The sequence below is a fragment of the Salminus brasiliensis genome, chromosome 1, assembly GCF_030463535.1.
Source record: "Salminus brasiliensis chromosome 1, fSalBra1.hap2, whole genome shotgun sequence".
Taxonomy (NCBI): Eukaryota; Metazoa; Chordata; class Actinopteri; order Characiformes; family Bryconidae; genus Salminus; species Salminus brasiliensis.
In genome coordinates, this window is record NC_132878.1 from 51,481,610 (window position 1) to 51,553,698 (window position 72,089).

At 40.5% G+C, this 72,089-nt stretch overlaps 4 protein-coding genes across 4 annotated transcripts; all 4 read right to left on the minus strand.

Moving 5' to 3' along the window:
- Window positions 1-21,867: 21,867 nt before the first annotated feature.
- faslg (Fas ligand (TNF superfamily, member 6)) lies at window positions 21,868-25,132 on the minus strand. Its single transcript, XM_072696022.1, has 4 exons — window positions 24,746-25,132; window positions 23,787-23,832; window positions 23,595-23,651; window positions 21,868-22,493 (listed from the first exon to the last, which is right to left on the minus strand). Exons 1-4 carry the CDS (start codon window positions 25,040-25,042, stop codon window positions 22,090-22,092), a joined length of 804 nt encoding a protein of 267 aa, XP_072552123.1. The 5' UTR covers window positions 25,043-25,132; the 3' UTR covers window positions 21,868-22,089.
- A 4,476-nt stretch (window positions 25,133-29,608) lies between these two features.
- On the minus strand, window positions 29,609-35,193 carry LOC140576577 (uncharacterized). Its single transcript, XM_072696035.1, has 5 exons — window positions 35,102-35,193; window positions 34,898-34,938; window positions 34,693-34,767; window positions 33,441-33,630; window positions 29,609-30,063 (listed from the first exon to the last, which is right to left on the minus strand). The coding sequence occupies exons 1-5, from the start codon at window positions 35,166-35,168 to the stop codon at window positions 29,660-29,662; spliced, it is 777 nt and encodes a 258-aa protein (XP_072552136.1). The 5' UTR covers window positions 35,169-35,193; the 3' UTR covers window positions 29,609-29,659.
- Window positions 35,194-36,307: 1,114 nt separating this feature from the next.
- Window positions 36,308-38,711, minus strand: caiap (CARD- and ANK-containing Inflammasome Adaptor Protein). Its single transcript, XM_072696048.1, has 2 exons — window positions 37,311-38,711; window positions 36,308-37,199 (listed from the first exon to the last, which is right to left on the minus strand). The coding sequence occupies exons 1-2, from the start codon at window positions 38,709-38,711 to the stop codon at window positions 36,345-36,347; spliced, it is 2,256 nt and encodes a 751-aa protein (XP_072552149.1). The 3' UTR covers window positions 36,308-36,344.
- A 3,125-nt stretch (window positions 38,712-41,836) lies between these two features.
- jun (Jun proto-oncogene, AP-1 transcription factor subunit) lies at window positions 41,837-44,077 on the minus strand. The gene has a single exon (XM_072682088.1). It carries the CDS (start codon window positions 43,585-43,587, stop codon window positions 42,586-42,588), a length of 1,002 nt encoding a protein of 333 aa, XP_072538189.1. The 5' UTR covers window positions 43,588-44,077; the 3' UTR covers window positions 41,837-42,585.
- Window positions 44,078-72,089: the final 28,012 nt, after the last annotated feature.

Below are 72,089 nucleotides of genomic sequence, written 5' to 3' on the forward strand. Positions count from 1 at the left end.
TTAATTCAGGAGGGAAACTCTATGTTTAAAGTGTGAGCTGAACCAAGGACTCAGCTCACTGCCTTAAAGTGTTCATTTCTGTGTATGGACTTTTCAGTTACAGCCTTATTTTTTTTGTTGAACCCTGTTTGATGTGTTCTGTCTCCCTTTGAGTACGCTATTGTGTCTCTACTTTGTTTGCTGTTCCCACGTTTTTCCAGTTCTGTTCACACCTCCCCTGTAGGGCAGTGGGTAGCTGGTTCGAACCTGTCTTCTAGCAGTCTATGCAAAACAAACCCACTCATCCTTGTTCACCTTTCTGATGACCCTTTTCTCAGTTTATTTATGTATCTCCCTGTTTAAAATAAATACACCCCCCCATCCTGTAACAAAATCGACTATACCGAGAATAATTGAGAAGTATTTCCTGGCTCTCTCTGTGTATTTATATTTCTGTACTACGGGAAGCAAAAGTGTACCTCTGCAGTATCCTTTCTCTGATGTAGTAGGTGATGTGCAGACCAAAGAAGTGTTTACTGGACATCATGGACAGGAGCTGAGCTATCCACTTTACAAATAACCAGTAGTTTGTAGTGTGTAAATTTTTTGTGTACTTGAATATGCTGTACTTGGTTTTTACTGGATTCAGTGATTCACAGGCCACTGAAAAAAGAGGTTTCTACTGAATTCTGCATTACCTCTCATGTCCACTAGTTGTCAGTAATTCCCATTCCCTGACACAATGCTGCATGTGTATTGCCACCTCAAAGTATGTGGAAAAGTGAGGTCACATCAAGCCAAACTTTCATAAATATCACCATTTGCTTGACAGCTGCTCAGTATAGTATTTTATGAGAACACAACCATCACACATATGGCCCCCAGGACTCTCTATCTATCTATCTATCTATCTATCTATATATATATATATATATATATATATATATATATATACACACACACACATTATACACACACACACATATTATTTATTTATTTATATATATATATATATATATATATATATACACATACATACAGTGGGGAGAACAAGTATTTGATACACTGCTGATTTTTCAGGTTTTCCCACTTGCAAAGCATGTAGAAGACTGTAATTTTTATCATAGGTACTCTTCAACTGTGAGTGATGGAATCTAAAACAAAAATCCAGAAAAATACATTGTATGATTTTTAAATAATTAATTTCCATTTTATTGTGGGAAATAAGTATTTGATCATCTATCAACCAGTAAGAATTTTGGCTCTCACAGACATGTTACTTCTTCTTTAAGAAGCCCTCCTGTTCTCCACTCATTACCTGTATTAACTGCACCTGTTTGAACTCGTTACCTGTATAAAAGACACCTGTCCACACACTCAATCAGTCAGACTCCAGCATCTCCACAATGCCCAAGACCAGAGAGCTTTGTAAGGACATCAGGGATAAAATTGTAGACCTGCACAAGGCTGGGATGGGCTACAGGACAATAGGCAAGCAGCTTGGTGAGAAGGCAACAACTGTTGGTGCAATTATTAGAAAATGGAAGAAATGCAAAATAACGGATAATCTCCCTCGGTCTGGGGCGCCATGCAAGATCTCACCTCGTGGAGCATCAATGATCTTGAGGAAGGTGAGGAATGAGCCCAGAATTACACGGCAGGACCTGGTCAATGACCTGAATAGAGCTGGGACCACAGTCTCAAAGAAAACAATCAGTAACACTCTACGCCGTCAAGGATTAAAATCCTGCAGTGCACGCAAGGTGCCCTTCCTCAAGCCAACGCATGTCAAAGCCCGTCTGAAGTTTGCAAAAGACCATCTGAATGATCCAGAGGAGGAATGGGAGAAGGTCATGTGGTCTGATGAGACAAAAATAGAACTTTTTGGTTTAAACTCCACTCGTCATGTTTGGAGGAAGAAGAATGATGAGTACAACCCCAAGAACACCATCCCAACCGTGAAGCATGGCGGTGGAAACATCATTCTTTGGGGATGCTTTTCTGCAAAGGGGACAGGACGACTGCACCGTATTGTGGGAAGGATGGATGGGGCCATGTATCGTGAGATTTTGGCCAACAACCTCCTTCCCTCAGTAAGAGCACTGAAGATGGGTCGTGGCTGGGTCTTCCAGCATGATAACGACCCAAAACACACAGCCAGGGCAACTAAAGAGTGGCTCCGTAGGAAACATCTTAAGGTCCTGGAGTGGCCTAGCCAGTCTCCAGACCTGAATCCAATAGAAAATCTTTGGAGGGAGCTTAAAGTCCGTGTGGCCCAGCGACAGCCACGAAACCTGAAGGCTCTGGAGGAGATCTGTATGGAGGAGTGGGCCAAAATCCCTGCTGCAGTGTGTGCAAACCTTGTCAAGAACTACAGGAAACGTCTCATCTCTGTAATTGCAAACAAAGGTTTCTGTACCAAATATTAAGTTTCTTTTTCTGGTGTATCAAATACTTATTTCCCACAATAAAATGGAAATTAATTATTTAAAAATCATACAATGTATTTTTCTGGATTTTTGTTTTAGATTCCATCACTCACAGTTGAAGAGTACCTATGATAAAAATTACAGTCTTCTACATGCTTTGCAAGTGGGAAAACCTGAAAAATCAGCAGTGTATCAAATACTTGTTCTCCCCACTGTATATAATGTGTGTGTGTGTATATATATATATATATGTGTGTGTGTGTGTGTGTGTGTGTGTGTGTGTGTGTGTGTATGTATGTATGTATGTATGTATGTATGTATGTATGTATATATATATATATATATATATATATATATATATATATATATATATATATATATATATATATACACACACATTTTAAAAAGATTTCCAACTGGACAATGACCTTTAGGAATGGATAAACTGGCTAACATTTACCACAGTCTTGACCTCGACCCTATTAAACATATGTGAACTATGCCTTAAAGGTAGGTCCATACAATGAAACCAACAAATTGAATGAAGAATTTAAACTTTGCCACTTCTGCCAAGCACAGTGGTCAAATATCCAACCAGAATACTGCCAGTAGCTTGTTGATGGCTATCAAAAGCATCTGGTCAAGACACAACTTGCTAAGTCACATTTAACCAAATTTTAGGTCTACATTGTGTATCTGTGTTGATTTCAGAAACCCACCAAAACCTGTGCACCAAGTTCTATTAAGAATTTATGTTGTAGACTCATCCAGCCCCGGAAAAAGAAGAGTTCAAGGAAATAATTGAATAATTGCTAAGACATTCAGGTCTATGATGGGTGTATGTAAACTTCTGGCCACACACAAAAAAGGGTGTGCAAGAGTTCTCTGTTATTATTATTGAGCTACATCAAGGGCATCAAGAGTGATTTTGTACTGAAACATCTTGTACTTGTGAATTTCCAAAGGGGTTACTTTATTAAACAATCCAGAATGTAGAGAAATGTGCTACTTTTCTTGAACATTGCTTGTTTTGTTGTAATTTTAATATGAAATCTGACCTGGTTCTGCTTGACTTGAAAGCACTGCCATTCATTTGGTTCATTAAGTAGAGTAGAATCTGAGTTTTTGGTCAACTTTAAAAGAATTTTAAGTAGAAATAAATTTGGTGTAAACAAAACTAAGGCTCTACAAAAACTGTTTAAAAGATAAAAGTTTATGTGTAGATTAAGAACAGTCAAATGTAACGGCATCTACTGACCTGCATTGAAGTGTTCTACCTTTCACACCAGGGGGCAGCCTGATGCCTTAAACACCAAGTTCAGCTTACAAGTGTAACACACACTTACTCTTAAAAGGGATTTTGGGGGCAATAATATAGTTATGGTTCCCTAAAATCGGTCAGTGTAGGGTTCTTTAAAGAAGCACATTTTTAAATGAGTTGTGCAAGTAGAGGAAGCTTGAACGTTTAAAGAATCTTCAGCAAGTAAAGTTTCAACAGCAACTGAAGAATTTACCCAGAACTGTGCCTCCAAGCCAATAAGCTTTTATTTTGAGATGCAAGACCACTAAATATTATTCAAAATGTTCAAACATTGCTTTCATATCATCATATGATATTCATATCATCAAATCATATACTAACTATTACATGAAGTTACCATTTTGGAGATTTAATTTGGATACAATGTGTAAAATGTCATTAATAAAAATACTGTTCCTGTGAGGAGAAAGTTTGGACACCCCCACATTTATTACTACTATCTGTCTAAAATTAGAAACAGGTGCAGCACATATCTGTGCATATCTGCTGATGACTGGATCTTCATTAGAGGAGATTCGAGATTATTTAAACCTTTTGGTTTGCTCTTGATTGGGGAGTGTTCTCAACATGGTGAGATCCAAAAAGCTTTCAGAGGCCTTCAGGAAGACAGCTGTGAATGCAGATGAGTCTGGGAAGGGGCTTAAAAAGGTCTCTGAGCAATTAGAAATTGGCCATGCCACTGTCCACTAAATCATTTACAAGTGCAACAACTGCCTGTATGCATCTGGAACCACCTTTCTATTAATAACATATTCCAGATTTTGTAAAGACATTTTTTGTATGTGTGCATGACCTTATATTGCCCCCATCTCTCCATATTGTGATAATAAGTGAAAATCAAAAGTCCAGATGTTTTAAATATATTAAAGTGTCCAAACTTCCCTTCTTTTACCATTTAAAATGTGAGAAGCCTACACACCACAGCTCCTCTGTCCTAATCTAAAGAATTAGTCATAATCACTTCAGATGCATATTGTTCTGATTATTTGTTTCTGCATTACTGGTCTGTAATGATATCATCACAGATGGTACCACAGATGACCCACAGGGTGCGGTTTGGAACGATCTGATATATTTTTCACAACCACCTCTTGACCCATCTATGAGTCTCTTTGTAATTAAAAGGTGAAACCTGATACATTAAACTGTAAACAGATTTGACGCTGAACATTTGTGTACAGACAAACGAGATAAATTGGCAAAAAATATCCTGATGGGTAGTGTATGCACTCCACTCTACTCTAATTTTTGCAATTTTTTACGTTTAAACAAGCTGCTTCTTGAAAATAGTCAATGATTAGTCCTTCACTAGGGTCTATATGCACCATTCATCTTCCTGCTGATAAATCCATCGTTTTCTTCAGGCAGAATGTAATGGAAAATGTGTGCGTGTGTGTCATTAGTTTTGAAACTGGCATAAGTTTGAGAGAAATTAAAGAAAAAAGTGTATTATATGGATGCTTGGTGCCATCTGAACAATAAAGCAGTGGCAAAACCCATGACTCACAAACATAGGTCTGGTTTTTTTTATGTGGGCCCATTGTCCAACTGTGCAAAGAAACCTTATTTAACACATGTGGCATAACATGACTGAAAAACTGGTAAAGTATATGAGGTTCTTTTGAGATTAAAATCTCACCAGGAAGACCTGGTGAACACACCACACCATTTCCAGTTACAGGATGTCAGATTTTTTTCATGTGTTCTCAGTGATAAGCCTCAAATCTTCCTCGGATCATCAGATTAACAAAACAATGGTTGATGCTAAATTTAAATAAAGCTTTATGTGTTATCTCCCTTTTTTTTATAAACTCTGCAACGTCTTTCTTTTTTTTAACATCTTGAGCCCCTAGGTTTATAATTGTGTTATTAATCCTAATACAGAAACTACTATAAATGATTTGATAGCCATTGGTTTAGCATATATTTTGTGGAATCCCACAGGGTTCTATTTTCAGGTCTATAAAATTGATGTTAAGTATGAGAGTATCACAGTTATGAGGGTAAAGAACTGAAGTGTGGGCCTATGTACAGGGTTTAATTTTAAACCCTCTAGATTTATTTTCCTTGTCCTCCTACTGACTCTCCATACTGACAAAGTTCTACCACTCAGAACATGTACAGTGGGGAGAACAAGTATTTGATACACTGCAGATTTTTCAGGTTTTCCCACTTGCAAAGCATGTAGAAGACTGTAATTTTTATCATAGGTACTTCAACTGTGAGTGATGGAATCTAAAACAAAAATCCAGAAAAATACATTGTATGATTTTTAAATAATTAATTTCCATTTTATTGTGGGAAATAAGTATTTGATACACCAGAAAAAGAAACTTAATATTTGGTACAGAAACCTTTGTTTGCAATTACAGAGATGAGACGTTTCCTGTAGTTCTTGACAAGGTTTGCACACACTGCAGCAGGGATTTTGGCCCACTCCTCCATACAGATCTCCTCCAGAGCCTTCAGGTTTCGTTGCTGTCGCTGGGCCACACGGACTTTAAGCTCCCTCCAAAGATTTTCTATTGGATTCAGGTCTGGAGACTGGCTAGGCCACTCCAGGACCTTAAGATGTTTCCTACGGAGCCACTCTTTAGTTGCCCTGGCTGTGTGTTTTGGGTCGTTATCATGCTGGAAGACCCAGCCACGACCCATCTTCAGTGCTCTTACTGAGGGAAGGAGGTTGTTGGCCAAAATCTCACGATACATGGCCCCATCCATCCTTCCCACAATACGGTGCAGTCGTCCTGTCCCCTTTGCAGAAAAGCATCCCCAAAGAATGATGTTTCCACCGCCATGCTTCACGGTTGGGATGGTGTTCTTGGGGTTGTACTCATCATTCTTCTTCCTCCAAACATGACGAGTGGAGTTTAAACCAAAAAGTTCTATTTTTGTCTCATCAGACCACATGACCTTCTCCCATTCCTCCTCTGGATCATTCAGATGGTCTTTTGCAAACTTCAGACGGGCTTTGACATGCGTTGGCTTGAGGAAGGGCACCTTGCGTGCACTGCAGGATTTTAATCCTTGACGGCGTAGAGTGTTACTGATTGTTTTCTTTGAGACTGTGGTCCCAGCTCTATTCAGGTCATTGACCAGGTCCTGCCGTGTAATTCTGGGCTCATTCCTCACCTTCCTCAAGATCATTGATGCTCCACGAGGTGAGATCTTGCATGGCGCCCCAGACCGAGGGAGATTATCCGTTATTTTGCATTTCTTCCATTTTCTAATAATTGCACCAACAGTTGTTGCCTTCTCACCAAGCTGCTTGCCTATTGTCCTGTAGCCCATCCCAGCCTTGTGCAGGTCTACAATTTTATCCCTGATGTCCTTACAAAGCTCTCTGGTCTTGGGCATTGTGGAGATGCTGGAGTCTGACTGATTGAGTGTGTGGACAGGTGTCTTTTATACAGGTAACGAGTTCAAACAGGTGCAGTTAATACAGGTAATGAGTGGAGAACAGGAGGGCTTCTTAAAGAAGAAGTAACATGTCTGTGAGAGCCAAAATTCTTACTGGTTGATAGATGATCAAATACTTATTTCCCACAATAAAATGGAAATTAATTATTTAAAAATCATACAATGTATTTTTCTGGATTTTTGTTTTAGATTCCATCACTCACAGTTGAAGAGTACCTATGATAAAAATTACAGTCTTCTACATGCTTTGCAAGTGGGAAAACCTGAAAAATCAGCAGTGTATCAAATACTTGTTCTCCCCACTGTAAATAGTTAAGAGACTCTTAAGAAACAACATATGAAGTCTTTTATTTAGGCACATTGAGTACACATCCACAGTGTAGGCTAGAAAAAGTAAGTGGACATCTGCCTTCTCAATGAACTTATTCTCAAAAAGATGTTGAGATTGGACATAAGGGTTTCACACATTAAAAACGCACACAAAGCCTGGTTACTGATTATATCTGTATATCACAAGTAAGATTGGTTAGCCTGAACCATGTCTTGATGCAAACAACTTTCAGAAGACTTCAGAAGACATGTTTTAGAGACACATGTAGTTGGAAAAGGCTACATATGCATCGGTAGAGACATGGGTAGACATCTACAAATAGATATTTCTGGACCTTTGCTACTCCTTCTAGGAGTGAGCATCCTGTTGAGAACTCCAAACGCAGAAAGGACAATCCTGAAAAAGGTGAGAAAGAACCCAAGGGTAACCTCAAAAAACCTCCAGAGGACTCTACAAACAAAAATCTTAAAAATTGGTTTATTTGTCCGCTATTAGAAAAAAACTGAACAAATGAATTCCATTGTGTTTCAAAACATTTGACAGGAGAATGTAAGAGCAGCAGTCCATGACCTCAACCTGAAGAGATGTTGAATAATACAGTCAGATAATGACCCAAAGCACCCAAGTAAATCAACAAAAGAATGGTTGAAAAAGATGGAATGGCCAAATCAAAAACCCTTAACCCTACTGAGATGCTGTGGCATGACTAGAACAGAGCTGTGCACCAAATACTCACAGAAATACTGATGAACTGAAACACATTTGCAGGAAGGAATGGTTGAACCATGCTCCTCAAAATTGTACAAATCCTATTGGCAGCTTCAAATAAGGAACTGACTGCTGCTAAAGTTGAATAAATAAAAATAATTATTTCAATTAATTCATTTAAAGTCTTTAACACAGAGCTTTACTTAGTTTTTCTAGCCTGCACTGTGGATGTTTACTCAAAGTTCCAAAGTGTTTACTTACTTACTTTATTTTATTTATTTATTTATATATTTATATATACATTTGTACAATCAAATCCAGATAATAACTTGTATAATTTGTATAATAATTTGATATATTTTTTTATTTTATTATCATGGGTTTTGGTCTGGGGTTTTTTCCTTGCAATTTGTGTTTTTTTTTGTTTTTTTTTTTTGTTTAGTTTTTTTTTTGTTTTCTTGTTTAGTTGTTTAGTTTGTAAGTTTTTTTAACAGTTATGATCCTCCAATACTGAAAACAGTATGTAAAACAGAGGAATTTTTTAAAAATGTAGCTTCATATTGTGCATATGCGTTTGGTCAATAGTTGAAGCAATAGTTTCCATAGTACACACATTCTTTCATGAAGTTTAGTTTTCACAGTTTCCAACGTTCGTGTGAAAACAGCACATTTTTTGTATGTGCATGCTAGGTCTGGATGTGGCCAAGTCATTTACCGCTTAGCTGTGATGAATTTGATCCTTGGGTGGGGGGGTGGGGGGGGTATTTACATGGAAACAGTCGGCAAGTGGTCTCAACAGAAGCCCTGTAAACCATAGCACTAGTATAAAGAGAGTCATCAAAGATCAAAAGAAACGCTACATGCTTCCTTTGTGTGAGTCTGGCTTATCTAAACCACTTTGGACTTTTTGACCTAGATTTAGCCTAAACCAAATCCATCAGTCTGAAAAGAGCCACATTAATTACTGTTGGACATTAAATAACCATTCATTCTGAATATTACTCTAATTTTCAGGTATAGATTTGGCTCTTTTTGAACTAAAATACATGTTTTTTATTAGAATGGTTAGTAGTAGTGGAGTTATGGTTAGTAATGATGAGTAGTAGTGGAGTAGTGTAGAAATGCACTTTCTCTACTGCTACCCCAGTTGGTGACGTAAGTTGTAAGGTAACGTGAGTCTGGTTGGTCACCACCATGAGTGCATACTTTGTATGACTTGTTTAAATGCATTTTAACACATGAATTGAAGAGATAGGAGATCTCCGGTGTGAGAATACACACATGCATCCTAGCAGAACACTTTGTTGTAACACTGTTTCACCTCCCCATCCTAGGAGACCACAATCACCCCAGTACTGACTCGCTCTCACCTGTTTTCAATACCCCCCCCCTCCCAAAAAAAAACGCAATATGAAGTAATCCTGTTTTAGTCCTGTTCTGGCATTTCACCTTTTTTGTCTCTACAATTCTTGGATCAGCCTGCTCAATCAACCTGCATTTGGATCCCATCAGTCCTGGTGTTGTGTGACACTAAGGAGCTTTCAAAGGTTTTTGCTTCTTTGGGTCAGAATGAGTGTACACACAGTGGGGGAAAAAGTATTTAGTCAGTCACCAATTGTGCAAGTTCTCCCACTTAAAAAGATGAGAGAGGCCTGTAATTGACATCATAGGTAGACCTCAACTATGAGAGACAAAATGAGAAAAAAAAAATCAGAAAATCACATTGTCTGATTTTTAAATAATTTGTTTGCAAATAATGGTGGAAAATAAGTATTTGGTCACCTACAAACAAGCAAGATTTCTGGCTGTCACAGACCTATAACTTCTTCTTTAAGAGGCTTCTCTGTCCTCCACTAGGTACCTGTATTAATGGCACCTGTTTGAACTCGTTAACAGTATAAAAGACACCTGCCCACAACCTCAAACAGTCACACCCCAAAATCCACTATGGTGAAGACCAAAGAGCTGTCGAAGGACACCAGAAACAAAATTGTAGACCTGCATCAGGCTGGGAAGACTGAATCTGCAATAGGCAAGCAGCTTGGTGTGAAGAAATCTACTGTGGGAGCAATAATCAGAAAATGGGAGACCTACAAGACCACTGCTAATCTCCCTCAATCAGGGGCTCCACGCAAGATCTCAGCCCGTGGGGTCAAAATGATCACAAGAACAATGAGCAAAAATCCCAGAACCACATGGGGGAACCTAGTGAATGACCTGCAGAAAGCTGGGACCAACGTTACAAAGGCTACCGTCAGTAACACACTACGCCGCCAGGGACTCAGATCTTGCAGTGCCAGACGTGTTCCCCTGCTTAAGCCAGTACATATCCGGGCGTGTCTGAGGTTTGCTAGAGAGCATTGGATGTCCTGGAAGAGTATTGGGAGAATGTCTTATGGTCAGATGAAGCCAAAGTAGAACTGTTTGGTACAAACACAACTCGTTGTGTTTGGAAGAGAGTGAATGCTGAGTTGCATCCAAAGAACACCATACCAACTGTGAAGCATGGGGGTGGCAACATCATGCTTTGGGGCTGTTTATCTGCAAAGGGACTAGGACGACTGGTCCGTGTACATGAAAGAATGAATGGGGCCATGTATTGTGAGATTTTGAGTGCAGTCCTCCTTCCATCAGCAAGGGCATTGAAGATGAAACGTGGCTGGGTCTTTCAGCACGACAGTGATCCCAAGCACACTGCCAGGGCAACAAAGGAGTGGCTTCGTAAGAAGCATTTCAAGGTCCTGGAGTGGCCTAGCCAGTCTCCAGATCTCAACCCCATAGAAAACCTTAGGAGGGAGTTGAAAGTCTGTGTTGCCCGCCGACAGCCCCAAAACATCACTGCTCTAGAGGAGATCTGCACAGAGGAATGGGCCAACATACCAGCAACGGTGTGTGCCAACCTCGTGAAGACTTACAGAAAACGTTTGACCTCTGTCATTGCCAACAAAGGATATATAACAAAGTATTGAGATGAACTTTTGTTATTGACCAAATACTTTTTTTCCACCATTATTTGCAAATAAATAATTGAAAAAATCAGACAATGTGATTTTCTGATTTTTTTTTTTTTTTTTTTTTTTTTTTTGCATTTTGTCTCTCATAGTTGAGGTGTACCTATGGTGTCAATTACAGGCCTCTCTCATTTTTTTTAAGTGGGAGAACTTGCACAATTGGTGACTGACTTAATACTTTTTCCCCCCACTGTACATAAAAAAACTTTCAGTGGTGCTGAAAGTTTCAAAATGTATTTTAACCTGCCTTTACGTCCTGTTAGAGATGACCTGATTGAACAAAGACAACTATAGACTATTTGTGACACAGATAGAATTTGGCTTTTGCTTTTATCCCATCCGTGCAGTGACTACACACATACACACCAGTGAAACACACACAATGGACAGTGAGCAGCCATTGCTGCAGCACCTGGGGAGCGGAGAGGGTGAAGGGCCTTGCTCAATGGCCCAACAGTGGCAGCTTGCCGAGTCCAGGTATCGAACTCCCAAGCTCTGTCCTCAATAGCCCTGGAGCTTTAAGGGCTGAGCCACCCACCACTGCCCCACACAGCTGGTAACGTCTCTGTGTCCACACACAAGTCAGGAATATCTCTTGGAGCATTTTCTAAACAGCTGTAGATTCCAAGACCTGTCAGCCTTAGCTGAGAGGAAATAGTTTCTGATAGTCAGGGACAACCTAAAAACCACCAAGGCACAGGCCTACCATGAACTGGAAGCTGCTGGGACACCAGTGTCAGTGCTTTCAGTCAAGTGAGAAGCCTATGCTTCAAAATCAACACCATTAGGATCCACTAAAGTTTGCAGCTGACCACATGAACAAAGAAAAAGCCATCTGGAGAAACATTTTATGGTCAGATGAGCCAAGGATGGTTGGAAGAGTAAAAGTGAGGCATTCAACCCCAAGGACACTGTACCATCTGTTAATCATGGTGGTGGTAGCAACATACTCTTGGGCCTGTTTTGTTGTGAGTGAAACTGGAGCACTGCATAAAATGGCTAGAATAATGAAGATGCAGGAGTACCTCTGAATTCTCCAACATGAGCTTAAACCACCAGCCAGATGGTTGAAACGTAGACGTAATTGAGTGTCTCGACAGGGCAATGGCCACAAACTCACATCAAATGTGGTTTTGGGATGGATAAAGCAGGCTAACATTAGACCTTTGTAATGGTCTTCCCAAAGAACTGACCTGAGCCCTGTCAAACATTTATACACTGTGCTTTAAAATTAATACAATTTAATTCAATGTGTTTAATTTTATTACCAGTTGTGCCAAGAAGAGTGGTTAAGTGCTTTGGGACTATTTAATGAAATGTGCTGGATGTATATTGTTGACCGTGTATGCACAATTTAAGCACTGTGTTGATTTCAGACTATAGACATGTGGGGTTCACTCTCTCTGTCCCAGAAAAAGAACAGTCCAAAGAAACCACTAAAAGCCCAAATTGCCATGACCTTCACATCCATGTTAAGCATATGCAAATGTCCAATAACAACCGAATAGGTCCATTATTTTTTTTTTATATATATGGATGGTTAAAGTTCATAAGAAGTTAGGAAGTATCTGCAGTGTCATTAAGTCCCATTTAGAGGTGATAAAAGTCAGTGAGGGATATTCCATTTAGTAATTTGGCACTAGCACATTCCTCCATTCTCTCTCGTTTCTGTTCATCTCTTCATCACGTCTCTAGAGGGAGGAGATAAGGTGTGAAAGAAGGAAATTATGACATATTATTAAAGAAATGAGATTCACCCCACACATCACCACAGTGAAAGTTCTAGTGGTTAAAGAACGGTTGGTTTAGCCTTGATTAGCTTGTGATAGCTCTTAACGTACAGAGACCTGAGCTATTTGTCGCTGTTTACGTAGCCAGTAAGTTTTAGTGATGTTTACAGAGAATATGGCCAAATCTATCACCCCTCCTTGTCTTGCGAGCTTTCAGATAAAGCTACATGCAGGTAGTGTGTGCAAGACGTATGTAAAAGAGATCTGAGTGTTTGCTTGATGTTAAAGTTCTTTACCAGTTTATAGGTTCGTCACACTCGTCTCTTTCACAAAAATAGTTCTTTTTAATAGCTAAAAACTTTGTTTCTTTGTTTTCTTTTTCTTCTTAAAAAACAGTAAAAGCACTGATGGAACTGTTACTGTAATTAATGCCTTGGAAGCTGTCTTCTCAGATCTGATTCACCAACTAACTGGACAGCAATGAATTCTAGACTTGTACAGTCAGAGTAAGATAACATTCAGATGCTGGTTTTAAAGTTAACTGGATGCATAACTATAATAATTTGGCTTAATTCACTGTTCTCTATCATATATTAGCGCTTAAGTTAATGCATTATCCAGCTGAATGTAAACTACAGCATTACTCAGTCATAATATGAAATCTTTAATAATATGAGATCTTTAAAAAAAGATTTGTGTGTGTATGTGTGCAAAGATGCACATTTGCCCCAGTCAGCAATCTGTAGTTTAATGCATGTAAGAAACCGGTAGCTTTTCCCACCCTGCAACTAGGTGACAAACCGCTACATCCTGATATCAGGGGTCCAGTCGAATGGAGAACGCCTTCTTAACTGCTTTGCCTGCGTTGACTTGTGAAAAACACCCTGATAATGGAGGAGGTGGTACACTAGTTTCTTTCTTTTTCACTTGGTGTCAGATATGTTCCAAAACCTACCCACCAGCCTAATACGTTTCTATCTTTCAGATAAAGTTTTTTCTTTATATGTACTTCCTTTATGCTATAATTGCTGTAATAATATTTTTGTCTGTTCTTTGAGATTTTTCAGTCATTATTTGGCAGTACATTTTTATTACTGATGCATCCGGACTCCTTAATACAATCATGTGAAAAGGCGAGCACTGAGTACTCAATATTTAAATGCATTTTAATCATGAGTTCGTTACAGTATTTTTTGTATTCATATTTAAAAATATATATTATTTTAAACTTGTTTCATCAGGCTTTGCCTTAAACTCTGCATACACTTACTTAAGCACCTGAATATTCATAAAGAAAGTGATTTGCTTCTCAGTAACATAGATTAAGCACTAAGTTGTGCTCTGAGGCACTTGACAGTCAGATTTTGTGTGATGTCATGAAGACAGGTTTCAGTTTGTATACCACAAGCCCTGCATGTATGCACGAGCTGGCCCTGAAAGCCTGAAACATCTTTCTTAACGACCAACCAACCCACCCACCCCAGTTATATTAATATATATGCAAGAATGAAATAAGTAAGGTAAACTCAATAGACTTAAGGACTGGTTGTCTAAATGTATTAATAAATAAATATATCATTATGGGGCTACTTCTGGCTCAGGAAGCCAGTGACCTTTTACCACCAATAAGAAACAGCCTTGCAGCCTTAAAAGCCTTAAAGATTACTGATTGGCAAATGTGTTTGGGGTTGGGTATTATCAGCCAGTTTTTTTAGTAACTAAAAACAACCAGAGCAGCTGAAGAAGAAGGAGGATAAGGGAGTAGAGCAGGAGGAGGAAAAGGAGGTGGTGGTGGTGAAGGAAGATGATTAACCTCATGATTAGATATTTTACCATGTTTATAACTGAACTGAGAACACTCTGAATACCATATGGAGTGCACTTTGTTACCTTACTTAAGTAAATAGTTTGGTTATCTATACTTTTACTGGAGTAATTATTTTTCAGCTGACTTTTTACTTCTACTCTTTTTACATTTTCATCCACTTATCAGTCCTTTCTACTCCTTACATTAAAAAACTAAACAAACAAAAAAGTCCTATCCAGATAAATCCGCCATCTGGAAAGTGTGAATTTGAGTGAAACATCCCGACTAAGCACCACATTTACATTTCCCTTCATGAAACACATGTTAATGCTCAGTAGTGCACAGAGATGCTCTTTTAATAGATCTGATATTACTAAAATGCTTCATTTTCAATGGGCAGATCTGCAGCTGAAACAGGCAGCCTAGTGCAGCCCAATATTTTTAACATTAACATTTTAATAGAACATTGTAGTCATTAAGGCTTTTGGAAAAAAAAATTGGGGAGGTGGGGTAGTGCACTATAGGCCCCTGTGGCACAGCCTAAGCTTTTGACCATTACTTTTCCTTTTCTACTTTAAGTAGTTTTGAAACCAGTACTTTTACACTTTTATTTGAGTAAAAAGCTTAAGTTGATACTTTAACTTCTACAGAAGTCTTTTTAAACCCTAGTATCGCCACTTCTACCTGAGTAATGAATGTGACGACTTTTAACACTTTTGAATGAATGGGCTAATGCCAATGCTTTTTGTTTTTCCTTTAGTGCCATCAGGAAGGTTGTGAGCGTTCCTTAAACTACATAAAGAGAACCCAATGAAACAAATGATGCGAACAGCATAGATTTACAGTAATTTATTTAAAATGTTTGTCTGAAAGGGTATGTGAAGCTCCAGGAGTTACTTTAAAGAAGTTATTGAAGTTAAGTGTTTCAAAATGGGGACAACAATAAGATGTTTCAAGAACATGAACTAAAGGAACTCAGAAAAAAGATTTATGGTCTTTATGGTCCACCAATACGCTGTGAGGCAGATCATGTACAAATTGAAGATATTCAGTACCATAGTTACTCTTACAATGAGTGGACTTCTCCAGGAAGTCCCAGGGTAATCAGAACAGTTGAGAAGTCAATCATCAGGCAAACCTGATGTTGTTAATTCTGGCAAAAAATCATTCCAATATAAGAAGCCCCTAACGACTGTGAACCATGGCAGTATCATGGTTTAGGCTTGGGAACAGGATGGCTTGCCATTATTGATGAACCTGCAAATTATGGATTCTACCAGAAATACAATCTCATGTGAAGATATGGCCATAAGCACATTGTAACAAAATGGTTAAAACCCCAGAAATATAACATTTTGAAACAGACGAAATCAAAGTCGCCCAGACCATAGAAATGTTGGGGAAGTACCTAAAAAAAAAGTAATTCAAAAAGGTTGAAATTTTTTTGCTGTTCAAGGGGGGCACACCAGTTGCTGGAAGCATAAATTCACATAACATGGTGTGAGTCTATTGCCTGCCTTTGCAAATGGTCTGGATGCCAATGGAAAATCACCACGTCAGTCTTTGATTGGTTTTATCAACACATCATTGTTAGAACCTTATCACTACATCGTATTGGCTGCTTTTGGTGGTGGGTGGGCTGCAAGCTATGATTTGGCTGAATAGAAGAGGGGGGTTCCCGCTGCTTTTATCGTAATAACTATTACTCTAGTCCCATCATTGGAGAAATCAGATATTGTTTCTGTTACTGTTACTCTACTTATTAACGTTGGCAGCGTACACTTTTTCCTTAAGTCCTTAAGTTCATAGTTGTGTTGGGTGCATTTTACTGGGAAAATTTATATATATATATATATATATATATATATATATATATATATATATATATATAAAATCAGTGTTTCTCTAGACTTCGGAATTCATTCTGCTCCTACAATCAACAAAAGTTACATCGTCATTCCCAAACCCTGGCACTACCTCCACCATGCTTGACTGATGAGCCTCATAGTTTGGATTCTAAGCAGAGGTCTAGAAAGAACACATAGGTCATCATTCATTAAGCCTTGTTGCAGACCTTTTTTTGGCTTATATTTGTATTTTCTCGCAAATCCCAATGCTGCTTTCTGATTCTTACTGCTGATAAGCGGTTTAGATTTTGTGGTAAGAAATTTGTAATGGGTTGCCTTTTTGAGTAATTGCCTTTATGTTTGCTTGATTCTTGTCTCTTAGCATTAATGTTAATTATAGGATAATATTTGTTACAAAAAATAACATTTTACTTAATTCTTTTTTCTTTAAATGTTTTTGAACATTTGAACTGTCCAAAGTAAAACAAAGTCAGTCTATTTATGAATATTTTAGACAGAATAGAAAGCAAAATCAGCAACTCTGATGTTAGGAATTCAGTAGTGACTAGTGTACCCCAGAAACATGATTTCAGATGCTATGTAACTTCTATGAACTTGTGGGTTCTACCACTTTGCAGCTGCACTGTTGTTGCTAAAAAAAGTACTTTAGGTGTCTTGGTGGCCTCCGTCAATAGTCTCCCTCTTGCATGGTCACTAAGTTTCCTTTCTTTTACTAACGATGGATTTAACTGATTTAACTTATTTGTATCCGTTCTCTGACTGAAACTCTTTAACAGCCTTTTCTCTGAGCTTTGTGGAGTGTTCTTTTGTCTTCATGGTGTCTTTATTTATAGCCAGGAATACTGATTAACCAGTGACTGGACCTTCCAGACAGGTATCTTTATATTCCAGTCACTGGAGACACATTCACTGCACTCAGGTTATCTCCATTTCACTATCTATGCTAATTGTGAGGCCACTAGCACCAGTTTCCTGAACATCTGTAGAATTCGGTCAGTATGTTTACATTATATGAGTGAATATTTATGTAGTCACTTATTTTACTTTCTAGATTTGTATTTAGGCATGTATATTGCTATTAGTTTGTCCAAATCTGGTTTCATTTTGACATTAAAGAGCTTTTTTCTGAATGTGTGGAAACTTAAATAAATATTATATTGACCATGACTGAATTTATAGAAGAAGTAAAATGGGAAAACATCCAAAGGGGTAAAAAACTTTTCATAGGCACTGAAGGCATGTGAAGAAATATGACAGTCTGTGAGTCTTGCCTACCTCTGCAAATGTTGGATCAGATATCATTGTTCGAACCTTATCACTACATCGCAACGGCTGCTTTTTGTGATGGGTGGGCTGCAAGCTATGATTCGGCTTAATAGACGGGGAGGGGGGGTTCCCCAAGTGCTGCTATTATCGTAATGGCTATTACTCTAGTCGCACCACCGGAGAAGTCAGTATCTGTTTCTTTTGGGGTCTATTGTGTCAGCAATGTGGTTTACTATGTGACTAGGTTGTCTCACACTGTGGTACCATAAGGTAGTAGAGCGATTATAGGATGATTCATGACTACTTAGCTCACCTAAACAACATAAATACTTAAAGAAAACCACTATTAGAGTCCACTGGTTTTTATTAGAATTGGTAATTGGTGAAAGCTCAAATTCTGAATGTCAGGATTAGCCATTTTGCATAACTATTTCAGTTCTTTGGTGTTTCAGTGGTAAACAACTAGGCCTAACCCTGGACTGAACTAGTAACTGTCTTGCTTCTGTAAGGCTAAGAAGTGAAAGTGCATAAAGAATCTAGGCTATAAATAAATAGTGACTTTTAAGTTCATAGTAGGCTGAGGATCTCCAATGGTCATTTCCTGTGGGGGCGTGTGTGTGTGTGAGTGAAATCTGTGGACCATGTTTCCACTGATCTTCTCATTGAATAGTGGAATATGAAGGGTGCCTTAAATCCTACACACTTGAAAAAAATGCAGGTGTGAAAACAAGCAGACCGGTAGGCAGTCTAAGAGATACTGAGACAGTGATACAGACGTGATGCAGAAGGGATTTCCTGATGTTTATTTCTAACTGTGTTGATAAACTCTGCTGCTACCACAGACAGAGATTAACTATTGATTATGAAAATAACAGGAAATGCTGAAAGTGGTTTCTAGCTGTTTCAAGATCTATGCTGCTTCTCTACTCCGTGGGAAATAGATATATACAAAGTTAAATCTTGAGCCACCAAGAGCCACTGGAACAGCTTTAGTGTCCTTTCATAGACTCTACAACTATCTGGAACTGTTCTGGCCATTCTTCATGATGGTGGTGGAGGTCCCTGTTCCAAACTTTTAAAAAACAAAGGTGCTATAAAACGTTCTTTGAACCATGCTCTAAAAAAAACACAATGTGTGGTTGCAAAGATCATATTAAAGGTCTAAATAACCTCCACTTCATACTGAAAAATATAACACCAATCCTAATGGTTGGCTTTTGTCATTTTTTTTAGAGTATGGTCCACAATCTTCTATAAGTCTTGAACTGACTTTGGTAGATATTGTGTCTATGAGGGCGACAACAAATGAATTCAACCATTTTCACATTCACCAAAAAATTTAATGACCCCTCAGTTTCCCAGCCAATATGCTCATGTGAGGCTCAAATGGGTGAAATGTGGGCTAGGTGGGTTCCAGGTGGGCATGGGCTCTGAGTGGGTTTGTCGCATGTAGGCCCCATGTGCAGTATACAACCCAGATGGAGCCCAAGCTTAACCCATCACTGACGCTGGTGGGCATACACATACAGGTCACACATGGACATGTTAGCTAAGTTGCATTAACTTGCAAAGACCCTTTTTTCGAAGGGCACAAGTGAACACAAACCAAGCAGCAACCAAGATTTCCTTCATAGCATAGCAAAGCCCACCAAACCCCTCACTGTAGGAGTTAAGCACTATCTTGGTGTAAGATACACCTGCACTTGCCCACTTATGCAGTCTAAGGTGAAGGATGACTCATCTCACCAGCTCATTTTTGTTTTCCATATCTCTGTAGACCAGCGTCTGTGGTTTTAGCACCACTGAACTCTCAAATGCGTGTTTGTCTTTGTAATGAGGGGCTTATGTGCTACAAACCGATCATTAAAGCAACATTATGTAACTTTTTTTTACTGCTATGCTGCTGATTATATAATGCTGGTGCTCCACTGACCTTTAGTAGTGAGAGTTGTTTCTCGATTGTTGCTACTGTGGCCTCTGCACGCCAGAAACTGCGGCAGGACAATGCTTGCAAGAATGGCATAACACTGCGTAACCCGAGTCATGTTTATGTAAACTCCTCTACCATGTCAGTCCACATGCTTCTTTAACTTTCAGTGACTGTTCTGTGTCTCACAGCTTGTCCAGAAATGCATGCATAAAGTGTGTCATTTAGTGATGGTTATAAAAGCACACATTACATTTCCTGACTATGGGGGGAGCCCAGGAGCAAGAAATACCAATTCTTGCATAAAGCTGCTTTAAACAAAGTCCTGCTTTACCTCTTTCTATGCATTTGTGGATGGATCTATGTAGCTGTTCTTGCTGACACAGTCCGATCATGTCCAGTGGTGACATATCATATTTTATGGCACATCAGATTTAAGCAGGACAGATGATCTTCATGCTGCATGATATCAATCTGACTTTTCCCAATTAGATTCAAGCCATTTCTCTGTGGTTTTCTGTGGTTATTTTCATCATTCAAAAAGAAGAGGAAAGCCAGTGGTACAGTAGTTCAACATATCTAGCTTAGCATACATAGATATAAGATATATATATAAGATGTAAGCATTAATGGAAAAGCTTGCATGTTAGCTATCTGCTGAACATATCTATACCTTAGTCCTCTTCTGTTGTACAACACAGAGTGAACAAAGCCTGAGAACCAGCTTCTTGTTTTTCCATACATATCGCACAAAAACATCATTGAATATAAGCTTTAGACTACAGTTTTCAACTTTTTTGGGGATGTGTTTTTGTTTCAGATCCAAATATTGGTCCCACTTCAGTGTTCAATGTTCATTTTGTCCTAAAAAAATTATGCCTTTTTCAAAGTCTAGCATTTTAAAAAGTATCTTGTCCCTCTGATTTGCATATTTATCCTTAATAAATGGTTTGAGATCCTCATAGAAATTGGTATATACGTTCAAGGGGAACAGTTAAAGCTGGTATGCAAAAATAGTAGAAATCAAAAGGGGGGAATTTTTCACAGCACTGAGCATGCCACAGACGGCGGTCCGATGTTAATTGCTTAATCGTATCATGCAGATTTAGCTTACAAATACATCAAGTTGCCCTACTACCATTCCACCTTGTATAAGTGTATAAGGCAACACCCTGGTTTACCTTGGTCCTTTGAAGGTTGTGTAAAGCAACCACAGTGTGAGACGGCAGACCAGTAAGAACTACAGGTAAATGATATGACAGTTTACAAATAGACTGAACCATGTTTTTCTTTTAATTTAGTAGAACCTCTAAGTCCCCAAACCCAGGAAGGAAACCGAAAAAAAAAAGAACACAGCACTGTGTCGGCTGCACCTAAAACCCCATCACAGAAATCAGTGTGTATGTGCAACAGTATGTGCGTATCTGCAGGCTTGTGACGAAGCCAGGATGAGGGTCTTTGCAGAAATGATGAGGAATGAAACTGCAACTTTGCAAAGTCGCCTTGTAGCCCAGCTCGAGTATTTAAAACCTCAGCGTGCAGCTATTCAATATTTCACACAGCAGCTACAGACAGTCATTCATTCTAAACCCCATTTAAGAGTTAAATCTTTTCCACCATTGACTGTTAATTGAATTTGCTAAAGTGGTAAGCTATGACTCACACTGCATGATACTGCCTGTATGGTTAGTATAAATGTAGGCCTGGAAAATGCTAATTTGGCATGTTTACATATTTTCCTCTGTTTCTGTCCACCTACCTATTCTCACTTGCCAGCATCAGCTACTATGTGTTTACACTAGCAAACTATGTAGTAAAATGACCACATTACCATATGTTTTGTGTAGGAAGGATCAAGTCATTGCTCCTATTTGAAACTTTCATTTTAAACAGAGACTTTATTAACAATAATTTATTCGAGAATAGAAAAGATACTATATCTTTGTATACTTGTTATAGACATCTTATACTGATCAATATGACCATTATTCACAATTGATGTATGTTCAGTTATATATATATATATATATATATATATATATATATATTGCAAACTAAACATAGGTCAATGAAATAAATAGAACTGGTTGCAGGGATGCAGTGGCATTTGCAAACTAAAATATTACAGATATTAAGTGAATGCAAAACCGTCACAGAATTGCAAATATTAGCATGAAACTGATGACCCCTGCCCAGTGGCCCCTTTTTCGGCACCTCCTTTTGTCTTTAGAAGAGTTTTGGCTATAAGTGGTTCTGAGAAGATGAGCAGATTCCTTATCCCTATCTAAGGGCTTAGGAGAGGTTGAAGAGGCCGAAGTAATTACTGTGGTAGTTGCCGCTGAGCAGTGCAGGCTGAGACACATTAACAAAGACCCAGTCGCCCTGCTTGAGCTGCTGGATGGAGCCAAGACTGCTTCCAGATGTCCACACCTCCGTGCTCCCAGCCATGCAGAAGCCTTCTTTGTGGTCGCTCATGAGCATTTGCAACCGCACTTTACTCTTCACATACACCCTGTGAGCCAGAGCGTCCCTTCGTTTGCAGTTTCTTGCAAGGAACTCAACACGCGAGTAAACAAAGTAGAGACCCGTCTCATTCACCTGTAGGCCGCCGTCACGGTACAGGATGCCGTTTGTAAAAGCGCGGCCGTGTTTGGACTCCCACTTCAAGGTTTTCGAGAGTGTGTCCTGATGTTTTCCTGAATGGAAATAAAGAGAAAGTTAATACTACTAGTCAGCAGGTGGGTCTACACTTCTGTTCCTCACTCTCATAAGCACACTCATTTCAAATAAGTTATCAAACAATTTGTAGTATTCATTTACAAATGAGCTTCTTAACCCTTTCGGTCCGCCGATGGGCTGAAAGTGCTATAACAAAATGATATCAAAGAATAGCCCCACCAGTTTGTACAGAAGCCCCTGTAGTTACTGAGTAATACACCTTACTGTGTAATAAGCCTAAGGGGTTAAAGATGTCCAGAATGGAAAATGGTAATTTTCTTTGGCATGACTGAAATTTCATGAAAAGAAAATCTGGCAGAATCAAAGCAGGGCTGTAAAGCAGACTAATTCCAAAACCCCAACATTGTTATGTAACAGTCTTGACTCATTTTATTTACAACCCAAAATACGTGCTACTACATACACCCAGCCCACTAACAAAAGCCCTTATAGCCCTTATGAAAGATGGTGAAGCTGTAAATCACAAACACTCAAAAAGTGTTTTGAGAGAATCACAATTTCGAAGGCCCAGGAAGTGAGCATGTCTATGTGCTAGACTAAAAACGAACCCTAGCCCACCACAAGACAGGATCAGCACTGTCTGGTAAGACTGGGAAATAACTGTAACATTGTTTTTTTGTAACAGTATGTCACTTTTGTGTGACCGATTATGGTGCCTTGCTGTAAACCAGCCAATCAGAGTGGAGCTCATCACATTAAATAAAAATCAGTGTGTTTCATTCTGAGTCAAGACCAAGACATAGGGATGCGAAGGATGTATATAACAACCAAACCCCCATTTCTTTCTATGTAGCCACCAGAGACCAAATTAGAACACTGAATTAATGCATTCTACAACACCTTTAAGGTTTGAGAGGTGGACTCTACATGATCAAGTTTAGTTGTAGTTCTGATCTGCGCAGGATCAGAGAGACCACACAGAGGAGAGTTTGTGTGTTCATGTGTGGCCTGGGTTCAATCTCTAATGAGTCTTTCAGTCGGATCCCACTCTTGATGCTCGATGTTGTATAGGAGGAACTACACTCTAGGACCCTTTAGAGGAAGGAAATGGTCTTTACCAATCAAATGTGCAGCTTGGAGATGCTTGGTCTCTTTGATTTCGTCTATTTGGTGTCCTGAAAACGAGGCAAAAGATAAGATAAGATGGCATGATGTTTGTCCTTGTAGGTCTGCTGTATTTAACAGCTGATGAGCGGTGATAAACACGATCTAACCACATACGAGAACTTGAAACAAGTATAACAACTCACCAACTAGCTTCTGGGGCGCGCTGCTTTCAGTTTGTTTGTACATTTCCTGCCATGAAAGAAACAGAGAGACATTGAGGATGTTAAATTATGCATTCATATGAGATTTTCAGACTTAATATTCACACAAGCTTCTTAAAGTGTTGATGAGGATAAAGTAGAGAGTGTATGGAGAGTGTCTATGTGCCCTTTATGCTAATTCGCTTCACTTCTTAAGAAGGTGAGATGTACATTTCATTGCGCTTTGGTTTGAGTAGAGGATATCCTGTACTGCTGGACTGGTGACCACAAACATTGATCTTTTTTTAGGTGATTCCGGTCTAAGTGCGCTAAAGTAAATGTCAAAAAGCAGAGAAAATGCTCAGCGCACTATGCTTTAAAAACAAAAATCTACTTCTTTGCAGAATGTAGAAATTAATACAGGCAATTGTAGATTTACTTAATGGCCTTAATTTCAGGGGCCTGTATGGGGACCTATACTTGAAATACTCACTCTCAAAACTACATACATTACCCATTAGCTCGTCAATATTTAAGTAGTTTAAAAAAAACAAAAACAAAAAAAAACAAGGGGTTAACTAAGTCAAATTTTTATTTATTAAAATTCACCTGCTTAACTATGACTGATTAATATCCATTTTCTGTAAAATTATATGTAAACAGAAATGTAGGTAGTTATGAGTCCAACAAACAAAACATAAACCCACAGGATAGAAAACATGACCTCCAAAAGACACTTAAAAAGGGGTTCATCAAGGGTCCTGTAGTAAAGGCAATGGTTATAAATAACAGTGCATGACACCTCAAGGAACCCTTCGAATCCTTCACTTGTTCTAAGCATGATTAAAAGGTTCTTCAGTATAACAGAGAACCTGTCGTATGTGGTTCTTTACAGGCACTAAAGCAGCTATTTGGCTTTGGTAATATATGGAAACCCTTGTTGAAAGAACGTAGCCTCTCACCTGCTTGAGCTTTGCCACCTCTGTTTCAAGTCTCATGATTTGGTAGGCTCCCAGTCCTAGTGCAGCAAAGACCACCAGCAGCACCATAATCAGGAGGGTTCCTGCAGCAGAGTTCATTCCTCCACAGCCTCTTCTCTTGGTCTGGAAGCGAGCAGGAGGAAAGGTCCAGCAGGGAACCAGGGAGGGCTCAGTCCCTGCAGTGGCCATCTGAGGGTGAAGATGCTGCTGCTGAGGAAGGCCTGCTGCTGCATCCACTGTGAAAACTTGTGGATACTGGTACCTAAGGTTACCATTCATGCTTACAGTTTTTAATCTGTCCAAGGGTGAGTATGTGTCTAAGAAGTAGGAGTACTTCAGAGCCCCCCCCTTTTTAAAAAAAAAAAAAAAAAAAAAAAAAAAGGACTAATGTGGTCGTCACTTCTTATATGGTCCTCCCACGTATCTTCTCTCTTGGTGTCTCTCTCTCTCTGCATCTGCCCTTTTGAAGATGCTGAGATATATTCTGATGACAGTGACATCATGGACAGGAAAACTCACTCTTGGCCTTCTTTCAGTTCGTATACTCAGAGAGCTATACTATTTACATGCATTACAGTTAGTTAGTCATGCATGAGCAGATTTATTGTGTACTTGGTAGCTGCTTGTGTTCTTTAGGAAAGGCAATGGTAACATAGAACCATAACTACTCAAAGAACCCCTCAGATACTTAAATGATTCTTCTCTATAATGTTCTTGAATGACTCTCTTTGCTACCTATACAGTACCACAGAGAGTTCCTCTACTTTTACAAGTCAAAGAACCCTTTTGTGCCCTTTTAGAACCCTTGCTAAGAGTGTAATTTATCCACTGCAGCAGTTCATTCTTTCTTACTGATGTACCAGTAATAAAATTTTTGATTGTGGTTATGGGCTGCTTTAGGGTCACTGCTATGCATTACCGGTTTATAAGACGGTGTGCCATAATGACCTAGAAAGAGTTCTTCAGAAGACCACCTCTGTCCTTTTTAATGATGTAGGTCAGCAGAAAACGAATATGTTGATTCTTCTTAGCTGTCAGGAGAAGAGTGCTCTGAGCAATGAAAGCTTGTGAAAGCTGTAAAAAAAAAAAACGATTAGAATGACTAAGTGAGATCTGTTACCCAGTAAGCAGGGTGAGGCAGCTCAACACGCTCCACGAAGGCTTTGAGCAGCCAGTCTAGGGGGACTATGCATTTCTAAAAACTGAAAGGAGCAAACTGTATAATGCGATCACCCTTTTAGAAAATGCGGGTTGATTGTGTATGTAAACAATGATGCAGCACATTAAGATAGTTTCAGTAACCCTATTAAACAACCACCGAGGAACAGAAGCTGCCACATGAAACGCACTGAGTGTCTGCATGTGCTTTCAGTCTTGCAATTTGCATTCTCTCGGGGGTCTGCATGAGAACGGAGAGGGTGAGGGGGTGGAGGTTAGTGGTGTGGTTTGAACCAGATGATGAGAGCAGCATCACTTTAACCTGTACAACTGCTGCAGCATACCCGCCACTAACACACACACACACACACACTTTCTCAGCACAAGTTTACGGGAACCGTCTGCTTGATTTCGGAAATGCAGTGTCTGTCCATTTGCCATTGTTCAATTTGTCAGTCTGTAACCCTTTACCCCTCCCCCTAGTGAGTACGCTAAATCAGTCATGACCACTCATATGACTTTTTCCATCCGTTCTGGTGAGCCCGTCAGTCCTGTATTCGAAGAAAAGTTTCCTTCTCGCTCTCCTTCAGCAGTTGGACCTTTCCATGGATGGAAACACTTTAGAGCCCCTTGCTGTCTGTCGCGTCGACAAGGAGACATTCAGCCTAGTTGGATCCCTACATCTAAGTCTAGTATCTTACAAGCTAGACCGCACCACTGTGCAAAAAAAAATAATAATAAAAAATACAAAACGTGACTCATCTACGTCCCCACAATTGGCCTCAATCGTATCAGATTCAGCCATCATGAGTGAGGTAGTGCCAGGAATGATTCACAACATGTCACCAAAATGGAAGGTTTTTCTCACAGCTAATGCTTACACTGCATTTCACCTTTCAGATCATGACTGGGAAAATCCTTCTAAATTCCATATACTACTTGAACGCTATTTTATTATGTAACAGTCTGAGGGACACAGATGTCTGGATGTTTGATTTATGAGCCCTTTTGTGCTTTGAAAGCATAACAATATATCAGGATCTGATTAGAACAGGGAGATTTTGTCAATTTTTTCACTTCTGAAGACGTCAATACCCTGTTTTTCTTCTCTGATACTGGTATTGAACCCTGTATCAGAATCTGTCTAAGAGTGTCTGCTGATAACAATACAGTATATTATGAGCTTACACTATCACACTGTGTGAATCTGGCCTATTTTAGGCTGGGTTTGTTACGGTATTGAATCAGATTCATTATTTTTTCCCTCCAGTGTCCTTATGCTGATACCTGATATATCATATTGGTGCCGTCTCTATTAACTTTACTTTGTGGGAACATCTTAATTTATCAACCAATACAAATTAGGTAGAATTAGATGGAATAACTGCATATAAAAAGACATATTTGATGACTATTTGTTCTTCTCCTGTGTTTTAACTGTGTTTACCTTTCCCAGACAGTGACGTTTGAATGGTATAGTAACAGTAGCAGCATACATATCTTTATATCTTTATACACACCAGGGGTGGTCAGACATCCACGACCTCAGACATCTACTGTGACAGTGGGCAAAGGGTGCTAGCATCTCTGAAACCGCTCATTTAACCTCTATAAAGAACACCTTCAGACACCTAATACAGTCCATGCCATGACATCTTGCGAGTGTCCGCTGAGCCAAGGACGGCTATTTCAACTATTAAGTAGGTGGCCATAATATTCTATATATAGATACATAGATAGATAGATATTGACAAAAGTATTTGCTTTCCTGCATTCGCACGAATATGAACTTGAGTGACATCCCATTCTTACTCCATAGGGCTTAATATGATGTCGGCCAACCCTTTGAAACAGCTTTAAGTCTTCTGGGAGGTCTTTCCACAAGGTTTGGGAGTTTAGTGTTTATGGGAATGTTTGACTATTCTTCCAGAAGCACATTAGTGTGGCCAGACACTGATGTTGGACCAGAAGGCCTGGCTCTCAGTCTCCACTCTAATTCATCCCAAAGGTGATCTATCAGGTTGAGGGCCAGTCAAGTTCTTCTACACCAAACTTGCTCATCCATGTCTTTATGGACCTCGCTTTGTGCGCTGGTGCTCAGTCATGTTGGAACAGGAAGGGTCTATACCCGAACTGTTCCAGCAAAGTTAGGAGCATGAAATTGACCAAAATCTCTTGATATGCTGAAACATTAAGAGGTTCTTTCACTGGAACTAAGGGGCCGACAACCCCACAACATAATCCCCCCTCCTCCAAACTTTACACTTGGCACAATGCAGTCAGACATGTACCGTTCTCGTGGCAACCACCAAACCCAGACTCGCCCGTCAGATTGCCAGACAGAGAAGTGTGATTCGTCACTCCAGAGAACACCTCTCCACTGCTCTAAAGTCCAGTGGCATCTGACGCTTTGCGTTGAGCTTGGTTTGGATGCAGCTGCTCAGTCATGAAAATTCATTCCACTTAGCTTACTATGGACAGTTCTTGAGCTAATCTGAAGGCCACATGAAGTTTAGAGGTCTGTAGCGATTGACTCTGCAGAAAGTTGGCGACCTCAGCATCCGCTGACTCCGCTCTGTCATTTTACATGGCCGACCACTTCGTGGCTGTGTTGCTGACGTACCCAAACGCTTCCACTTTGTTATAATACCACTGACAGCTGTGGAATATTTAGAAGTGAGGAAATTTCACGACTGGACTTGTTGCACAGGTGGCATCCTAAAAGTGACCCATTCTTTCACAAATGTCTGCATGCTTAGGTGCCTGGTTTTATACACCTGGGGCCATGGAATTGTTTGGAACACCTGGATTCAGTGATTTGGATGGGCAAGTGAATACTTTTGTAGAGAAATTAGTTTTTGTTGAAGCATAAAAATACCATTTCCCTATTTCGTTTTTACTCTAATTAGTGTCATGTGCATCTGCCTGTTAAGTGAACTGTGGAAATTAGCATGTAAGGCGAGAAAAAGTTCAGGTGTGTTATGAGATCAGACAAACGAAACCATGATGCAATGATGTCATTCATGAAAAACCTCCTGTGACAGATGTGTTTCACAGGTAGAGCTTTAGAGGACAGGTTTTATGTTTCTCTTTACAGGAATGGGAAACCCTTGATGTGAAAATAAAGCCACACACCTCATTTCTCTTCTACTATAGCCTCAGAATCAGTGAAGCCTCATTTCCCCGAAGCGTCACAGAGTAAGCAGTTCACATTGCGAATGAGAAAAAAATTGAGGGGTTTTGGGGTTGGACGTGGGCTGCCTCGCAGCGACCAGACATTTGAAGCAGCACCCATCTCTCTCTCTCTGAGTCAGCATTTTCTGCTTTCTGATAAGTCAGTAAGCAGTGCAGCAGACTAGATCTCAAAGCCTTTTGTGGTGGGGCTATTATGTAATCCCTGCACGCACACACTGCGCTTCTTTGTCTCAATGCGAAACTGCTGGATGTACATAAGGACACCCACTCAGGAAAAGCCTCCTAAAGCCATCACATAAGTGATGTATTTCAGAAGAGACGTTTTTAATGCAAACGCCTTATGAAACTCAGGCTTAATCTTACATGTGTTGCAGAAGTATAGATACTATAGTTGGTTACAAGATCATGCTGCATTATTTTACTCGTTATTCTTCAATAATCAGAATTTCAAATTGTATTCTATTTTTCTAATATTCGCTGGGAACACTAATCTTGAAAAATATATACATTTTATTGTACAAAATTTAAAACATGCACAGGCTTTTAGGATTCATCATCTGACGAAGATGAGTAGCACCCCAGTCCTAGCACATCTTCGGTCCTATTCAGAGTCCTTTCAGTACAGGGTGGTTGTTCTGTCTCCAGGTGTTTCTGAGGTTCTTCAACTGGTGCAATGGAGCTGTGCAGATTGGGTAAGCCGCTGCGCAGGACACATGCCAGAGTGTTCTTGTCCTTCAGCTGTTCCAAGGGGGCTCTCCAAGACCCAGACACTGCTACAGCTAGCTTGGTGCGGTCAAAAGAGAGTGGGAGGTCCTGGTCTGGAAAATCAGAAGGTGGGCTGCAGCTGGGGGTTGATTGTTTATGCAGATCCTGCTTACATGGGGCAGATGTTGTTCCTTCTTCAGGACTAGTTTCATGAGCAGGATCAGGAACGCAGAGCCTTTTCACTGCGAGAAAGATTCAGAACAATGTCATGATATAAAAAAGCAGAAAATCAAGTATGTGTAGCATGTCTAGCAGTGCAGCGACTAATTGACTTAGTCGACTAAAACTGACAACCCAATTAGTTAGCAACTACTTTCATAGTTGATTAGCTGGTGACATCATTGTGCATGTGCCTGGCGGTTCAGAACGCACGGATTAATTGGGTAAGTCCAACCAGAACAGTGTGGAATACAATTTTACCGCCTATGTTACTGAGCCTAAGGCAACACGGCCAGACATCTACAGCAACATCACTCTGATGTCTTATATCGATGAAGTCTCATGTGGACAAAGGGTGTAAGAAGGGTACCAAGTCAGTCGACCCGGAGACGTTTTACATGAGGAGACTTCCCACTAGTTGAAAAGTAATTGGGAGTTCTCTTAACGATCAACATGGCGTCTGTTTACAAATAAAGTCTTGCCCATTAAGAAAAGGAGTCAATCAGCTAGCAGGTTACTAATACGTCCCATCCTACAACAAAAAGAGCCAATCAGTTTGAGTGCGGCTCCAGCAAAAGCTTTTGCAAAACAAAAGTCACAAACTGAAAGCTAAAATTACAGTCCAGTAAGTCCAGTACAGTTTTTTTTTTTAGCTGATATAAAAATTCTGGGAATACTGATTAAGGGAAGACTAACTTACTGACTTGTGTTACATTTCACTGCTGCTACTTCTGCTGCACATCTTTGGTTTTAAATTTTGACAGAAAAAAAACTTACTGGAGATTTTTTTTATCTTTAATGTCTTCATTGTTAGTTAGCTAATGCATAAAAAAACCTCACACTAAATTTAAAAGCTGATAGCTACATAAGAGTTAATTGGTAACTAACCAACTCATAATCAATCATTTGTTTCAATAATCAACATTATTATTATTATTGGTCGATTGTTGCAACCCTAAACATTTTTATCTTAACATAGTGAATGCTAGATTATATGAAGTCTAGTTCAGTCTAGTTTCCAATAGTGCATTCTGTAATAACTTAAAGTTAATCAACCTTATGAGGTCACTAATTGGCCTCCTAGGGTTGGGCTTAATAGTGATCTACACAAAAATGGATTCTAGTGTGTCAGCTGAAGATTTTTGGTTTAGTACATCAATATATGGAGAGATGACAACTTTAAATTCATGATTGGAAAGATGCAGCTGTTTTTATATGAGTGTACTGTAGAGTGATAATTATGGCAATTAATATCCTATAACGCTCAGCAGGCCCAGTTGACCTCAATTTTGGATGGCAAGAAGATCTAATTATTATGACGCCAATTAGCTACAGTCACAAGACTGCTTGAGTGGCTAGTATTTTAATATGAGCAGAGACTTATAGGAAACAAGTGAACTAGAAATCATGGTGTAAAGCTCACATTCACTAAACACAATATGTGTGTGTTACAGTGAGATGCAACAACAACAAAATAATTAAAGAACAGCTTTTCTGAAAATGCAGAATATTATTAGACTGTGACAGCAAGAACTGTCCATCCACTGTTCAACACAAAGAGAGATACCACAGTAAGCTTGCAAGTGGTGAGTGCATTGGGGCTAAAATCAGAGGTAGTGGTCTACAGAGATAGTGATCTGGTGAGATGACTCACCATATCCTCCACAAGTGGTAAGTGCAGGTGTAGCTTACACAAGGATTCATATTCTCTATAGTCACAGGGTATTGTGGCTCTGTTATGTACAATGTTTACCACCTCCATCATCCAAACATTTTTTGAAAGATGATGGTCCGTCCATCCATCCAGAACAGATCAATTCGGGTCTTTAGACCGTTTCACTTTTCCCACATTATGTTGAGGCCTCATTCTTAAAAAACAAACAAACAAACAAACAAACAAAAATTCCCTCCCATCATTCTGCACGCAACACCCCATAATGACAAAATAAAAAAAGAATTTTAGAAATTCTTGCAAATTTATTAAAAAGAAAAAACTAAAATTTCACATGGACATAACTATTCAGACCCTTTGCTACTATACTTGAAATTTTGCTCTGGGGGTCTCCCATTTCTGTTTTTTCTCTTCAATATGTGTCTACACCTTGATTGCAGTCCATCTGTAGTCAATTCAATTGATTGGACATGATTTGGAAAGTCACACACCTGTCTACATAAGGTCTCACAGATATGAGAGCAAAAATGGGAGGAAAGAACCGTCTGTAGAGCTGCAGAGACAGGATTATGTGGAGGCACAGATCTGGAAAAGGCTACAAAAAAAGAATCCTGATGCACTGAAGAGAGCCTTCATAATTCTTAAATAGAAGAACTTTGGAACAGCCAGGATTCTTTCTAGAGCTGGCCGCCTCAAACTTCGCCTGCAAAGAAATTGGGGGTAAAAGGGCCTCGGTAAGGGAGGTGACCAAAAACCAAATGGTCACTCTGACTGAGCTTTAAAGATGCTGTGTGCAGATGGCAGAAATGTCTAGAAGGGCAATAGTCACTGCAGTGCTCTGCCACTCTGTGCTTTTCTCTAGTCTGGTCTGTTTTAACTATCTGGCGGCTGGCACTGGGAGACTGGTCAGGGTGAAAGGAAAGCTGAATGGAGCAAAGTACATTGATATTCTCAATGACAACCTGATCTAGAGAGCTTAGGACCTCAGACTGGGTGAATGTTCACCTTCCAACAAAACAATGACTCTAAGCACACGGTCAAGACACCACAGGGGTGGCTTAGGGACAACTCTGTGAATGTCCTTAAGTGGCCCAGCTAGTGCCCTGCCTTGAACCCAACTGAACATCTCAGGAAAGACCTGAAAATGGATGTCCACCAACAGTTTCCATTCAAACGTGAAAATTATGCCTAGATGCCTGGGTTAGAGCATCTCCAATTCGTCAGAGTGCCATTGCTATGCACTATGAGAAGAAGGCAGGCTGACCGAGGCAGAGTGCCGTTCTCTGGATGTTCTGCTGGAAAATATGGGTCCTGGCATTCATGTGGAGGTTACTTTGACACATACTACCCCCCCTAATTGTTTAAGGATGGGTTGCTGAACATGACAAAGAGTTCAAAGTTCTGACTTGGCCTTCAATTCTCCAGATCTTAATCTGATCAAGCATCTGTGGAATGTCCAGGGCAAAAAACATGAATCCATAGAATTACAGAACCTACTGCAAATATATTGGTACACAGATACCACAGGAAACTTTAGAGGTCTGACATGCCTAATACAATATTAGGCATATTAAGATTTAATCTTATGGTTGATAAGTGTGTGTGTGTGTGTGTGTGTGTGTGTGTTGATGTTGTGATGGCTTATGGTGGCCCAATACATTACCTAAGACATTTATGCCAGATTTCCCTTTGTTACTTGTCAATATCAAGGATGTTTGAAATACTAACCAAAGCATTGACTGCTGTCTGAGTCTTGCCTTCTCTTTGTATATGCTCTGGGAGTCCAGGGCGTATGTTTGCAGGTGGGGTCCAAAGATCGCAGTTTGTTGAGGTAACGCTTATACTCCTTTTCCAGCTGCTCAATTTGCTGCTGGAACTCTGTTATCTTCCTTTCTGGGTAGTGGGACAACTGAGACTGCTGTAGTTATCAAAGAGAGAGGTGGACAGAAGGTTAAAGATTATAAATCTAGATTACAGTTTTATGTTACAGTTTCCTTCAATTTTCCTTTTCATTTCAGATGCATTAAACTATTCAAAACCCAGTTATCTGTCTCCCTCCTTGCCTCAAGATTAGTGAAGGCACCCTTCAAGTCTGAGAGACATAGCAAAAGTGGTCTAAAATTCTGGTAGAGGGGTGTAAGAAACTCATTCGTGGTTACAGAAACGATTGACTTCGGCTGTTTCAAAAATGGTGCAATACCAAATAAAGTTGACGGAGCCAATCATTTTGACCAGCCCAATTCTGATATTCTATGTGGAATTATATCATCTGACTGAGCTTTGCCTTTGTCTGTTTTTTGGTGTGTTGTTCAAAAGCAAACAATGTAAAAATAGGGAAAAAAGTAAAGAAAAAAAACATGAATATCAAAGCATTTGTAATTGCAGCAATATATTAAAATACATGCCAGCAGTAATGATTTGTTAAAATAGCCTATTTAGCGTGGTTCACTGAGAGATGCCGGACATAAATTCCGTGATGGAACAAGCACAGAAAACCTACAGTTCAAAGCGAAACTGTGGGTGCTGCATCAAACTGGACGTTTTGGCACTTAAACATTTAAGACTTTTATCTAGATTGTACTGATCTTAACACAAATATAAATGAGCCTATTTTATGGGCAGTTGAATTTTACATGGACATCATTTTAGTTGCACGTTCTAGTAAAAACAATAAGACAAAAAAAACCCCATGTTTTTAAAGGAGTGCTTTGAAGGTCTAAATGAAAATGCAAAGAGCAAAAAGTATGTTATTTTCTCTATTGAAAGCAAAGGTTTAAGTGTCTAGTCATAATGATGCCTCTGTAAAATACTAATATTATTTATAATACTCAATTAAAATACTGAACATTTGCTCAAGTATGCTACTACTCTACAGGTTTAATGAAGGTGTACTGATAGAGGTCACACAGCTTCTGATTTCTCTATGAGCTGTATAGAGAAGCCTGTGAGCTGCACTGGACTGATGTTTTGGTCAGGATACCTGAAGGTAGTACTCGATTTCATTCTTGATGCTTGGTATCCATTTCTTCACGGCCGCAACAGAATTCAGTGTTGCCTACAGAAAGGAATACAGCGATTCAGTTCACATATGATTAACTTAGCTAATGATTCCCTTACTGCTGGTAAAAATTAGCTAGCTAGTGCATGTGCTGCAGTACAGGTGTGGAGTGAATGACTCAACTCACAAGTTTTGGTCTTGGTTCACTAATATCCTTAATGCGCCCCTCTAGAATGAAAAGCAGACAGGGCAAAGGTGAACAGTTAGACTCCCACCATGCAAGCTAACGGAGGCTACATAAGGTGGCTAACGTAAAAGAAGAAGCCACTATTACAACGTGCACTTTGTAAGTCAAGCTGAGACGTTTAGCCATGTTGCGAGCAGAGTTTACCCTCTCTTTCCTTCTGAAGCCATAATCGATTTAGTTTTCCAAGCTGTTTCTCCTCATTTCTAGCCATCGCACAGCATGGTAGGAAAACATTAAGTCACGTGATGCGGCTCGCCGACGTTTAGGCGTCACGTGACACGGAAAGACCCGCTCATAAAAAATGTTTAATAAAATGTGGTACAAGGGAACCCTCTTTTTCCCTTAAAAAATCCGCTTATCTCAGCGGTGTGTTGTTTTTCATTATACGATTAAATTTCCAGCGTAAAAGTGTATTTCTGACCAGCCCTAGTTGAAGCATAATTTTCTCTTAATATGTTGATTCATAGCATTTAGACCCGTTTTAAGTTTGTTAGTCAGTGTTGAGTATATTTTTATATGTTTTATGTCTTCGGTTTACTTAAACTATACTTTTCAATTCCGAGAATCAAATGAAGTTTTAATTTTCATTTTAAAAGGGACTTTTATTTTGACAGAATTTTAGTTTGTGGTACAACCACAGTGCTTAGTTATGTAGAAATACTAAGAGAAACCCGAGCTATGTTTAATGCTTGAATGACGGCCTGAAAACCTCATTTGGGATCCGTATCGTGAAAATCCTTTAACTACAATCTACAGGTATACATTACATTTGAACATCTCTGCATCTGTCTTAGTCTGATCACCAATCCACACAGTGAAACTAAGCTGAAGTGCATTATTCTGTGAAAACTCTTACAAGAGTTAAGGTTTACAATTTAATGGCAGAGTACATTATCAATAGGCCTGTAGGCCACCACACTGCTTTACTCTTTTACTGGGTTCATTGTCATTGCGTTGTGCTGTTTGGTATACATGGTATTTGGGTGACACCTAGTGACAAGATTATGCCAATGCTTTTATTTATAGATGCAGTACGTTCCCCTTTTCCTTAAACATAATATACACATTTATCACACAAGCGGATTCATGGTGTTGTAATGTTTTAACTAATTATTTAAAAATCAGCAGTAAAAGTTTATTTTTTATTTTTATGAAAGCCTGTTGGCTTTTAGATATGCACTGGTTACAAAGTCACATGTGTGTGTATATGTATATAAATATATTGGTGACATTACAGGAGAAGGCATAAATGGTCTTCCCTTTAAATGGAAACCAATGTAAAACAAGAGCATTTCTACTGGTCCATTCATCTAGAATTATTGATACAGTGTGTACAAAAATGGGACAAAAATGGAGATACATGCTTTTCATTGGATAGCAGCAATATTTACTTTTTAATGAGAAACATTTTCTTCTTCAGGAGTGTAGCAATGCTCTGGTGGTTAAGAGAGGCCTCAGCCTCTGCCACCTGCAGAGCTGTTTTCTTCACGTTGTTTGTGGCATGCAGGTTTGCCCTCTGCCCCTGAGTCCAGTTTACCAATCTCTGCACTGTGCCCAGATGCCCTCCACGACAGGCAGAATGCAATGGCGTGTCTTTATTGTTGTCCATGGCATTGATCTTCGCTTGTTTCTCCAGTAGCAGATCCACCAGGAGCTCCTGCCCGTGCTCTGCAGCCAAATGTAGCGGTGTCCTCCTCCACACGTTCCTCTCGTCCACGTTTTTATTCCTCCCAGAGGTGAGGAGAGTGGCGGCTACACTCTCGTGCCCATTCCCAGCAGCGTAATGCAGGGCCGAACAGCCATCCATGTCTTTAGCTCCACTGTTAGCTTGTCCGGTCAGCAGTGTCGAGACTGCCTCAGCATGTCCTGCCATTGCTGCCAGATGTAACGGAGTCTTCTTCTCCTTCTCAGCAGCGCTGGCGTCGGCTCCGGTGTAGAGGAGAAGTTTGATGACACCCGCCTCACCTTGAGCAGCTGCCCAGTGTAGGGCTGTCCTGCTTTGTCTGTCCCGAGCATGCACGTCTGCCTTTCCCTCCAAAAGCTGGGCCACTGCTTCTGTGTGCCCACTCTGGCTGGCAAGATGGAGAGCGGTCAGGCCATCCTGAGTGACAGCGTTGACCTGAGCCCCTCTGCGGAGCAGCAGAGCCATCAGAGCAGGCTGGTTGTACAGGGCACTAAGATGCAGAGGTGTCTGGTCTTTGGGGCCAGTGCTGTCGGGGTCAATACCCTTGTCCAGTAATATCTAGGCAAAAAAAGTATGTGACACGTGGTCAGTGGTAATGATGCCACTCTCTGTATGTACTACAGTATATGTTATACAAACATGAATTCAATTGTGAAATTGTGTACACACCTGTGCTACTGGCATACTGCCACTCTGGATAGCCAAGTGAAGAGCAGACGTCTGGTTGGGTAGCTTTTTATCCAAGTGGGCTTTTTTAGAGACCAGCACTTTGAACACCTCCACATTCTTCAGCTCTGTGGCCAGAAGCAGTGGTGTGTATCCCAGATCATCACGCACATTAGCATCTGCTCCGCTGTTGATGAGGGCAGCCACAACCCCATCCAAATTTCTCTTAACTGCTTTGAACAGAATAGACTTTAGCTCCTTTTGGGACATTGTGTTCTTGATGTTCCTCAGAAGCAGAGACAGTAAAGACTCCCTGTTTAAGTCAAACGCTGCCTCCATGATTTTAGAATCGACCTGGGCGCCAGCCTGAAGCAGCACAGCAGCCGTGTTCTCATTTCCACAGCTAATGGCATAAAACAATGCCGTCTTCCTCTGGCTGTCTTGGGTGTCTGCTGACGCGCCATTCCGTAGCAAAATGCCAGCCAGTTCTGGGTCATCCTCCACTGCAGCCATGTGCAGGAATGTAGTCTGATTCCTGCAGCTTCTTGCTTCCTCCACGATCAGTGATTTGACAATATTCTCGTGACCATTTTGTGCTGCTAAATGTTGGGGAGTTTTGGAGGCCTGATCCTTGGCGTGGATGTCAGCTCCAGCCCTAACAAGGGCCACTGCAGCAGCTGTGTGGCCAGCCTCTGCAGCTCTATGTAGGGCAGTGCGGCCTTGGTGGTCTCTCAGATCCAGTTTGGCTCCCTTACGGAGCAAAAAGTTTATAATCGCCACTTGACCGTGAGCCGCAGCAATGTGTAGGAGGGTGTCGAAAGATGAGCTTCTGTCATTGGTAACTGTGCCTTTTAGAAGTTCCTGTAACAGCGATATGTCACCAGTAGACACAGCTGTGAGAATTACATTTGATGTGTGCTTAGCAGAGTTCTTCTGTAATTCTTCCGATGATGGAGGAACCACAGCCTTTTTCGATTTATGCTTTACAGTCTCATTGAAATTATCTCTGCTTTTGTTCCTTTTGCTTTTAATTGTCCCCTGAACATCTTTCTCCAGAAGATACCCAATCAGCTGCCTTCGTGTGTCCCTAATGTCTTGGTTCAGCCCACCTACGTAGGTCTTCATGCTCTGGTACAGCTCAGGTTCGGCATTCTTCAGGCAGGGGTAGAAGAAAATTCGGCATGCTCGTTCGCCACGCGAGACTAGGATGCTGAGCATTCTGGAGTTCCTCTCGTCTCGTGCCGTGATGCTGGACACAAGAACTCTACTCTCAGGCAGCAGGACTCCATTTGCAACTAGAAGATCCAACAAGTCTTCAGTGTTGGAGATGCCACAGACTAGCTCTTTCTCCTTAGTCCGGATCACTTCAACAGCATAAGGATTTGTGAACTTGGTTGAACCCATGCTCCTCCCTGTTAAGAAATGGTCAGATCCCTGAATCAAATGCAGTAGAATCTGAAGGAGTACAGAGAGCTCTGAACATAATAGCAAGTAGCTGCAAAAAATGGCTTCTGTCTTATTTACCAAGCATTCAGATATCTCTTAGCAACCAGATATGGAGAAAATGCAGGCGGACGTCCACATACATTCGAGTGTGAAGTCTGATAGATCTGAACAGTCTAGGTTTCTGAGAAATAGAGGGAAAGAATAGGGTATTGTTCTCTGGTAGTTTAATGTTGAGATCACCCTCTTTATTTAAGCTTCAAGTGCCAAGTAATCTTCTACTTCTTGACTACTGCAACCATGACAAGCATTTGTGTTTGTGTTCATGTAAAAGACTATGTAAGACAATATCTCTTCAGGTGGAGCTTAACACACACACACACACACACACACACACACACACATATATATATATAGCTGTGAAGAGGATTTAGGCATCCAAGGACATTTATATGGATAAATAAGTGTTTTTGCTTGTAAAACCTCCAGATCACATTGGAACAGATGCTAGTAAACATACAGTGAATTAATTATTCTCATTTTCAGCTGGTTTCACCATCAGCTCACCTCATTTAACATCATTAAGCACTGAATTATTAAACCAGGTGTTGAATGATAACTCTAAATAATCCCAGACTCACATGAGGAAAGCTTTAGAGATGTTTTACTGAACACAGCGATGTAAAAATACTACTTGTTGTATGAATGTTATTTGTAATTTTTATAACATTAGCTTCTACATAGCTAGCAAACACTTACTAACCAAATAAATAGGAACTGCTCTCTAAATTTGTAGAAAGATATTTAACACATATTGTCACAGAGAAAATCACCAAAAAAAAGTCTCATCTTTTGCATACGACTGTAGGTCTAAGAAGCTGTTTTTCATTTTGCATTAATAAACTAGAAGACATGCAAATTACACTAAAATCCTGCAGGTAGTTAACCGGCGTTTCATTAGCACTAGTGCTAGCTACGTTAAATGGGGTGCGCTGGTGGATTGGAAGACAATCCTGCGACGATTGGTGGCATGGAGAAGAAATTCCATCTTTTAACTAGCTAGTTATAACTATTTTGACTTTTTTAGTGAACAATAAATCCTACTTTTTACTGCGTTCATGTTTAAACGTTTGTATTCATTTATATTCTAGTGTTATGTGGTGTTTTTACAGACCTTTGAGGTAGCTAGCTAGCTAACTCTCTTCCAACAGTTTATTATGCTTAAGAGTTTATTATGCTTAGGAGCCTGTAGCTAAGTGTACCGTGTACTGCACGTGTGCATATTCTGCTACGTAAATAATACAGTATGAGTTGCTGGTGTGATTTTTAGGTCTCTGTGTTGTATTTTTAGCCTTACTTTCTCGGACTACATGTCGAATTGTCAACACGGCTTATGTAGCCTTAGGAAAGCCCTACTACTCCCCTCGCCCTCGACGCTCGCGCCGCTTCAGCGCGCGGGCTGATCAGTCTGAGGAGTTCCACTTCCCGTAAGCCACGCCCACACCACCGCCTGATGACGTTGATCTTCCGACCGTTCTGTTGCCTTATATGGTCATGTAGGTGCCGCTTTTCCGGTATGATGTCACCCTTTGCCAAGTTAGGTCAGAGAAAGGCCATTAATGTTGCATGATAAGCATTAAATCTCAATTTAACAAAGGAGCGAATCCAGTCCGCTGGTTTTATAACCACAGCCTTAAAACTCGGAGTCTGTCTCTTCAATACGGCCTCGTTTCTAATTCCTGACTTACATTTAAAGTAGATGTAATACACAGCAGTCTGTTTAGGTATTTTCGAAATCGCCGTCATATCTGTTTCATAGGATTTACGCCACTGTGTGCTTCTTCTTGCAGCAGATTCAGGTTCGTTCAGGATCGTGAAATTCGGACAGATTAGTGGGATCGGTGGCCCGGCTGACCTGTACCACCCCTCTCAATCAGCCTAATTAAAACTTTACAGCGGGTTAACACGTTATAATGAAGTCTGCAATAGTTGCACTGGTGTGTTCACAGTGAATAGTCATGAGAGGATTTACTTCAGGACCAGACCTGTCCTCAAGACTCCAGGGTGACTTGGCGAAGAAAGGACGGTGGCGCCCTCTAGTGGCACACGACCGTTCCTGTTGAAAATGGCGGTTTTCTAGAAACGGGTTGTGAGGAGTTTTTCTTGAAGACTTCTGTCCAAGGTTTATTTGATTAAATATTGATCTTGAGACGCAGGGTCACAGCTAATGTAATCGCCACAAAACTTGTTGATGGTGTAGTTACACTACTGTGGACTAATATATACATATATATATATATGAAAGTCTGTATCTACAAAACAATGGTTTATTCGGTCAACATCCAGAATACTGCAGTTTTAGCCTGATATTGAAAAGCATATATTAACATAATATATAAATAAATAAATTTATAATAATAATTACAATAATATATATATATATATAATGTTAATATATGCTTCTCAATATCAGGCTAAAACTGCAGTATTCTGGATGTTGACCGAATAAACCATTGTTTTGTAGATACAGTTAGCTGGTACCCACATTTAGCTTACAAACATGTAGCCTTCTTCAAGAAACCAGAGTAACTGGAGTAGTGCTGAAGGCTGCAGGTCTCACTTATGCCACTCATTTGTTTATCGCTGCTGTCCAGTAAAAGACATGTATCTCCATTTTTGTCCGTTGTTCGTTTTCTCCAACCCTGTAGATGTTCTGTACCCTGTGTAGTAAATAATCCTGGATGAATAGACCAATAGAAATGCTCTAAATGCACTGGGACTTTCATCAGACAGCGACGATATACACTCTATTATATTGTCCTGTTGTAATTGAACTGGTTGTGCTATATGGACAGTATATACTACAGTAGTACATTGTGTGTGTGTGTGTGTATATATATATATAAGCTGGAGTTTTCCTGATGTCTTCTGAAGGTATAATAGGGTGTATGGAGAGTGTATGGCTACACTAGACAAACCTGTATATTCAAGCCTGTGTGAAATGCAGCATTAGTCAATAGTGGCTCTGAAGACATGAGTGAACATGTTTGTCCCCGCACCTCCACAGACACAACAGACACATTGCCTTCGTTTGACATCCTTTATTACAGTTCATAAATATTGATTAGTTTCTGATCAGCTCAGAAAACAAGCATAAAAAAATTACGTAGCACTTTTTATTACAAATGGTAAACTTAAGTACTCCCTGTTGATCTTATTTACAAATAACAATGAGTGAAACCTCATCAAGAAACTTTTTAGAAAAAGAAACCGTCGAAAGCTTGACTAACTCAAATAACGTCGATTCGATTCGTCTGAAGAAGAACAAAAAAATGACATTTTGCAACTCAGAAGTCAGGCAGCTCTTATCAAAAGTGTGTGTGTGTGAGTGTGTTTTAGACTTTATAGGACGCAACTTCCTGCTGCGGCGCGCCAACATGGGGCGAGCAGAGTCCCTACTGCAGTTCTCTTCCTCTAATACTGAGTGCGCCTGTAAGCTTCGGTCCATGCACGACTTGGTCAAAGTGAACAAGGATGAGTCTCTTTCTTTCGTCATTAGAAAACAACAATAATAAAAGTAACAGAGTGAGTCTTTCATGCTGTCTGGTGCTGTGGACCCAGCTTGGTGGAGGTCTTGCAAACTCCACACCTGGACGTCCTTTTACACGGCACGCGGCCAGACAGGGTCCCCGGGACAGTCCCGGTGCACTTTACGGCTTCACCGGCCCCCGTCGCCGCAGGCTCTGGTGCGCAGCCCCATTAACACAAGCGTGTCCTTTCAGCCCGTTTGTCCCTTCCCTCGGCGCCCTCTCCGCAACTCCTCGGAGCTCCCGCTTCAGAAGGTCTGCAGCTGCTGTGTCAACATCAGTTGGCAGCCGCTGTTCACGTGGTTCATGACTTTCTGCTTGAGCTGGGCCACCTGCTCGCGCAGCATGTTGGCCGTGGACGCGAGCTCCGAGTTCTGCGACTTGAGCGTCTTCACCTTGTCCTCCAGGCGCGAGATGCGCTCCAGCTTCCTCTTGCGGCACTTGGACGCGGCGATGCGGTTACGCATGCGCTTGCGCTCGGCCTTGATGCGCTCCTGGCTCTCCATGTCGATGGGCGACAGCGGCGGGGTCTCGCCGGGCATCTCGGGCACCGTCTGCGGCTCCTCCTTCAGCGCTTGCAACCGCGGGTGATGGACAGGGAGCGGCTGTGGCGCCGGCTGCTGCTGCTGCTGCTGCTGAGGTGGAGGAGCTAGAGGCGGTGGCGCCGTGGTGGTGTAGCTGACGGCCGGGAAGCCCGAGGCCGCGCTGCTGATGGCCGGGTTGAAGGTGCTCAGGTCCGCGTAGACCGGCGGGTCGGCGCGCGCCGCTGAGCTGTAGGCTGCCGCGGCCGGAGCCGCCGCCACCGCCGCCGCCGCCGCCGCCGCCATAGAGCTGTTGACCGTGGGGTTGGTCTGAGGGGCCGCCGAGGTTCCGGGCATGTGCTGGTGGTGCAGCTCGGCCAGGGCCCGCACGAAGCCCTCCGCGAAGCCTTCCTGCTCGTCCGTGACATTCTTGGGACACAGGAACTGGGTCGGCGTGGGCGTGGTGGTGATGAGACCGTTGCTGGACTGGATGATGAGCCGCTCGAGCTCCGGAGAGGCCAGCTTGAGCAAGCCCACGTCCGGCGACGTGAGGATCTCGTTCGCCTTGGCCCGCAGGTGCGGCTTCAGCGTGCCGGCCGGGTCGGTGAGGTTCAGCGTCATGCTGTGCTTCAGCACCTTGGCGTTGTATCCGAAAGCGGCGGAGTCGTGCTGCGAAAAGGCGGCGCTCAGAGAGTCGTCGTAGAAAGTAGTTTCCATCTTGGTCGACATAGAAGGAGCAACCAAAACTTTTTCAGTGAGTGGAGTCGACGAGCCGTTTCACTCACCAGCGAGCGATATCGCGCCGCACCCCGAGAGCCTTATCGCCAGAACTGTACTTGGTGTTCAGCCGGGGGTCTGACAGCCAAAGAGTAAAACCCGCTGTCTTCGCGAAAATGTCTCTCAGAGAGGGTGCGGACGGGAGCTAGTTTGGTTTCCCCAAACTTCACAAGGCTCGTCCTCTCACTCCTTGTCCCGCGAAAGAGAAAGTTTTAAAAAAGTTACCAAAACAGTCGGAACTACTTCGCAACCGAAGTCGACCCCCTCTCTCGGCCTGTCAGGCGGTTCGCGGGGCTAGAAGAAAAGCGTCGAAGCTCAAACTGTCTGTTTGTGTTGTTTTTATGTTTTCAACCCTTCTCCGCCACTCTCCGTGTCTAAGTGTCTCCGTGTTTCCCTCTCCCTCTCCCGTGTGTGCTATGAGCTCCTCCGCCGTGCTCTCCAACCTTATCTGCCGCCGCTTACACACTAAAAATAGGGGCCCGCGATGATGTCATGCATCTGGCCTGTGATTGGTCTGCGGTACAAGGGGGACGTTCTGTGGCGTTCCGATAAGGCGCGTTGCCTAGACGACCACCAGAAGATTCTTTCGGCGCGCAGAGGCTCACGGGATGAGGTAATGCTGCAAGTGGACGAGCGCGCGCTGCATTGTGGGATTACGTATTGTTTTTGAATATCTGGTTACGCGCTTTAGCTGCTTCAGACTGTGGCGGGACACCAGTGTGCGTTTGTGGGACCTAGTGCGTGAGGGGTAGCGGTGCCTGGTCTTTAAATAATAATAATAATAATAATAATAATAAAAAAACACAAACATACGATCGCTCCTGAAGAGGTTTTGTAAATGATGTAGCTACAGGCGGAGGGCGGCTGCGAGGACGTGTGCGTTGACCAGGCGTTAGTCCTACCTTGGATCTTGTTTAGAATAACAACAAAACGTGGTATTGTTCATTCTGTTCATAGTCTAACATGTGTTTGCTTTGTTTTATTTGCTTTGATTTATCCCGAAATAATAACAATATTAATGCTACTACTAATAATAATCATAATAATAATAATAATAATAATAAAAAAAAAAAAACAGCAGTCTGCTTTTGTCGTGGAAGTGTGTGTTTTACTCACGGTCCCTTTCAGCCAATAGGAGCTTGAGGGGGGCGTGGTGTGATGTGGAGTGACAGCATGCCACAGAGCACGTCGGCCCCGGGGAGCCTCTTAAAAGTTCACACACCGAAGAAGCACGGCAGCCGGTTTCACAACAGGTGCCGAACTACTGCGATACGAGGAAAGGGCAGTTCGTTACGTTTGAAGCTAGCTGTGCCTTAAATCACGGGCTGCTGTGTCCGTTAGCCCGTGGCGAGTGTGTGGTTTGGGCTCTGCTGTAGTTGTTTTGGTTTCTGTTGTCAGCCAACGTGGGACGTTCGCAGGAAAGGAAAGAAGAGCGGCGAACTGAAACTTGTCCCCGGTCTCTGGCACATTTCTGGTGCTCCACTGAACCCACTGCTCGACACGCACCACGTCAGCATGACGTTGCACCCAGGTTTCCTCGTGGCAGTCCTCTGTCGATGTTCACCAAAACTGAAGTCTTTAGACCGCCCGGTCAGGCCTCACCCTTAATCTGTAGATCTGCACCCCGTCATTACTGTAGGTGATATGGTTAAACGACGACAACAGGCTATTGTTAAAGTTAAATGCTGAGATTTGAAGGTCCTCATCTGTGACTGAAGGCAGCAAAATAATATTCTTGTGAACGTAATGTTCAGTCTTTTACTTAATATTACAGCACTTTTCAACCTCGAATATTTTAACTTTGGCATATGATGATTTTATTATGAATATGGCTCATTGTGTAATACAAGTGAAGTTTGAGTGATTTTACTTGACACAATATAGAGAACACCTGTCAGATTCACATTATGTAAAAAATAAATGACAAGGTTTTAATGTGACAGTGACAATATATTGTATATTTGCTTACTGCAAGGGACTGGGCACCCAAGATTTGTGCCTAAAGGCAGCAAAATAATATTCTTGTGAACTTCATATTCAGTCTTTTACTTAATATTACAGTCCTCTAAATCTAATATTTTAACCTGCTATATGCTGATTTTATTATGAATATCCCTCAAAATGTTTTGTATTAGAATTACTATTAGGAGTGCTTTTACTTGTCGTCAACACAAACATTTGACACAGTATAAAGAACACATCTTTTACATTAATTAAAGTTCTTTTTTAGAAATGAATATTTCACAATTTTGAACTTCGGTGTATATATAACAATTTTGTTGTGAATCTTGTGATCTAGGCACATTGGCCCATACATACATGACATTTTGTTTAAAAATATATAATTATAACTAATATAACACAATTATATCCCCTGTATATATCCTGTAATACAATATCTCTTCTTTTACTACAGTCTTATTCACTATAAGTGTCTGTATAAAATGAAGGGTTTTTGTTGCGTATTATTATCAAGTAAATTTTGACACTATATAAAGAACACCTGTCAGATTCATATTATGTCAAAAAGTGAAAAATAGACACCAAAGATTTCTACTGTGTTCACGTGACGTGACAGTAAAGGTGATTTTGGTTTGCTTAACTTTTTGTCTATACAGACATTTCCATTTTACATTTGTTCAGTGGCAGTGTGTGGCATGACTGACTACAGCTCTGGTATTTGGCATATAAACAATAAATGTGGGCCAACCCAAAAACATTTGCCCAGCCCTTTTCTCCAAAGGGCCTCATGCTGAAACAAATCTACTGTACAATAACAAAGTGCATTAGCAACCAAAGACTCGAAAACTGAAACACGGCAATGCTGCTCATACATAATCCTCATACTGATCCGCAATCGACAGCCCAGGGCAAGATCTTAATCATTTCGGTATCCACCTTGGATTTAGGCTGAAGTCTGTAGGGGAAAATCACTGCTGAATGGAAAATATTTGGTGTGCACTAAGGCTAGCTGCACAGATTAGCAGAGATAAAGAGAGAAAAAGGAAGTCATATAAGATTTTTTTTGGTGGAAATAGACAGAAAGAAAAGAAAGACTCTGTGCCCTGCTGGGGGCTGTTGGCAGACTAGCAGCTGCCAATCAAAAGATTATCGTCGCTATGTTTAGTTGAGGTTCACGTTGCTCTGGATTCTGCCCTCAGGTTCGGGACCCTCATGCGAGAGTGGAGCTTTTTCCAAAACATGCCTGTATCTGTATGCCTTTGATTGCTTGTTGGTGAAGATTAGAAGGAAAGTAGGCTCTAAAATCCACTCGTTTGTGGCTTTGTGGTTGACTGGGCTTGTCGGGACAACTTTTGAAAGGCCCTCTGTCTGTATGTGTGCAGTGTTGTTGAGCTTGTTTAAGTTCTCAGTCAGCAAAAGCACAAAAATGACTAAAATGTGAAATGTTGTCCTTGTATAAATGGTTATTAACCACGGTAAGTTACAGTTATAATACAAACATGTTATAAATCTCCCTCATAGCTGAAATACAACAGAAACTTCAGTTGAAATAAAGATTGTATGGATATTTGTATGTGTGTAAATACATAATGCTAATAATAAATCTAGACTGTGTTTATTTATTACCAGCTTTCTTTTGTTCTACTGTCCAATTCAGATGTATTTTTTATATTGGCCTTGTGCTTGTCTAAAGGTCAGACAAGTTTTATGGGCATATAATTCTGTGAGACAAAGGTCAAGTACTAGAGCAGTATCCTCTTATCCAGCATCCTCTTTCAGCGTAGCACAATGCTTTTCCTGGGACAGAAACTAGAATGTCCAGTACCAGTTCAGCATGGAAACTGAGACTTCTCTGTTTTGAAGTAGCTGGGTTTTCCTTGGTTTTTGGCCTTGTCAGGCACTGTCCAGAGACTGTGAAAAGGATTCAGCCATGAGGAACAGCTTCCCAGCATGCCGCTTTTCCCTCTTTCTGTTACTTTATATCATTTTTAGCTGGTTTTGCTGGTTCTGTTTCACTGTATAAGAACTAGATTTGTGTCAGAAGTTCTTGTTCAGTTTATTATTATCATTATAATTTTTTTAATATTTCATTTGACTTAAGGATTCGAATGACTGCAGTACTTGGCAGTGGTGGTATTGCTTTATTTACAGTAGCAATACCTTAAATTATTTGTTAAATTGACATAATTTGTAATTTTATATTCCATAAAAATGTCTGTGGTGTACAAGGTATTCCACACACTTGAACAGAAGCGTTTCCAGCCATTTGAAAAGACATTCATAGTTTCTAAAACAGAATTATTTACGTGCATTTATTGATCTTTGATGTCTAAATACTTTGTGTGATTGTCTTTCGTTGGGGGAAAAATGCTCAGATGCATGTTGACATGCCTATAACAACCCTATGTTCTGGTCTGCTGTTTTTCCTTTTGTAATGGGCATGTGTGAAAAAAAATGATGACCATTGCTTTTATTATCAGGTTAACGGCACTGCGACGGCTCACACAGGAGCCTCATAGCATAGCCAAACTTTGTTTTTAGCAATTATTCCTACATGATGTAAATTTTATGGATGTAAATATAAGAAAGGTCAAGTCAATTACGTAACAGCTTTGGGAAGGTGGGGGGGGGCAGGTTCACTGTATGTCACTTCCTTGTACTGCACTCTCATACTCTGCACTCTTATTCAGCTATGCCAAGATAAATACAGTTTTCAGTACTAAGGCACCTTCAGTGCTGATGTACGGGTACTTGTTTGAAATAAACAAGACTAAAATAGATGATGAGTGGCAAACCTGTATTGATGCAGTCTAAGCTTAGTTATCCTTCTATACATGGGTGAGTGAAATCTAAACACGTGCTAGCTGGATATGTTTAGACGGACAATAAAGTGATGGACTGCTATATATAGATGGGTTCATGAAAGGAAATCTTCATCTTCAGTCTGGCACGGCAGAGTGTAAATGTGTCATGTTTATATTGTCAGTTGTTATATGCCTCCATGTCTGTGCCACCCTGGTTGAGTCTGGACCATAGACTATACCCACTCCTCAGCAGCTTTGCTCACACCCATGGAAAAAGTCATTACTTATACATTTGTGTGTACTGTATACTGTAACCTTTAATAGGGCTGCTGTGCTAATATCGGGTATCCATAGCCTGCGCCTCGTGTGTTTGCTTTGACATGAGGTCTGCCATTAGCTTACGGGGACTCCCTATTTGGAGGTCCATCTCGCTGGTGGTCCCCACGTCTGTAAGGAGGCTCCTGTGTAAATACCGTCCATCAGCTCCCCTCAGAGACAGTGCCAGAGTAATTGACATTTGCTTCATGCTGAAGCTGTGAAACCGAACACACAGAAACTGATTCAAGCAAACATGCAAACTCGTGCAGTTTGCAGGATTATTCATACGTATAAAGACTATTTTTGTTGAAGGAAAAACACTCTACATGTCTAAAAGTATCTAGACAGCCCTTCTCTTCAGTGCGTTTAGCTGCTGTAAGGTGCATCCATTGCTGACACAGGTGAACAAACACAGCTTGTATACTCTCCTTAGAAAAGCATTGCCAATAGAATAGGATTCTCTGAAGCAGATTACCTTGGCCGATGCCAAACTGCAACTAAAGGGTTGTAAAGTCTCCCAGTACTGGGCTGTGAAACAGTAAGTAATGGAGCTCTATTCAGTTCCCCTGGGATAAGTTAGAGTGGTGTTTATGATCCAGAACTGTGATCATCCAACATCAGTTCCTGACCTCACTGATACTCTTGTGACTCCCTTATCCACACAGCATCTCCATATTTTACATATCTCTTACACTAATTCAGATATAGTGTTCAAAGGTGCCCTATTTGACTGAATGCATTACAAGCAAAGAAAGTGCAAAACTCAAAACACTCTTAAGATATGTCAAATATTTTTAGTTTTCTGTCCTGCTGAAGGTCAAGTAGGCTGAAATGTTGGAATTTGGGAATTTTGCTCACTGACACAGCTCAATAAATGGCTGTGCACTTCGAGGTATGATCCACTCTTTAACTCTACATTGAAGGAAGAGCTCCCCTGCACCCACTGACTGCCAGACAAGGAGGATTACAAACAGGCCTAATTATATATGGCCACTTTCTCAGACCGGGATTTGCTTAGTTCTGCACTACACAGAATTGAATGGACAGTCTCCATTGGAAAAAAGCCCTTATTTTTGAAACTCTTATGTCTCTTCACAAGCTGCTTTATCAGAGACCAATTATTCAGAGTTCAGTACTCTAACGTCTTTTAATACCCGCCTGTCCAAATCCTCATAAAAGCCTAAAACGGTTCCAGGCCGGTGTCTGGATCTGTAATTAGTGTACGGTAGTTCATTGCCCTTCAGCCCATGCTAAGAAATCACCTGGGTCCTAATGGAGGAGAGGTCAAAGGCAACTGAGTAATCCTGTCATATCTGAGTCCATTGTCTGGGTGTGGCGGCTATCTTAACGGCTGTCTCCAGCCATCCCCAGGTGTAAATCAGGGCACTGGCGCTAACGTTGGACAGAGAGAGGGAGGGAGAAAGAGAGAGAGAGAGATGAGGTTTAAGTAATATGGGGTAGTTTATGTATAGGTTTGATGTAATCGGCTTTTAGTGTACAGTTTTCATGAGGTACTAAACTATATATAATATTTCAAGGTACAAACTCTGTCTGTGGGGTGGTAACCTCAAGGGTATATCTTTAGTGCCTTTAGTTAGGGAGCATAATTGGATCATTCCGATGCAATTGCTGTTTTTAAGCTGAATTGACTTTACACAGGGGTCTGGGGTTGTAGGCTCAATCCTCGCTCTGGTCTCTGTCTGTGAGGAGTTTGGTATATCTGCATGGGTTTCCTCTGGGTGCATTGGTTTCCTTGCAACACCACACATGGTAGGCAAATTTGCTATGTGAAATTGCCCCTAGATGTGAGTAAATGAATGCGTGTGTGGTACTGGGGTATTCCTGCCTTGTGCCCAGTGATTTCAGGTAGGGTCCAGACACACCCAACGACCATAAGGCCTTTTGAGAAGAATTTCTTGTTGCTTATTTGAAATATTATACCTATAACATAATAATATATAATAATATATATACCTTGGGTGTAGGCCTGTCACGATAATTACATTATCGCCTTATCTTACAATATACGGACATGACTTTATAATTTCTGCTGACCTCGATATTGCCCATTGTGTATTTTAGTTTGTTCTATTCTCTTAACTACTGTGAACCCCACACAGTTTGACACACATGACCTTGCTGCTGTAGTCTTCTACAGCTTGTATTCTGATGCAAGACAAACAGAAACTGCTTTCGCCTCGCAGAATTCCTCCAGGTAGTCATGCCCGCATGCCGACGTGTTGGATTTTGCAGCACGTTCCGATGTCACCAGTCTGTCCTGGACTTTTATCTTGGCCACATTTCACAGCTCCAGCGTGGGACCATTCTGCTTTTAACCCGAATGAGTGAGGAGGGTCCATTAATGGAAATGAGCCGGTATGTGGACTAAAAACAGTGGCTTTAATTAATTCATGTTTTATTGATGTAGGATATTTGAACATATTTCATATTCCAATTCCAATGTCTGAATTGTCTTAATGATCAAACGTTTATTGGTCTTTATTAGGGTGGAACTGCATTATTATGCTATTATATTTTCATTATATCAGTGGCATAAATTGGTCTCAAATTGATAATAATATTGTTTGTCGCAATTATTTCTGGGACAATATGCCATCCAACAACATTTGTTCACATGGCAGGCCTACTTGGATGTGTTGTTTTTGTGAGTTGATCTTATTGAATATAAAATAAGTGATATCAAGCTCTTCCAATAGTACTGTACCTATGAAGGTTCATCTATATTGTTTGTACTGAAAAACTGTCATGACTTTTACTTTTAGAGAAACCTATATAGGTGAGTTATTTGGTTAGCATAAATGTCACTGACTTCATTAACAGCCAAAATGACAGGGTTATTTTTTTAAATTATTTTGTTATATTTAGTCTTGCACGCTAATGAGACGTCCTCAGTCATGTCATGCTCTCTTTCATCATTCTGTTGTTCTCTTTTCATTCATTCCTTCACTCGTTCATTGACTCCTTTCGTTGTTTCATAAGTCACACCTCAGAGACTGAGACTGGGATGTTTGGATGCATGTTTGTTCACTGTACTGAGTTTGAGCCGATTGAAAAATTAATATTCCAACTCATTCATCTATTCATAAAGCCTATGTCTCTTGAATTAAAGCACAAGAAAGATTCATGAGCTGCACTGAACATGAAGTAATGCAGCCTTCTCATTCATATTCCTGAACTTCAGGGACAAAATGACGAAAAACTAGAGCAGACCTGAAACACGGCCCCCGAGTCTGGGACGGTTACTTAATCACAAAGACGATGGCTTTGACGTTATCCCAACCCACCTTAGCACGCAAGCTAGGATGACTGAGGAACTCTTTTGGGACTCCAAAGTCGCAGTGGATCTGATCCATGTGTATCTGGTGCTGTTCTGAAGTCTCCGCATGCCTGTGTTTGCCGGGCGGTTCTGAGAGCCAGTTTAAAAAGACTAATTTACGGCCCTGAGGTCAGACATATGGTGGGCAGAGGTTGGAAAGCCGGGGATGGATGAGTTTCTGTGGGGATTATTTGTTGTACTTCTTCATCAGGGGCTGAGAAAATACTTGCACAGAGCCACAGTTGAACGCTCCCGATGCCCACCGCCGAGCTGGCAGCCTCCGCAGACGCTAGCCGAGTGTTCCTGCTGAGCTAATGTGGTAATATGCTAACGGCTCTGCTCGGGCCATATGTGCAGGAGGGGAGAGCATGGTTTGGGAAGTCGTTTGAGGCATGTTGTTATTTTGTGGATTCCAGGCCAGTGTGGTGAAACCAAAAAAGAAAAAGAAAAAAGAGACTGCCGTAATGGAGGTCGGTCTCCATTATCCTACTGAGCTGATGTGTCAGCGTTTAGAGCTTTTACTGATAGAGTAATGAATATTTACCAAACGGATTCTTATAGTGGTCTGTGTTTTTGGATTTACGAGCCTATAGGCCGAAGTGTTCGAGGCGCACAGTGTGGAGCTGTTATCTTAAAGTTTTTTTTCTTCCCTGGTTCATTTTTCCAGCAGTCCCTCAGCAGCTCAGCAAAGCCAACACAAACGGGGGTGTGACCCATGCCCATTGTGTTTGTGCAGCACATGCTCTCTTAAAGCACAGAGAGGGATCATGTACACACACTCACAGGCACACAAACACAAGCCCTGTGTAACTATCCTTACTACGAGTACAGACAGGAAATCCGTTGCCTTGAAAACAGGTTTTTAGTGGAGCTCCATTGTGTTGCTCTGTTCTTTCCAGTGGAGCCCAGTGCACACGTGAGAGGGGTCAACTTCCTGAGCGGTCTCGCTGTCAACTCGCACACAAATAATGAAACCATCTCCTCTTGACTCATACGTAGAGCACTCACACCGTAACACATGCTTGCCCAAACTGTCAGACAGAGTTGAGACCTCCTGTTAATAAATATATGGAATGTGATCACAAGAATGTGGTCAAGCCATTGATACATGATATAGCAATTTATGAAACACCCCTAAATCATTCAAATCCTTGGATGAGCTGCCCTTTGCCCCTGGTCCATTGATGAGCCCAATAGCAGTATACTTTAGGCCAAAAATGTTTAAATAGGACTTGATGAAAGTCACAAGAGCGTACAGCTAACCAATTCTTGTTTTGCATCTGCTTCACTGCTTTACTGCTATGGCAGTCCAATGCATCCAATGCATCCTACTGTAGGCCTGACTGATTGAATGAAGTATAGTAAATAAATAAAAAAAAACACATTCAGTGAGGTTGAGGTCTGGAGTGTTCAATCAATTGTTCTGAGAATAGCAGCAGCTTTGCGGGTTTGATTTGCAGATGGTCTTTTTTTTCAGTAAGAGCTTCTTGCTCAGCTCCACATCCTTTCAGACCTCCATGTGTTGAGTGGTTCTCTCACACTGGAAGAATGGATAGAAACACCTGTGGATGTTTTCAGATCTGAAGCTAGACTGGAGCTTGATTATCTACTCTCTCAAAGATGAAAGCCTCAAGTGCATGCTCTTAATCGTATTGAGGGGGCAGTTTTGGTGGTCTACCAGGTCTTTCATGGTTGTCCTGTTTTCTATGTATCTTCTAATGACTTCTAGTTTTGAAAACATTTTTATTTTTCCATTGACGTTCTTCTTTCTTATTAACATTATAATTATCTCCTGAAAATTAATAATTAGGGTGGTCACAGACTTTGTACATCCCTGCAAACAAATAAAATACTTTGGAAAGGCCTCTTTGAAGAAACTTGACTTCAGTAAACCTGCTGTGTTGGTAAATCACCTTTGTTGCAAAATATTTTTGAAACTTAAAAAAAAAAAAATCATGGCTTGCTTCCATGCTTTTGGCATATTGTAAGTACAGTAGGTTGGAACGTTGTGACGCACTGCCTGTTCTCCTTTTCTTTGGCCTGTTGTCAACAAGATCACCAATTACACAGAGGCCTTCCCCTCCAAGAACTGCTGTTGTTTCAGCTGTTGAGGAAGACGAAAGGGCGGAGGGAGGGGGCGGGGGGATCAGGTCCCTCAATGAGTTGTTTTCTCAGCCAGCTGTGTCCTTGTGGACAATATGTATATTTTTTCCTTCACAGCCTTTATCGTTGCCTCAAGAATAATAGCAGGAAGGTTGTCCTGAAAACTCTGGATGCTTGCTGGAGTGTTTTGAAAATCAAACTAACGCAATCCAAGCAAACTCAGTCATTCATTTAAATATTAAAAAAAACGTTCGTAGTTCCTGTTATTGGGGGAAATCCGACTGTGTTGTGCTCTGCGGAGGTCTTGGCATGTTTTTATTCTCTGGAGTTCAGTTGTTAAAAGGTTCATTAGAGGACAGAGATGTTGGGCAGATGTTTCTCAGTGTGTATTTCAGAGCTTTTCTGGCTTCATTTACACTGATATGCATCACATGATATGCATCTGTACTTTATTGTTTTTATGGCTATGTGTAGAGCTGTTTCGCTACGTTTTACTTAGTTGATCTGGTTAAGCAATTTGATCAATTCTATATTAACTCTCTATCATTAATGCTCTGGATTAATATGGGGTTGTCAAAGTCTCTTAAAGGGGGTGATGGGTCCACTCTCAGGCCAAGCCTGGTTTGAGATGTTAAACCAGAACGGGTTAGCAGGAAAGTTAATGGCGCCTTTTGGGTTAAGACTGGTAATTATGATGATGTGTTTGTGTCATCTGTCCCAGAATTACCATCTTAATTCTATGTAATACTGTTCAGTGTGGAATGACTTGGAGTAGCAATAACTTATATGTTAAAAATTTTCCATACAATAAATTTTCTATCAACAACAACAACATTTCAGGACGTTGTTTTTAAAATGATAACAAATTGCAATTAACCTACCTAAAATCTGGCCACCACCTATTTCCTTTACAGCTTTCCTCAGTGATTTAGAATTAATTTCAACTTGTTCATCATTTTACAGACATCTAACATTTCTAAATGTCTTTCAGGGTTTAATAATAGCGTAATAGCAAAGAGGGTAAAATAGCGGATAAACAACTTGAATGACAGTACAGATGTAGCAGCTTAAGTACTGTGGAAGTGTACACAGTCACTGTTAAAAGATTCTTGACAAACTTTTGGAGGTTCATCAATTTGTAACTGTGGAGGAACCATGTATGCTGCTTTGAGGAATCATTTTAGAAGGTTTTTAGAGGAAAAAGGTATTTGAAGGTTCCTCAAAGCACCTTAAAAGGTTCTTCCACAGTAACAAATTCACATCCAGTTTATTGCTGTATAGTTTTTTTAGTATAATATATAATTCTGAACAAAGCACATAGTTGACCAGATTTTGATACAAATATCCTCAAGTGAAAGTCTTCGGTTTAGGCTCATATTCAATGTTTTTGTTAGCTGCTGTGATAGGCAGCTCAAAAAACAAAAAATCTGTTGAGGTTTAAATATATATAGACTTGACCTGTAGTTTGCTCCATTCTGTTAAATGGATTGTTTGATGCCTGCCAATCGAGAGCTTACACTGTTAAAATGATGAGATACTTGAGAAACCATTGGAGGTTCATGAGTTTGAAACTCATTTTTTCCATCCATCCATCCATCCATCCATCCATCGGACCTTATACTTTCAGTATAGTCTCAAACCATGTAATCGGCTGTATTGCCACAGCCTTGGTTCTTGAATAAAACAAAACATATAGTTAAACTGGACTGTTCTTCACAAAGACACTTGAGTAGAATTAATATTATAATTTATTGAAAATACAAATTCATCAATCTTTTCCATGTAACTTAAATTATCCCATTACCTATTACAGTTATTGTAACTACAATCACATTACACATTTGCCTGCAACTGAATCAGTCAGTTTAATTTGCGTCACATTAAGACTGTTAATTCTAAAATTTTGAAAAATCATTGCAAACGTTTATAGTGACCCCTGGTCAGCATGCGCTCTCATTTTCTCTGCCTGTCTCTCTTTGTGTATCTCTAAAATCTGGAAATGATCTGGCTTTGACTGCTCTCTCTCTCTCTCTCTCTCTCTCTCTTGTGTTCTTTCTCCTCGCTGCTCATGGCTGCAGTGTGGAAGGCCAGAACATTCAGAACAGTAATAAAGGGCCGGAAATCTTTTGCTGAAATGTCTCTAATTTATGCTGTGGTGTACGATGCTGTTGGCAGTTGAAGCAAACAAAGAAGAAACCGAGTCTGTGGATTCTTTTTGTCTTCTTTTCTTTTTGTTTTCTGTGCCAGGTTCAAAATGTTCAGAATTTCTCCAAATGTGTTCTGTAGTTGTAAGAGTATGTGTGAATTACCAAAAGACCATCATCCTGACACAAGGGATGAGACATAACAGGTCGAAAACTCACTAGTTTAGCATCTTAATTAACCTGTAAAGTGAGCCAGTGAGTCAGTCTGTGTCTTGGGTGCTTGTCTGTCAAGCTGAACAGAAATGAATGGAGTATAATTTCCTGCTGAAGTTAACGCTCCAGTATTCCCCTACCAGGGCCTTCATAGTGCCTTCATTGTGTTTGCGTGACCTGGACTAAATGTTCCATGTCACCCAGGGTGTCACCTGTCACCTTACACTCACTCAAACACACCTTGGAGTAGGCCATCGCTATGACCCTGAACTGATGACCATGACCCAGCCTAAAGGAACACCCAATGTCTTGCCTTGTTCGTATGTGTGTGAGTATATGTGTGTGTCGTCCTAGTTCTGTCAGTTGGGTGTCGAGAGCATACTCTGAAATGTTAGCTGTCCATTACAATTATTGTCCAGCTATTTGTTTTGTTTCTGCACTGATTTACCTGAAAGTAGACATATGTAGCAGCACTTGTGGCTGTCGCTATGGTGTAGGGGCTAGTACCCTCATTCAGCTACAGTTATTTACATGAGGAATTGCTTTTAAGTTCCTTTTACATTCTACACTACACAGTGCTGGTAATCGACAAACATACACTGAAAAAAGTAAAAATGTCTTTGTCATTTATTTACATGATTATAAGTGTGTTTTTTTATATTGGTCTAATTGAAAAATATGATTTCCAAACCTCAAATCAGTTTCCCCCAAAGCAAATAACTTTGCCCTTACAGAGAACGTAATTATTTACTGAAATAATATTTTTACTTCACGCCAGACTTTTTAATGTCATGTGACCCCATGACGTCACATCAGATCGCTCCTTGTCGAGTTTAGCTGTCCGCCATTACTTTGCTCCGAAAGTGAAGTCTAGCTGAACTCATTTAGACAGGGTAAGAATTCTAAAGTGGTCAGTGGCCGGATAGACTGTGTTATTTGTGTTATTTAACAGGCTGCCTTTGTGTTTTGATGGTGAGTTAGCTTGCAAGCTAACACTACACTGTACCCACAAGTTTTACCTAAATGAATGGCCTGTTGTATGTAAAATCTGCATATATCTCATATCACTATTTTTTATATATATATGATGGATGTTAGATTTACTCATTTTTCTCACTTTGTTGTTGATCAACAGGTCCAGTAACTAACAGAGTCAGATGTGCTGGTTTAGTATTTTGTTGAGCATAACTCACACCTTTCCCATTGGCTCCTGGCATCATCTTTGAATATTGGGCACTTCCTCCCCCCTCAGTCACGGTAAATGTGTAGTCCCCCAGGCTACCTTCTCTTAGATAATCAGTTGTATTTTATATAGTGGCTGACTGCCTGGCCTCTGTGTTAAAGGCTGCAAGAGCAAGTTACCATACTGTTGAGTGTACTGCAGGGTTTACTCTTGTGTGAGTACCAGATTGTACTGTCAGTGTGTTTGACAGATTAATAAAAGTCAGTTAATAAAACAATTTTATTTACAAAATGCTGTATTTAATTCAATTTAATTGCTGTATTTAATTGCTGTATTGTAATTCACCTTTAGTTGAGATTTTGGGTTAAGGTAAATCAAACGTTTCAGTTAAAGTATTGAGACTCCCTGTGTTATTCTAATCTAAATTTGTAAAGAAAAAATAGATTGGTTTAAGGTATTTCTGTTTGTACTGAATCAGAAAATTAACTTGAGAAAATATAACTGTAACTGTAAAAATGAACTGTAACAAAATAGTGATTTTAATGTGTTACACATACAAGGAAGTTTACTTGGTGAGAGCAACACAAGTATAACATGTAACAAACACACAGGCTGTTAAAAAGTATTACACTAATAGATGAAAAACCACAAAACAAATAGAAAAAGAATAATAAGTTTAAAAAGTACGTTAACTAACAAAGAGCTGTTACAAATTTACAGATATAATTATATAAACATTTACAGAAAATTAACATCTGTACAGCTGTGCAAATAATCATGGTGCAAATGTTAGGCATGTTATGTATCAGTACTGTGTGGCAGTTAAGTCCAATTTGGTTCAGTGAAATTCTAGAAGCTCAGTTCAGCCAATTCAACCTGCATCCCATCCTGACAAATGTCATTTTATTTCCCAAAGCATGAACGTAGTTGATAATGAGTACATTTCTTTCTGTAGTTTATAGACCCAGCTCTCACCTCCAGAAACCTCTGCACCTCCTGGAATATAAGAGCTGGCCTGTTGGAACCAATCTAACTTTACATATACATAGACTTCCATATTTTTCCTCATGATTCGAGGGAGATTATTAAGACCCCTCACTTACTTGCTTATGTACTTGTAATTTTCAGTGTCAGATCGAGAGATGAAAAGCTGGAACTAAAAGTCAGCTTAGCCTTTTACCTCCTGATTGACGACGCAGCAGTAAAGGGTAGAAATATCATGTCAAATCACAGGTCCATTGCTGTGTGTGTGGGCTTTTACGGGCTGCACAGACTCGGCCCTGTCAGTTTTATGTGGTTTTATGGCTGCAGACGGTGGAATTACATTATCAATATTGTCTGCCGCTGCTTCGGCTCTTCATCTATCACCACATGCCCTTCACCTTTCAGCCACCGCCCGTCCCTGTTTGATGACGTTAAGAGTTATCTCCACATGGTCCTTTAATGAATTCCCAGAAGTCTCTGCGGGGTGAGGGAGACGGGGCACCTTTTCGAGTTTATTAGCACTGGCAATTAAGTGCCATTAAAGCTTGTTGATTAATAAGCAGTCACTGTCTACAGATAATGGTAAATGTTTTTTTTTTTGTTTTTTTTTACCAGAGTGTAACACAGCTGACCTGCCACTACTATGCCAGTATGACCGCTGTGCTCAGAACAGTCCAACATCCTAAGATTTGGTTAACGGTGGTCTTGTGGTGGTCTTTTTACACTGATGACCAGTATGCTAACAAATGAGGTAACACTTAAGCTGAAAGCAGTGTTTTTTGTTTTTTTTTCTTTCTTCATGCAAACTGACATAAACCTACAAAAACATTTAGGGCTCATTTTAGGAATTATTTATTATTATATTATATTATTATATTATATTAAATAAATATTTATTTCATTATTCATATTAAATATTTTATGTAAAAAAATAAAAAGATTTGACCACTGATGCTTGTTGGAATAAAACCTTTTAAACGTCCAGGTATGTCTGACAGTCATCATGAAAGGCTTATTATATAGGTGTCTATGAACACTACACTCTGTATAGTGCTGAAAAATAGATCTTTAAATTAACGGTTCTAATTAACGTACCTTTTGGTGCTATGAGCATAACATTATCAGGACATTCGCTCTACATATAGGCACTAACTGTACATGTGGGTCCTCCAAGCATGACTGGGAAAGATTGGGTACCCTGGTCTGATACACAATGGCATGTTTGGGTGGGTCCTGTCCTTTGAGTCACTCTGTACAGCTACATACATACTGATGGATTCATCAGGAGCAATGTACATCGTTTTTTGTAGAACGAGGCATGTCAATAGGTAAAAAAAGTGAAGAGGATACATGTGTTATTTTAAATGGTGGAGGAACGCAGCATCCTGTCCCCACTGGAATTCATCTCAGTGGCTGTGAGAAACAGTGAGCTGTCAGAAGAAGGATATGTGACTGCAATTACAATCAATAGACTGGAACTGTCATGTAAGTCTAAAGCTTGAGGATGAGATGGATATTTAATGGGTTATACATCCAGAACAGCACCAAACCTAGAACCAGAGGTTGGAATTCAGGTTTGGAATCACTGTATGTACCAAAGTGGTGATATTTGGATTCGGTCTCCACTGCAACAGAGACCAAGCAATCCGTTAACAGCAGGCAGTGGATAATTTACGGCCTGGAGAGTGCGTATGTATGTGTTCATATGTCTGTTCTCTTTCCAGCTAATTTAGCTTACGAAGCTGAACGTGTCCGTTAGCATTTAAGTGAAATCACCCACGCCCTAGTGTTGGCAGCATGTTAAAGTCAAGCAGGTCTATTTAGAGTATGTGTACACACACACACACACACACACACACATATACAAACAACAGGTTCTTCTGGCCAGACTGTGGATCTTTGTGAAGCTGCCAGTCCCAAATCAACCTCCAGTCCAACCTGCTTGCAGGTGAACTCTCTCTCTCTCTCTCTCTCTCTCTCTCTCTCTCTCTCTCTTTCTTTCTTTCTCTCTCTCTTTTTCTCTCTCCCTCCCCTCTCCCATACGTTCATTTGGGCCTTAAACTGACAAGTGACAGGCGGGTTAACCTCCCCCCCACCCCCTTCCCAAGGGATGTGAGGCAAGAGGAGGGGGCCTGTTTGATTTTTTAAGCTGGCAGGCGTTTAATATGTGTGTGTGTGTTTGTGTGTGTGTATGGTCAAAGTGAATGATCGATAGCTTACACAGCAGCACGTCACCGAGCTCAGATGGGCTGTGCTGTTTGCACAGGTGCCCAACAATGTGGTTCTCTGCGCTAAAACTGTTACAGCCCATTTCCCCCCCGTATGGTGGCAGAACCTTCAGTAGCCCCCCTCCACCCAGCCCTGAACAGCACACACACTGACACACACACACACTCACACACTACTGTTCTTAGTCTTGCTAACACCTACTCCATCACTTTCTCCCTCTCTTACACACTCCTAAATAAATAGTGAGGGGGAAAAATGAATAAAATGCGTTGGCAGTGAGGGTGGGACTGACTAACTACATATATTAAGCATTAGTTTTTGCCTTTGTCTCTATATAGCTGTGATTAAAGTAAATATACAGAACGTTTAGGGGGGGATCCCAGTCCTAATAAATGCCCATTACTTGCTAGCTACATTAGTCTCCTAGCTGCAGTGAAATACTAAAGACATCTTGTCATGGCTTGGCTGATTGACTTTTGAGGTGAGCAGAAAACTGTGTGCTATTAGAATATTAGAACTTTCATTGAACATCTACTTTAAAGCCTTTGTGTCATCTGTCAGTGCACTGTGTAGTGAACACAAACAGGTCAGGCGTGATGATAAACCCCCCTGGGACACCTCTTCTTGTTGTGTGTACACTTCATTTGTCCTCAGTCGCTGATCTGTGACCTGTCTGTTTTCTGCTGAGGTAAGCTGTTCTCTAATCTGAACTGTTTACCTAAAAACCGGAAAATGACGACAGACATTTCTTGACCTTTTGTGGGAACAGACATTAAGAACTGTTTAGTAAAGGTGTATTAAATCCTGCAGAATACAGTGTTTCTTTGCTAGGTCTTCAGTCATTTAGATACCTTACTCCTCCTTTACCTCCTAATGTGTGTCCATTCTTTTTTTTTGCCTTGAGGGTTTGGTTGTATCTAGCAAGAAAAGCACTTGTGAGGTCAGGTACTGATGCTTGATGATTAGCTCTGGATCACAAACACCACTCCAACTCAATCCCAAAGGTACTGAATAGAGCTCCATCACTCCGTCAGTGCTGGGGGCCTTATGCCTCTCTAGCTGATGCTTGTCATTGGGCACGGTGACCTCAGGCTTTGGCGCTCATGGCCGTTCTGGTGGTAGCGTTTTTGTTGTGTAGGAGCTGTGTGTACACCTGTGTCAGCAATGCGTGCACTGAAAGTACCTGACTTCATAATCTGTCTGGGGGCTGTCTGGATACTTTTGGACATACTGTGTATATAGCATAATAGTGTATGTTGGGCAGTGCTTATATAAAACACTTTCTATCATGTTGGTGTCACACTTATGGTCAGGTGAGACCACAAGCTACTACTGTGTACTCACACTGACATGCTCATCCTGTGATTCACTTACGTCCACTTATGCAATTGATTTCGGTTGAGAGAGGACTCTGACACAATCATATCTTATCCTGACACTAAGTATTTAACGATTTCAGCTAATCAGAGCCTCTCTAATGTACACAACTTTGGGGGGAGGAAGTTCGATCTGTCCAATTATTAATGAATTATTAATGCTGTAATTGGGCAAAATGGCATTATGTGGAGTGTTTGGCTGGGCATGTGCTATCAGCAACGGGTCATTTGACTAAGTAGTCCTTAATGTAAGTTATGCTGGTCATGGTTGGAAGATTACCATTAGCGGCAGATTTGGCTTGGCCAATATGGCTTAATAAAAGACAGGTTTAAAGTTTTCTTAAAAGGTATATGTCTATTATTGCATATCACATATAGTCTTAAAAACCCACATATTAAAAACTCAAAACACTAGATTTTTTATTTAGTGGGGCTTATTAAAAGGAATGTTTTGGCCTCCTTGGCCTTTTCATTGTCCCATGAGAGAAAAAATAGATTTTCATACAATGTTTTAAATTATTTCCTGTTAGGAATTCATTTGCAAGGACTTGTACAATACCGAAAAATAAGGTAATCCTGTAAAATACATTTTTGAAAACTAAACTTGCAAGATTTCTGCTTTCATCATAGTTTTATTTAGTGTATATCAGAAATTGTAAGCAAAAGAGTTGCATATAGAAGTGAAAAAAGAGTTTTGGTGCTATATAGAGATATGTTTTTAAGAGTTTAAGTAAAGGACCATCTACAAGTTGTTTTCCATCATAGAAAAACAACAGTTTAAGCATTTATCTGTTTTTCGAGTTGTCATATGTCTTTATTGAACCATTGCTTTTACTAAAGAACTCTTCAAGAACCCTTTTTTTAAGGACAACGTACAGTTGACTAATACCCTGAAAAGAGTTCTTCAAGGTTCTTTAATAAAGCCAAGGGCCATACTTAAAAATAGGACAGTGACAACTCTTAGTGTTAATGCACAAATGGTTCTTTGCCTGGTTAAACAGTTCATATCTATGATTAAAACATGTTGTATATGGTTCCTTAAAGAACCTTTTTAAAAATGACCCTATACGGCACCGAAAAGGGTTCAGTTTTTGTTACATAGAACCGTATATATAGAAGAAGTTTAAATTTTGCGAGTTTGAAATAAAGAACAATATTCAAACTTTTTTCTATTTCCAACAGACAACCCCTTTTTACAGTGGAAAAGTATAAGCACATCTGTTTTGCAGCCCTTGAAAATACCTGCTGCTCATTACATGCACATTTTTGACTGGACCAACAGAACTAGTTTAAAATAATTAAAAAAAAAACAATCTTGGTGCATGAACATACACTGAACATATATTTCCTGATTTGGGAGATCTATACATATAGAGAGAGAAGCATGAGACTCAAACTTTAATCCCAGCTGTAAATTTCACATGCATTTCTAAGCAGCACTTTCACCAAGTGAACCCTCGGGCCAATTAATATTTCATTGTTCAAATCAGGGATCCATTACTCCTTCTCCATCACACGCTTGTCACTTTCACAACATGAGAAAGCTGTACCACGACAGAGCGACATGATCATTTCAGACTCTTAACATCTTTTCCTTCTTTTCTCAAGCTGGGGCTCTTCCAGACAAGAGGCCTGAGTCATGGCGACTGGCACTGTTCAAACTGACACATGCCATTGTTTTTATTGGGGTTTTTTTTCATCTTTTTTTGGTCCCTGAACCTTCCTCACAGTTGGAGAAGTGTCATAAACAGTGCAATGTGAGAAAGCTGTGCTGAACTCACTGATTCCCATACTTATCCTTCTCTTGCTGCGAGTGAAACCCCTCCTCTTCCCAGTGCATTAACGCTCTTGATCTTCTCTGGTGCTCCTGCTCGAGCGCTGTAGGGTATTGATCTGTGATCACATTTCATGGTTGTTCTGTTTTATCTGATACACATGGGTTCAGAGCTGCACTCATATCTGCAGCCCCCCCCCCCCCTCGCTTTCTCTTTCGCTCTCCCACACTCTCTGGGGAGTGGGGCTATCACTGGACCAGAGACCTTTTAAACACACACACACACACACACACACACACACACACTGGCTGTTATTTATCTCAAGCAGAGCATATGCTGTTTCTCAGAATATAAGGCCTTAAAGTCTACCATAAAGACACGCCACCACTAAAACTAAAATATAGTTCCTTTGTTTTTTTTATTTTATTTTTTTTTTCATTTCTGCACAGCTCAAGCAATGAATTGTAAGCAAAATAATCCAAGTGATTTTGCTCTAATTTCTTTACTGAGGTGGTGTAGGGAATCAAGTTATGTCTCAGACTACTCAACATGCATACAGATCTTCATTAGTTTGGCTTAGGCAATTTAATGTGGTTAGGCAGTGTGACTTGCTTCAGTCTATTAAAACTAAAGTTTAAAAATAAACTTCTCCACACAGCTGAATAGTAGGACAGCCTTTTGAGGGACCGCTTTTACATCAACACAGTATGTGTTGTATCACTCAACACGCTGCAGTCCAGTTTCAGGTTAATGTCATAGATAGACAGACAGATAGGCAGGCAGGCAGATAGACAGAAAGACAGAAAGACAGACAGACAGACAGACATATATATAGACAAATAGATAGATAGATAGATAGATAGATAGATAGATAGATAAGTAGGCAGATAGATAGTTAGACAGACAGACAGACAGATAGATAGACAGATAGATAGACAGACAGATAGATATTCATATAGATAGGTTCTGTATGTGTGTGTGTGTTCAGAGTTGACTAGGAGAAGATAATAATCTAGGCATGGCTGTGTGTGTTATTTTCTCTGTGGTGCGCAGAGCCACTGTGGCCTTCAACTCAGCAAGGCTGTCAATCACAGTGTCTCTATTACTGATTCACAGCATATCAACAATGAGAGAGAGAGAGAGAGTCTCATTGTCAGACTGCAAGGCCATGCAGTGGTTGCCATGCTGACAACCAACAACAAATATTTGGAGCTATGTAGCACCTTCTACTGAAATTCCAGACTCCAATGATTTGGAAAGCTCTTCTGTCACTCTCTCCTCCACCCTCCCTCCGTTTCTTCCTTTCTTGTTGTCAGTAGAATGGTGTCTTTGTCTGGTGGAAGTGAACTTGAAAACAGTGTTGAGGTGTGCAGTGTTTTCCCTCAACACACACCCGCAAGTGCTTACTCCTGCCCCCCCCCTTCTCTCTCTCGCTTTCTCTCTTGCTCACATTCTCTCTCACTCTCGTGTTCTCTCTATTTTCCCCGCTATCTGTCTTTCTCTCTGTTTCGTTTTTTGCTTTCTCAAATCCTCTCTCTCTCTCTCTCTCTCTCTCTCTCTCTCTCTCTCTCTCTCTCTCTCTCTCTCTCTCCTGTCCCCTTTTCTCTCAGTTTCTTTCTCTTTTTTTTGCTCTCTCCACCTCCTTTCTCAAATTCTCTCTCTCTCTCTCTCTCTCTCTCTCTCTCTCTCTCTCTCTCTCTCTCTCTCTCTCCTGTCTCCTTTTCTCTCAGTTTCTTTCTCTTTTTTTTGTTCTCTCCACCTCCTTTCTCAAATTCTCTCTCTCTCTCTCTCTCTCTCTCTCTCTCTCTCTCTCTCTCTCTCTCTCTCTCTCTCTCTATCTCTCTCTCCTGTCCCCTTTTCTCTCAGTTTCTTTCTCTTTTTTTTGTTCTCTCCACCTCCTTTCTCAAATTCTCTCTCTCTCTCTCTCTCTCTCTCTCTCTCTCTCTCTATCTCTCTCTCTCCTGTCCCCTTTTCTCTCAGTTTCTTTCTCTTTTTTTGCTCTCTCCACCTCCTTTCTCAAATTCTCTCTCTCTCTCTCTCTCTCTCTCTCTCTCTCTCTATCTCTCTCTCTCTCTCTCTCTCTCTCTCTCTCTCTCTCTGCCCCCTTGATCTCTCCCTGTGTCTATTCTTTTTTTTCTTGCCCCCATCTCAGAGAGGACTGGTTGGAGTGGGGGCTGTGGTGAAGTTTGTGTGTGTGTGTGTGTGTGGGGGGGGGGTGCCGGTAAAATCAGCGTCAGTTTTAATAAGCCTCTAAGAATGGCCACGCAGTGACAGCACTCATGTTCATCCAAGGTTTTTACCCTTGCATAGTATACACTGACACACATACAGAGGAAAATGCACACACTGTGAGTTTACCTACAGTCCTACATACACACACACACACAAACACACACAGACACAAGCCTGTGTGTCGCATTGAATAACTCCCTCAAGTGGTCTACTTTTAGACTGCTAAATCAACAACCTGATAAGCCTGCAGTTCGTAAACAGTACCTTGGCACTGTGATGGAGCATCTTGTGCTGACATGGACTGATATACCACGGTAGTGAGCTGACATGAATATTTCCTCTACATTCCAAAAAGAGGTCAACACGAAAGCTTCTAAAGCTAGCACATCTAAGCCACAAGCACCTCCTCCGCAGACACAACAGCAAGTTGAGCGGCTACCCTGAACCAAACCCGCCATATCTGTCTTAAAGCAATAGTTTGGTGGTAAATATGGACGCTGCTAATCCCCTCAACCACAGCTAGAGTCGTACAAACAAGGCTAATGTTGCTAACAAGCATGGGGCATTTATACCTCACCAGTTAGCATCATGCAAATGTTCTGACATCATCACATATTCGCCTCAGATGATGTCAAATTCTTAAGTAGCCTCACATAGATAGACTTAATTATGTGGTTTCTGACAGTTACCTGACACAAATATAGACGTGCTAAAAACATCAAATAGTGCAAATCGTGCTGACATATGAATTTTGCCCATGTCTCTGGTGAGCTTCTGGAAAGGGAGTGGATATACAGATATCACAGGTCAGAGGGCCTGAGGGACAGCGGCCTTCAGTACATGAGGAAAACCATAGGCTATTCACTGTGGCATTGTGGGTAATGTGGCTGTTGCGAGCTTTGTTCCTACTCATTTACGTCCTAATGTCATCGGTCAGCTCATATTTACTACTTGTATGCTGGGACCCTGTACGGGTTGCTCTGGGCTGTTCATTGTGTACTAGAAATCTAAGGAAGCGTAACAGTGCTTTGTGGTTTTGGCTGTGTTCCTTGAATTGTCCCTTTTTTTTTTGGGTTGTTGTTCCTCAAATGTAATGTTGGCTGGCATATGCCGTGTTGCATAACTCCTGCTTTGTCCCTCAACACTGGCTTAAACATGGGATAATTCTGTATGCACACACACACGAGTGTTTCTCATTAACCAAAGAATGTCAGACTTCATGTGCCATACTTGATCGGTGCAGAGTGCGTCCTGTTTCATTAAGTGTGCCCTCTTTAGCAAGTACAGAACATCCCTAACAGCGAGAAGAGCCCCCCCTCCTCCCTCTCTATGTGTGTGTTATCAAGGGTTAGATGGACTGCATTAATGCTGATCCTGGTGTAAGGTTGGGTAGGTGGGTCATAGGCTACAGAGGGAGAGGACAGTATTAGCCAGGCTAAAACAGTGTCTGCCCAACAGCTATATATAGAACTAGCCTTTCTCTCTCTCTGTGAGTGTGTGTGTGTGTGTGTGTGTGTGAGACAATAAGATTTCATATTGCTAGCCTTAGATTAATGTAAACTAAGAATGCAAGAGGGGTGTGATTCTTGCACCACTAGTTTTATTGCGCTTGGCTCATAAATCTCAGTCCGATAATGAGCCTCAGGCCTTCACATGACAGGTGAGGAAAGGAACATACTGATAAAATGTGTTTGTGTGTGTGTGTATTTGTTTTGGTACATTTTCAGGACAAAATGTTCAGACTTTGTAAGAAATCTGAGAAAAACAAGGTAAAACCAAACAAGCCTGAGTTTATAAAGTGATTAAAAATCTAAATGTTTTTAAAGACATTTCTTTCTGGAGGTCATTTTTATATTTTTTGAAGGTTTAGGTTTAAAAAAAATACTTACATTAGATGATACACAGTCTTGTACAAAATCTTGGGCACCCTTGGTCAAATTACATGTGTGTAGAGATAAAAATCTTGTCCAGAAAAAAAAAATCCACCCTAGACTTTTGTTCCAGCTGCCTTAACATCAGCAGCCGAAGTCAGAAAGAGCACAATTGGCCCTGCTCGCTTCGGTGGGGTAGATCTCTCTGTGGCAACTAATACTAGAACACATAGCCATACTATCATGATTTTTAGTTAGTTAGTTATATTTTTTTGTTTTTTGTAAGTTTTGTTTCTTCTCATATAAGAATTAGGCTTGAAATAAAAAACCCAATAAAAATATTCTGGAAAAAACAATTATTTAAAAAAAGAATCTTTTTGAAGTTTTTGTCTTCTTCTGTAAAGTAACTGGATTTTCTGGAGAGTATTTTGGAGATTTATTATTGTATGGATGTATTGTATTAATTTTACAAATAGGTACCTATATAGGTACTCATATATAATATTTTGGGATTTCTCTTATATTTATGTTATTGTTTCTCAATTTTTGTATTTTTTCTCTCCATTTTTTGAGATAATGTGAAAATGCCAGCCTTTTCTTTGTTTTGAGAAAAAAATGATGCAGTAGAAATGGACTTTCTAAAATTAAAAGTTCTGGATCTGACAGAGACAGAGATATCTCTCTGTATATATATATTTATAAGTTCTCATACACCAATATTAAACATATGGCATTTATTACAAATACAAAAAGGACTCATGTATGACTCAATGTCTGTATGTATGTATGTGTATGTGTATGTGTGTGTGTGTGTGTGTGTGTATGTTTATATGTGTGTGTGTGTGTGTGTGTGCGTGTGTGTTTGAGTCAAAGCCAGCAGTGAATTTAAAACCCCTTATTAAACTAACAGTGTGATTTCAACAGATGACATTTTTATCTTCTCTGATTAGGTTTTACTACTAATCCTCTGCTGAAAGATACACTGCTGTTGTGCCCTGCCAATCTTTTGGACTGTAAAATCTCCACTTCTGCAGTTGTCTTCTCTCCTCGTCTGGCTGGATAGACGCTATGTGTTACTGCAACACCGGAGATATTGTGGCGTGCGAATGACACAGGAAGGTGTAAGTGAGTGCATGTATGTGTGGACGTGCTGTGTAGTGTGTCACTCTATGAGTGTGTTCTGAATGTGATGCTTCCAAACCTTTTTCTTTCCTTATAACCTCAAGCACCTCTCTGGCAGCTGTCTGGTGCTTTAGCAGTTAGTGTAGTGTAGTAAAATAGGGTTTAATTACTGGCCAGGTCAGTACACCACACTACACTAAAAAGAGTTCTTGGGTGCAACTCCTAAAGCTACATTTGTGTACCTATGTAACAAATGCTGGGATTCCAGCGTAGGTCTCTCTGGACAGGAGCGTCAGACAAATGCACGTTAACGTAAATCTAACTCTAAATATAAATATTGTCTGCGTGTATATGAGGGTGAATGGGTGGTTATGTACTTGCTTGTGGGTGTGAGGATGGGTATGTATGTTTGTGTGTGTGTGCGCGTGCGCTCATAATTAGTAAATATATTTAAGGAATGTGCTTCCTGAGTTTATCATTAATCTCTGTTTACACAGTGTCAGAGGGCAATTTCTGCATGAGCACTATTCTGTGTGTGTGTTTGTGTGTAAGAGAAAGGTGGTCTGTGTGTGTGTGTGTGTGTGTGTGTGAGCGTGTGTGCTGTTCACACCACACCGGTTGGTATCTCACCCCACGCAGTGTGAGGTGAGTTTCGGGTTTTTTTTATTTTTTATGCTGTTCCTCTCTGCTGAACCAGTTAAACTGCAGTTTCTCACTCAGAGAGAGAGGGAGGAATTTCACCTCTCTCTCTTTCTCTCTCTTTCTCTCTCTCCTCTTTTTATGTTATATCTGGAAGAGTGGTATATTTACATTCGTAAGTAAATGGATATATGGATACAGTTCAGTATACCCTCCTTTCATGGATGAGCACTTTCAAGTGATCCTACTTCTTTACTCCCACCCAGTAATATTTGTGAAGAACGTACTTGGTTCCTCTTCAGTTCTTAACCCTGAGGTACTAATTCTCTTTTTGTGTTTCATTTCATCCTACTCTGTTCAACACCTGCACTGTTTGTCAGTTCAACATAAAAAAGGATCACTTGATGTAGTAACTGCTTTGATTCAACTCAAAAAAGGACTGAATAGGATGAATATGAATATGATCTTCATAGCATTGAGTTTTGCAACAATGAACGATTTTGCATCAGTGGCTTCCACAGCAATACATTTTACATGCAGAAAGCTGCATCACACTCAACTCTGATCAACTGACACATGAATGTATTCTCCACCAGTAGAGATGTTACTTAAAAAGTAAATATTTAAATATTTTGTAATCACACTACAGTAACTAACGTAAAATGCATACTTACTTGTATTACTTAATTTTTTTTTCCCTTTTTTTTATTTGTTTATTCCTTTTTCTCCTTGTTTGGTACTGCCAATTAACTCACTGGCTTATGTCTACCCCTAGCACTACCAACGCTCCTGACAGTAGGACTTAACACATGTCTCCTCTGATATGTGGAAAGCCAAACACCACCTCTTTTCAAACTGCTGCTGATGTGGCATCGTCAGGCAGCCGACACGCTCAGAGGAAAGCGCCAGCTTCCCAGCTCCAGCGCACCAGCTAACAGACGCCAGTGCCGGCCAATATATCTTTAGAGTGACGAAGGTAGCACCATCTACCCACCTGGAGAGAGCTTGGCTAACTGTGCTCTCTCAGACTCTGACTGCTAATGGCAAAGCTGCATGACTCAGGTTTTGAACTTACGACCCCTGGGCCATAGTGGTAGTGTATTAGACCGCTGACTCTCTCGAAGCCTGTTACTCTATTATGTCTTTATATAAAAATATTATTCCTATAAAACCTGAAGCATTTCTACACTGATTTCTGTGTCTTTAGTGCATGTACACAGCCTGGCTACAGCTGACTGCACGACAATGTGCAATGTGACAAGCGCAAACCCTACAGTGGCTTTTTTGGACCGCTGCAAACTCGAAAAGCATGCTAAAACAAAACTCCTGGCTAAATAAAAACCCTTGTGCCGAAGGAGAGATTTTCATTCAGCGCCAGGAATGAAAGCATTGATGAGCACAGATGGAAATCAGGGTGAAATCAAGCTACATAGTCGAGGAAATGCACTGTCAACTGTAGAGTCGCCATCCTTTAGACAAACACTGGACAAGATACCAGACACAGGCAAAAGTGTACCTTCATCAGACTGTGACACATTTGCAAGCCTGGAGACCGTATGATAACATCTGAGTCTGAGCTCAAATAAACCACAAGTTGGGGAACAGGTGATCATCCAACATCCTGACCTTACTAAAGCTCTTGTCGCTGAATGCAATCAAATAGCAAAGACTAAAATAAAGAAATACATGGTCATAATGGACCTACAGTGTAAACATGGGTGCTTTAGTAAAGGCATTGGTTCTATATATTACCATAAAACAATCTAAGAATAATGTGGATGATAATTTAGCTAAACAACTCTTTGGGGGACAATCTTTTGGAGATGGTTCTATATAACAGCAAAGATGGTTCTGAGTTAAAGGAGTCAGAGAACCCTTTTGTGCTTAGGGTGTAGTAGAACTACGTCTTTCATTTTAGTGAATTAGTTTTTTTCATGTGACCTTACACATGACCCAAACTTTGATCTGTTACAAAGGAACCTGGTGTAAATGACCTCTGTGTCACTTGTGTTTATGGTGTAAGCAAACTTCAAAGGAGACCCAGTTCTCTATCAGGTCTCCTTTAGCACTGATGAGATCTCCTTTAGGAGCAATGACAAATATTGGGCAGTGTTGTTCATGCTCATTATATCAACAGATCTTTTTGGCTGAAACATGTTCAA

Excerpts from the sequence above, each read along its gene's own strand:
- caiap (XM_072696048.1), bottom strand. The coding sequence starts at position 38,711 with ATGGGTTCAACCAAGTTCACAAATCCTTATGCTGTTGAAGTGATCCGG. Across the intron at positions 37,200-37,310 it reads GCAGTATGCCAGTAGCACAG|ATATTACTGGACAAGGGTAT; the intron begins GTGTGTACACAA and ends TTTTTTGCCTAG.
- LOC140576577 (XM_072696035.1), bottom strand. The coding sequence starts at position 35,168 with ATGGCTAGAAATGAGGAGAAACAGCTTGGAAAACTAAATCGATTATGG. Across the intron at positions 34,939-35,101 it reads GCTTCAGAAGGAAAGAGAGG|AGGGGCGCATTAAGGATATT; the intron begins GTAAACTCTGCT and ends TTTTCATTCTAG. Across the intron at positions 33,631-34,692 it reads AAATCGAGTACTACCTTCAG|CAGTCTCAGTTGTCCCACTA; the intron begins GTATCCTGACCA and ends TGATAACTACAG.
- jun (XM_072682088.1), bottom strand. The coding sequence starts at position 43,587 with ATGTCGACCAAGATGGAAACTACTTTCTACGACGACTCTCTGAGCGCC.
- faslg (XM_072696022.1), bottom strand. The coding sequence starts at position 25,042 with ATGAATGGTAACCTTAGGTACCAGTATCCACAAGTTTTCACAGTGGAT. Across the intron at positions 23,833-24,745 it reads AGGTGGCAAAGCTCAAGCAG|GAAATGTACAAACAAACTGA; the intron begins GTGAGAGGCTAC and ends CTTTCATGGCAG. Across the intron at positions 22,494-23,594 it reads CCAAGCTGCACATTTGATTG|GAAAACATCAGGACACACTC; the intron begins GTAAAGACCATT and ends ATTTCCATTCAG.